Below are 65,966 nucleotides of genomic sequence, written 5' to 3'. Positions count from 1 at the left end.
GACCTGCATTGGTGAAGGGAGCTTCCCTATCTGGGAGTTCTCTATTCAGGTTCAGCCACTATCCCACAAATGAGACAACACTCATGAGTACATATCTCTTATACAGATAATGCAATAGGTGAATGTTCTGGAATAAGAGGAGGAGAGCAGGCTGCTTTGCCTCAGGAAATGAGGGACACTCTTAACAGTGGTGAGTGTCTCCTGTCTTCTCAACAATAACAGACTTCCAGTGACATGGTACAGATGGACCACCCCAACTTCTGAAGAACTGCAGTTGAAGGTCAGCCAAAGGGCAATGGAGATAGCTGGAAGGGGAGTGAAGGAATCAAGAAATATGACTGAAAGGCAAGCTATGTAAGTGAAGTGGTGTGAATATCACTAGACTAGAGAGATGTATGACCAGTACGAAAGACGAAGTGTCCATGTTGTAAGTGGAGGGACTGAGGAAACTGAGGCACGTTGGTTAAGTGCCTTACTCAGGGTCAGAACTATTAAGCATCTGAGGTAGGATTTGAACTTTGTTCTTCCTGATTCTATGGTCCTGTCTGCTATTCCCTATTCTGCTGCCTTAGCCTTGGGGATCCATTTATATTCAAGATAGGTCAAGGGGATGAGAGAAAGCTCTCAGCACACTGTAGTAGACTAATGGGAAGACAGCCCAGGGTGGGCTGTCATGGATGGGTGGTTATCTGAAAATAGGAGGAGGCACCCATATTGAGAAGATCCTAGATCCATCATAGTACCCACAATTAATCTTTGCATCTAATTGGAAATTGGAATGTGTGGCCAACAGTTGATAACCCAGAGAACTATGATGTATAACAAAAATGATAATAACTAATGTTTTATATCATTTTTTAAGGCTTGCAAAGTATTTTAGAAACATTCTCTTATTTTAGTTTGTCAGGTAGGAACTAAAGGTGCCTATATCCCCATTTCACAGATGAGGCTACTCAGGCTCAGAAAAGTTAATCAGATAAAGTCAAATTAATTTGGGAAATTAACCTCTTCAGGCCTCAACTTCCTCATCTGTAAAAATGAGAGGCATTGGACTAGATGTGCTCCTGATTTGGGGCAGTGGAAAGAATGATGAATTTGACACCCAAAGGTCTTCATTCAGCTATTTTTCAGTCATTTTTCAGTCATGTCCAACTCTTCATGACTCCATTTGGGGTTTTCTTGGGAGAGATACTAGAGTGGTTTGCCATTTCCTCCTTCTCCAGCTCATTTTACTGACGACAAAACTGAGGCAAACAGAGTAAAGTGACTTGTTTAGAGTCACATAGCTAGTAAGTGTCTCAGACAGGATTTGAACTCAGGAAGACTCATCTTCCTGACAGCCTCTCTATCCACTTTGCCATCTAACTGCCTAAGAGTTTCTATCCCCCTTAAGAGTGACCAGAGAATCAGCTTTCCTTCTGAACCTCTAGATATTGTATCTCCAGACCAAAGATATTTGATGAGGCAGAAAGATAGAGTTCTAGCTTCATACTATTCCAAGAGAGAGGCAAGGGAAGAAGAAAGCCCTCAACCTTGGCCACTGTCCTGAGCCCCTGTGTGGCCTTGGGTAACCAACAGAATCTCTCAGAGCCTCTGGTTCTTCTTTCAAATGAAGGATTTGGAGTGAGTGATTTTATTCCCCCCAACTACATGTTAAAAACAATTTTTAACATTTTTTTCAATTTTTAACATTCTTTTTTAAAATTTTTTAGCTTTTTTGAGTTCCAGATTCCTTCTCCCTCCTCTCCAACCCTGACCATTGAGAAGGCAAGCAATTTGATATAGGTAATGCATGTACAAGACTGAACGATTTCTAAGATCCTTTCCTGTTCTAACGTTCTATGAACTAGTAGTGTTGAAATGAATAGTTTTCTCTTCTTTTTTGGGGGGGTGAGACCTTAGGAATAATTTTGTTTTATAGGAATTTGTTGTAATGAGATTTATTAACTCTTTTAGTGACCATTGATAGGGTCTTATATAAAAGGCATCCTGGCCACCTCTGGTGGGGGCTGGAGGGGGATGGGGGAAGATTATATGAAGACAGCAAAAGGTGCTCTCTGCCCTGAAGGATCCTCTAGACTAGTAGGGTTTGGGGATTTATGATTTCCATGTAGCAAGTCATTTGAACTCAGCCACTATGAAAGGACTTTAGCTATTAGAGCTATTACTATTCTCATTTTACGTGAAGTGGGATTTGAACTCAGGCATTCCTAACTCCATGGCCAGCTCTCTAACTGTCCACTGTGCCACCTAGCTGACCTTGCAGGTCACTCTGAGGGAATCCCTATGGCTTGCTCCTTCAGACTGGAGTCTCCACCACCTCCAGGTTTAGGGCTAGCTCCCCTCTGTGACAGATCTCTACCTAATGCCATCTTCATATCCCTATAATTGGAAGAGGTTAGCCTTGGAGTTGGGAAGACCTCTGTTCAAATCCTGTTTCAGACAGACACTAACCAACTGACTATGAGTAAATTATTTAGCCTTTTGCTACACTTGGTAGCTCTCCAAGACTATCCAATGACCATTCAGTAAATTTCCAAAATCTTCCTCTTGGTAGACTAAACCAAACCCATGCAATGACCATTTGCCCAATAATCACTAAAAAGCTCTATGGTTCAAGTTTTATTATTGTTTTAATCTAAGGTCCACTTCTTGGTCCATGCCAATAAGTGGTAGGAGAAAAGGTAAAGCCATCCTTTTCCAGTGCAAATAAGCTCTTCGAAGCTTTTATGTCCTTTACAGGGAATGATTTACTCATGCTGGAAGGGTCTCATTTCTAAAAAGTGCAAATCAAGTTGTCTCTTTAACATGTTGATGTTAAATTGGCTGAGGAACACATTACAGACAGATGTGGAAACTGAGGCTCAGAGAGATAAGTACTAGAGAGGTAAGTGGTGGTTAGTGGTAAGTAGTAGAGAGGTAAGTAAGTGGTTACACAGAGGATAAGGCTCGGAGGCAGATGTCAAACTCCATCCAGACTATCACTCTCTTCAGAGTTTATTTCCATTAGCTTCCCAAACATAGCATGGAACATGAATTTGGATCACAAAATCATCCTGCCCCTGTAATACCTAGGCAGCTCCTTGCATGGAGTCTCTATGTAAAAACCGGTTCAACTGCTTTGAAAACAAACTTTGAGTGCATGTCATGATGTTGTGGAAGGAGCCCTGGTTCTGTAGGCTTGAGCTTCTAGGGTTTCAGTCCTATCTCTGCTGAGTGACCCTGAGAGAGTCGCTGAACCAACCCCCTCTGAGCCTCAGTTTCCATATCTGCAAAGTCTCACTAATAATACCTGCCTTGCCTAACTCGTGCAGTTATTTGGAGGATCCCATAACACAATGGATCAGATAGTATTTTGAAAACTGCATAGTGTTACTTAAGTGTCAGGGTGGGGGAACTCCTAATGGGGAAACTCCCTTCTCAGGTACAGATCAACAGCTTAGCAGTTTGCTGATCATTCATCATTTATGTGTTTATTCTTATTTCTGAAATCACAGACCTAGAAAGAGAGGGATCCTGAGAGGCTGTAGGGTCCAGCCTCCTCATACATATATGTGTGTGTGTATGTGTGTATGTGTGTGTGTATGTATATACACACATATACATATATATGTATATACATATACACACACACATATATATATAATATAAATATACAAGCTCAGGAAATCACTGGAGTCAGAGAAAAACAGTAACTTGTTCAAGGTTGCAAAGGTTGTAGGGACCTTCCTTCAAAGCCTTTTGTTGTCTATGTACCTGCTGTATCCCCCCAGAAGAAAGTAAACCTGTAATGGCAGGGATTGTCTTGTTTCTATCTTTGTATCCTGATAATTGGGGGAGACCATTCTTGGATCTAGGAAGACCCAGGTTCAAGGACTGCCTCAGATACACTGTCTATCTGACTGTAAGTTATTTGGTATCTCGGGGACTGCAGGCAGCTCTTCAAGACTATCAGTCACCCACACATTGTTTATCTGCTGGTGGAGGTGATTTCTACACTTCCAGTTCCCCTACTCTGATGTAATCAGTAATCCAGCCAGTCTCCCTTCCTAAATCCCCACATCAGAGCTTAGGCCAAGTGCCTTAGGTCTTCAGGGAATGCCTGTTGGATGGAACTGGTCTAGGAGCACACACTGAATCTTTGGGAATGATTCAGCCTCCAGGATGTCACCAGAGTATCGGTCTAATAGGAAAAGTGGGAAGCTAGTAGAGAGGAGAGTTCCATTTTGAGAGACTTAAGAGAATTCCAAAATTGAATGGCATCCTCACTGGCCACCCTTATCCCCAATTCACCTTTCATAGATTTCTGGAGTCAGGAGGGAACCCAGAGGTCATAGAATCCAGTCCCATCATTTTGCAGATGAAGGAACTGAGGCCCAGAGAAGTCCAGTGACTTGCCCAAGGTCACCATGTTGGCAGTGGCTAAGACATGAGTCACCCCTCTTTCCACTACGTCCTCTACAGATTATGATAACTTAGGGGCCTTGGTTCCTCCCTTGTTTGAATATAGGATGTCAACAAAGGAACAGGAAACATGTGTTCAAGACAACCCAGTGATCGGAATTGGGAAGCATATTTATTTTATCTCTTTCTATGAGAGCTGTTTCCATGGAGACGCCAACGCCTCCCACATATCCTGTGTTCATTGCATTCATAACTTCTTTCCCTGTTTTCTGGATCCCTCCGAATCTTGGTTGAATTCGGTTTGGTTGTACAAAAACTTTTTAGTTTAATGTAATCAAAATTATCCATCTTACACTTCATAATACTTTCTATCTCTTCTTCAGTCAAAAATTCTTCCCTTCTCCATAAATCTGATAAATGCACTATTCCTTACTCTACCAATTTGTCCATAGTATCAATCTTTATACCTAGATTGTATACACATTTGGATTTTATTCTTGTGTACAGTGTCAGGCATTTGTCTATGCTTAGTTTCCACAACACTGTTATCCGGTTTTCCCAGCAATTTTTGTCAAACAGTGAGTTCTTATCCCAGAAGCTGGGGTCCTTGCGTTTCTTAAACAGTAGATTGCTATATTCATTGCCTACTATGTCTTGAGTACCTAGCCTATTCTGCTTGTCTATCCTTCTGTTTCTTAGCCAATACCAAGTGGTTTTGATCATTGCTGTTTTATAATACAATTTGAGGTCTGGTAGAGCTAGGCCACCTTCCCTACCATTTCTTTCCATTAGTCCCTTTGATATTCTGGGCCTCTTGTTCTTCCAGATGAATTTTGACATTATTTTTTCCAGCTCTAGAAAATAATTATCTGATAGTTTGATTGGTATGGCACTAAATATGTAAATTAAATTAGGTAAATTGTCATTTTTATTATATTGACTCAGCCTACCCACAAGCAACTGACGTTTTTCCACTTACTTAGAACTAACTTTATTTGTGCAAAAAGTGTCTTGTAATTGTGTTCATATAGTCTTGTAGTCTTTTGAGCATAGTTCCAAATTGCTCTTCAGAATGGTTGAATCAGTTCACAACTCCACCAACAATGCATTAACGTCTCATTTTTCCCATATTCCCTTCAAAATTTGTCATTTACCTTTTCTGCTGTATTAGCCAACTTAATAGGTATGAAGTAGTACCTCAGAATTGTTGAAATTTGCATTTTTCCAATCAGTAGTGAATTAGAGTATTTTTTCATATGGCTACAGATAGCCTGGATTACTTCATCTGAAAACATCATGTCTTTTGATCATTTATCAATTGGGGAATGGCTCTTATTCCTACAAATTTGACTTAGTTTTTATGTTTGAGAAATGAGACCTTGATCGGAGAAATTTGCCTATTTTTTTCAGTTACTATTGTTAACTTTATGTCCCTCCAACCTATTTCCCTTCCCATTTATTTTATTCTCTCTCGCCTTTCATCATGTTCCTTCTCAAAAGTGTTGTGCTTCTGACTATCCTGCTCCCAATCTGCCCTCCCTTCTATCACACCGTTCCCTCATTTATACCCTTCCCCTACTACTTTCCTGTAGGGTAAGATAGATTTCTATACTCAATTGCATGTATATGTTATTCCCTCTTTGAACCAATTCTGATGAGAATAAGGTTTACTCATTCCCCCTCACTTTCCCCCTCTTCCCCTTCACTGTAAAAGCTTTTTTTTGGCCTCTTTTATGGGAGATGATTTACCCCATTCAGAATGATGTTTTTTTAAATGCATAAAATACAGAGAATTACAAAGGAAAGCAATAATACTGAAATACAATTTATAAGGTTAATAAACACAAATATACATCAAAATACTTTTAAAAAAAAACCAAGTTCATAGACTCTCCCAGTTTAGAACCCTGTGCTGAGGATACACCATGGGGACAACCTCTGTTTGCCTCAGTTTCCTCGACTATTAAATAGGAATAATAGTAGCACTTACCTTCCAGGGTTATGAAGATCAAATTAGATAATATTTCTAAAGCATTTAGCATAGTACCCAGCACATAGTAGGTGCTATATAAATGCGAACTATCTGTCTATCATTATCATGATCATTACAAGTAAATTCAAAGGATATATGAAGTATTACAAAGTAATTTGTAGAAGGAAAGGGAAGAAGTATTATTAAGTAAGGTGCTTTACAAATATTATCTCATTGGATCCTCACATATAATACTAAAAGGTAGTTGCTATTATTATCCTTGTTTTGCACTTGAGGAAACTGAGGCAAACAGAAGTGGAGTGACTTGCCCAAGGTCACACAGCTAGTAAATGTCTGAGGTTGAATCTGAACCCAGGTCTCCCTGACTCCAGTGGGACACTCGATTCACTGCAGTGCCCCCTAGCTGCCTAGGGATAAGAGTAGTAAAACAATATTTTGGTTTTAGATTTAGAAGTCAAGAGGAAACTTAGAGGTCATCTTATCCAACCCTTTTTTTTTTTTTTTTACAGATGATGACAGAGTCCCAGAACATCAGAGTAATTTACCCAAGGTAACATAACTAATATCAGCAGACCCAGGATTAAAACCCAGGTCCTGCTACTCCAAAGCGAGCGTTTGGAACTACACAGCACTCTAGTGTTGAATCTTTTTTTGTTTAGTGGAGCTAGTGAGAGTGATGCCACAAAACAAAGATGAAAAGAAAGAAGGAAATGAGCATTTATTAAGCTCCTATTATATGCCAGGGACTGTATTAAACTTTACAACTATTATCTATTTTAATTCTAACAATATTGAAAGGTAGCTACTGTTATTATCCTGATTTTATAGTTGAGGAAACTGAGGCAAATCTCTCTTTGTGACTTGCCTGAGGTCAGGCAGCTAGTGTCTGAGGCTAAATTTGAACACAGGTCTTCCTGACTCAGACCCAGCACCATCTACTGCAATACTGAGCTACCTCAAAGAGAAAGATGATCATCAAAGTGTTCTTTTTCTTTTTTCTTTTCTTAGAGAGAAAAACAGACCAATAAAACAGCTTTGAAACTGTAATGTGTTGAATTAGATTTATGGTCTCATACACAATCTTTTTTTCCCCTCTTATTCTTTGTATGTGGACATGACTGTGCTTGTTGGTATTTAACAACTTCTGAATAAGTAGAAATAAAAATAAAAAAGCTCCTATCATACTTTGGTTCTGCCTACTAGTACCAATTAGAAGGTAGTGTTGGCATTATAGACCAAGAGTCAGAAAGTCAGTCCTATGCCTGGCACAGCATTGGAATTACTGGATCTTTATAGTAATGTGATTACATCTTTCAGTCTAGACCTCATTGGAACTGGGAACTTTCAGTATGGTAACTCCCTCCACCGAAGCAGAATGGCAACTCCACTGGAAGTTAGCATTTCAGAGAGTTGTCTATGAGTGATAAAAGGTGAAAGTTCACGAAATCAATATATGTCAGAGAAATGCTGTGAGCCTGGTGACAGTATACTGTTTCTCACTTCCGTCATTTAAAGGGAAAAAGGACCTTTGTGCTCAAAAACATCCTTATTGGTTAGCATGAAAACCAGGAAACAACTTGTTTGCTTAGCAATTGAGAAAGAGCGGGGTATGGCAGGGGAATGGGATTGGAATTCATTTTGAGGGAATATACTACAACACATTCATGTGTTGAAATGCACAGTGGCCCAATATGAGGCAGAGATATGGCCTCAGAGGGAGGAATATGTGGATCAGTTTCTCTTCCTGACATATCCTGGCTACTGTGACCCCTGGCCATTCCTTAACTTTCCAATGGGCAGGGTAAATATCTAAGACTGTCGCAGGTATTTATGTCTACCCGTAGAAAGAAATTTCCTCATGGGGAAGTCACACTGTCCAAACCATTATATACATACATGTGCATGTGTATGTATATATAGATAAATATCAATATAGTGCATGTATTTTTACATATATAATGGAATATTATAGTCCTATAAAATCAAAAACACAAAGAGTGAAATTGACATATGGGAAAACACATGAAGTGGTGAAACATGAGATCAACAAAATAACAGCTTACACACTGAATACAACTGTACTAGACAAAAGCAAAGACAAGAGAGATAAGTACATCGACAGATTTGAAAGGGGAGCTAAGCAAATATATTCTTTATTTTGTTCAAATGTGTGTTATAATATAATATTTTTCTGTCTAATGAAAATGCAAACAATTTCCTTTGAGGGATTTGCCTTGTTATTTTACCTTGCTATTTGCTTGCTAGTTTTTGTTGTGAATGTTCAGTTAATAATAATAATAAACACAGCTGGGCACTGGCCAGTGAGGGTCTAGTCCTTCGAGCACAAGGTCAGCCCAAGAGCTTGTGTTCTGTTTGAAAAGTCTGAGAAGTCAGGATCACCTTCACACCACCAAGAATCCTCAGAGGAGTCTTTGCATATTTGTTGAATGAGTGAATGGATGACTCTGCAAGGCTTTGATCTCCCTGAAAAGATGACGCTACTGTTGCCCAAGCATGCTGAGTAAAATTTGACCTCAGGCTTATATGTATTGCGTATCTTTACCCATCATAGCTCACATATGATAAACTAAATAGAATTGCCACCTGGGCCAGTTAAATGGGTTGTAGATAACATCTGTGCATAGCTAGATAGATAGATATTTAGATATAGATGTAGCTATATAGATATAGACAGATAGATAACATATAAACAGATAAATAACAGTCCAGAAGCCCAGGCTCCTAGTCTTTTATCCTGCTAGATGCACAGGGGATAGAATGCTGGATCTGGAGTCAGGAAGACCTGAGTTCAAATCCAGCCACAAATACTAGCTGTGTGACCCTGGACCCGTCACTTCACCTCTGTCTGCCTCAGTTTTAGAATCCGTCTCCCAGGGTTGTTGTGAGGATCAAATGAGAAAATATTTACGAAGCACTTAGCACAATGATAAGCATATAGAAGCTGAAATGGGATCTCACTGGCTACTTACTCTGATCCATATCAGATTAAGAATGAATCTCCTGTATAGCACACAGTCAAGTGGTTATTCAACCTTTTTTTAAAGACCTCTAGAGACAGGGAACTCACTACTTCCCCAGGCAGCTTATTCTACATTAGGACATGTTGAACTTAAGGAGGTTTCTTCCTAACATCAAGTCTAGATCTTCCTCTTTGCAGCTTCTACCCTTTGCTCCTGGATCTCCCCTCTGGGGTCAAACAGAACAAGTCTAATCATTATGTCACATGATGATCCTTCAAATACTCGAAGGCGGTGCTTGTAAGCCCTTTTTTAAGTAATGAATTCTAAGTCTTGAATGCAGCCTGAGATACTCTCAGATCTCCATCTGGTCCCAATGCTCTTGGCAATATGGCTCCCATCCTTATTCTGACCAATAGCAGTGGCTCAGTAGCAGGTCCTCTCCCAAATCATACCTGTTTGTAACAATCAATCACAAGCACCTTTTATGTGCCAACCACTAGCTGGGCTCTGGAGCTGCGGCTAAGGTGAGGCTAAGGTAAAGCAGTCCATTGCTTCAATGAACTCTCCCTCTATCAAGAGAGACATTGTGTACACACCCATGTCTATAGACAAGATGTACCAGGCAAATACAAGGCAATTTGGAGGAAAGCACAGCAAAGGGGAATCAGGGGAGACTTCAGTGTAGAAGGTAGCACTGGAGCCCAGACTTGAAGGAAGCTTAGACATTGGGGAGGTGGGAGGGAGGGGAGAGGAGAAGCATTCCAGGTGTGGGAAAGCCAGTGAAAAGGTGTGGAGACAGCAGAAGGAACGTTGTGAATGAGGAAGACTTCGAAGGACCGTTTAGCCTTGATGAAGGGGATTAATGTCTAAGAAGACTGGAAAAGTTAGATGGGATGGGGTTGTAAAGATTCATAAATGCCAAAGACAGTTTGTATTTGTCTTTGGAGGTAATAGGGAGCCAGTGGAGTTTATTGAGTAAGGGAGTGATCAGTCCTATGCTTTAAGGAATATAAACACAAATGTAAAAAAAGGATGGATCAGTAACATGGTAAGAGTGAAGGATAACTTGCGGCCAGTCCATGGGGTCCATTGGTATCCTTAAGAGGTCCCAAGAAAACAGGGAAAGCCCCTAGCACGTGAGTGGACCAGGACCCTCTACACCATGCTCCCTTCAATCTGGCTATAATCCCTATGTCCTCTCTAAGAAAACTTTGGACTCTGTTCCTGAGATGTCTAGCTGCTAGGTGAGCTTTGGTCTTATCTTGCCCCTACCTAGTCTCTTCTTCCAGCCATCCCTATACCTTCCCCCTCTTTCCAGCTCCCCTGTATATATTATTTTCCCCCTTTAAAATGTAAGTTTCTTGGGGGTAGGCACTGTCTTTTTACTTGTAAGGCTTAGCACAGTACCTAACACATGGTAAGCACTTAATAAATGCTTGATCTGCTCTCTCTCTCTGTCTCTCTCTTCCTCCTTCCTATCATCTGTAATTATCTATCTATCTATCATCTATATCCATCTGTCTGGGTCACATGGGATAGGCAGGTGGATGCGTCCTGATTTTCATAATTGGAGGAAATAGCCATACTCATGAGCTCACAGACTCACTGAAGTATTCATAAGAGGACTTGGTGCCCCACTCCTGGCTCATGACCTTGGGAAAGTTTTTTCAGTTCTTTTCACTTCATGTCTTTCTTTGCAAAAACAGGACTAATTGTGGCCTCCCTGTCAGGGGAGAAGTGGAACCAGTACAAAGGATTGTGGATAGGGGATTGGTTCATTTTGGTTTGGCTGAGTGGATAATGCTCCAGACGTACTGAATGAGTATGTAGAACTAGTACACCTAGTACTTACTAAACAGTTGTAGACCCACCTGGCCTCCAAGATAAGTGTTCACTGTAAAACCCTGCGTAGCAGGGACAGCCAGTCTTTCCTTTCCTCAGCATGGTGTTGTGACAGAGGAATGCATGGCTCCTCCTTCCCCCCCAAAACGTTTCCAGCAACAGATCTAGGTTATTTAGAGAACTCCACCCAGATACCCCAGTGAAGCATTAGTGAAGTCTGAGATTGCTATAGGGAGGCTAAGGCAATCTCTGGAGTCTCTATGACTCTGGGAAATGTTATGGTGGGTGACAAGCTTGGGAAGGAGAGAAGAGGATGATGATGATGGCTAACGTTAATATAATACTTTAAATTTTGCAAAACACTTTGCACATATTATGTCATCTGAGCCCCACAACAACTCAGTGAAGAAAATAGTATGTCCATTTTACAGATGAAGAAACTGAAGCTGAAACAAGTTAAGTGATTTGCCAAGGATCACACAAGTTAGCAATCAATCAATAAACATCTGTTAAGTGCCCATTATGTGCCGGGCACTGAACAGTGCTAGAAAACCAGCAGCTAGTAAGCATTTGAGGCAGGATTTGGACTCATATTATCTTTACTCTTTGTCCAACACTCGAGTCACTATATCATCTAACTTCCTTCATAAGAGGATATCCAACTGTAATAAGTCACCATAAGCCACGTGAAACTGAGGATAGAGACCTATTTATAAGGTGTAATGTGTTGTAGGTTCTGGAGACCCTTGGAAGATCTTAGGATTTTGGTCCAGGTATCAACTCCAATAAAAGAAAAGACTGGGTTACTGATAGAAGGGGAAGATTCTGGAGGAAAGCTGGTCCCCTGGGAAAAGGGATGATTTCCACCTGCTGGTGCCTGAGGGGAACTGCAGGAAATGAGTGTGCAGGAAATGGGGACAACTCTGGATGTTGAAAGGGATCCATGACAGAGCAGCAGATGGCCTCCATCTATTGGCGGCTGAAAAGAACTGCAAGAATTGCAGACCAAAGAAAAGGCCACGTTTTCCTGTAACTGACTTTAAGTTTACCATTGAAATTTAGGATCCTGTGTTTCCTGGGTCCCATGGCCTATGACCCTAAAATAAAGAAAACACATTCTCTGATCTCTTATCCCTATACCCTGAGAGGAAAGATAAGAAAACCTAAGACATCCTGAAGCCTTGGCCTGAAAGTCTATCAGATGAAATTCAAGAGCTTTTCATTAGAAAGAGTTATGGTACAAAGGCCTCAAGTAAGGCCTGGTTTAAACACAGTTGGAGAACAAAAATGACCCAGGTGGTCATAGAGAATCATAGGAAACCAGACTTCAGGCTGAAGGGATTTACAGATAAGAGCAGGAAGGTCAGAGGATACCCAGTCCAAATCCTTCATTTAAATATTCCTAGATTTTTGATAATTCCTGACAAATACAAACATTTTTATACCTAAAGAACATAAGAGGATTAAATAGGAAACTGCAAATCTGTTACAAACAGCTTGTTTTTCTTTTTTTAAGTATGTAAAAAATTCACCATGTTTGTTCCAAAGTTGTCCAGCTTGTCTCCTACATTCTCTGAATTTCCTTCAGTGTATTCTAAAAATACCTCACTGATGTTCTTTTTTTTCCCTTCTTTCTCTTTTTACTAGTGGGACCTGAGCACTTTTTCATATGATTATTGATAAGGACTTTCACTTTCTGCAGTTTTCCTGTTCACATCGGTTAAGGATGGGTTTTGTTCTCATACATTTGAATCAGTTCTCGATATGTACGGTTGTCGACTCTGTGCCAGAGAAACTTGGTACATAGAAAGTTTTCCATTTAACACTCCTAAATTTGAGTTTGTTTATTATGCAAAAGCTTTTCAAGATTCCCCCTACTCTTAACCCTTTTCTTTGTGATGTAAATTTGTTTATGTAAAAGAGTTCTTTTCCCAGGTTTCCCCCATTCAAACCCTCGGTTATAATTTGATTTTGTCTTTGCAAAAGCGGTTCAAGAGTTCCCCAGATAACCCTTTCCTTTCTAATTTGATTTTGTGTCTTCGAAAGCTTTTAATATTTTCTAGCTTCTCTTCCCATTTAACATTTTCCGTTATAATTTTAAATGAATTAATTTTGTTTCTGCCAGTCTGCCCCACCCCACCCTGGCCCGACTTTAGGTAATCATTTGTCCATTTTATTCTCAGCGATCGTCTCTGCCCCTGTTCGGGTCAAGAGTTCTTCCCGAACCCAGCCAGAAAGGTACCCGCTTCCCTTCTTTCATTCTGCATGACCTGCCCTTTGCTAGCTTGCAGGTGGGGACACTGAGGCCCAGAGCGGCGGCCCTCGCTCTCGTTCTCTGGCCGCCCTTTCTCCCCACCTGCCCAGGCCCGGGTGCCAGGGGCAAAGATCTGAGGCGGGCAGAGCAGGGCAGAGCCCGGGGCGGAGCCGGGGGCGGAGGCTGAGCCGGGGGGAGGGGTCCAGGCAGGGAGGGTGGCCACCCACTTTCTGTCGGCCGACGGAATTTACCGGCCTCCGCCGCGCCTTTAAGGTGCTAGCAGTGCTGCGAGCGAGAGAGCCACCCAGGGAGGCCGGCGTAGGGGGAGTGCGGCAATCGGGGGCGACCCTCGGGAGACGGGCAGAGCCGGCAGGCAGGAGGTGAGCGGGGGCCCGGCTGGGAGGGAGAGGGGAGCCCTTGGCCTTGCACCTAGAGAGAGGTGGGGGCGGCGCAGGAGATGCCCCCTGCCCCCGCGGGGGTAGGGGACTGGAGTGGGGGGGGGGGGTCCCCTCTCCTATTCGCCTCCTGTCCTGACGGATGCCAGGGCTGCTGCTATTCAACCGGGGTGTCCCTCTTCATCCCACGGATCGAGGCCCTGCGGGGTGCGGATGGGGGAATCCTGGCCAGTCCATGCCCGGCCCGCGCCGTGGCATCGCTTGAACTTGGCTGCTCAGCTCATCCGAACTCAAGGATGCTGCTGGAGGGAGGCCTTCAGCCTTGGGCTTTTGAAAGCTGTCTCCCTCTCACCCCCTGTCCCCGCCTCTACCTCTTCTCCTTGCTCTTTGGCACCCGCAACTCCTGTGTATCCCCGCGGGTCACCCCACTCGGCGGTCTTCCTTAGTACCTGCTACTGTGGTCGGGCTGCCGAGAGTGGAGCTTGGCACTGAAGCAGGCAGGAGGACCGAGGCCAAGGCAAAGGCAGCCTGGAGCCCATCCCCGGCGGCACCTGCGCCTAAGATTTAGACCCGGAAGAAGGAACCCTAGAGGTCATTTAGTCCAACCTGCTCATTTTACAGATTAGGAAACTGAGGCTCAGAGAAAGTAGGAGGTAATTTGTCCAAGGTCGCGCAGACCGTTCGTAGAATCCCAGAATTTTAGATTTAGTTCCCTCATTTCACACTTGAGGAAACTGATCAGGGTCCGAGAAGTGAAGGGCTTAACAGAATTTGAACCCAGGATGTCTGTCTTCAGCACCAGGGAGTTTATTTTGAGTATGCTTCACTGCGAATTGACCGAAGGATTTTTCTGGTCATCGAATGCAGTACTGGGTACCAGTACTGAATTAAGCCCTTGCCAAATGCTGAGGGCAGGTGGTATACCAACGCTCAGAAAAATACTATTCCGAGGCTTTTAGAAGCTTCGCCGTTGGATGTATTTATCAAATGGATTCCAGGTGGATTTTTCGCCCACCTCTTCCTACGTTATGGCATTCATACAGACCACGGTTCAGTACATTCCACCGCCACTAGTCATTCAACGAACAAATGTTTATTTAGCACCTTCTGCGTGCCTTCCTCTGAGCTAAGCTCCGAGAAACAAGGGAGCAATCCCTGCTCTCCAGGAGTTTATATTCTAATGGTGGCTACAAGAAGTGCATGCACAGATACGTACAGCCTAAATAGAAAGTTTCTAAATACACATCTCTACAGAGGAGTTCAATACAAGGCAGTAAAGTATGGAGGAGACTAACCACGGGGCTCTCAGAGAAAATGGTGCTCAGCTGCATCTTAAAGGAAGAGATAATCTCTGAGGTGCATCCAGTCAGTCAGTCTCTTAGTATTTAGCATTTATTCCAGGCAAGGGGAATGATCAGGAGGGAAGCACGGAGACAAACAGAAAGAAAGGCCGTTTGGGCTCAAGGAAAGAATGTGAGGAACAAAGAGGTTGCAGAGAGAGATTGGCACCAGTTTGTGAAGGAATAACCAGTTTGCATTTGATGCCACAGGCTGTAGGAGGGTTTCAGCTTGAGATGGTTGAGTAGGAAGTTATATGGTCAGATCTTTGATCGAATTACTTTGGTAGCTGTGTGTAAGAAGGACTGAAGTAGGTTGAGGCTTGAGGCTAGGACAGCAATTAAAGAACAATTAACAAGAATGTAGGTGAGAGGTGATGAGGACTGGGGAGCTTGATGGGTGGAGAGAAGGCATCAGATGCAAGATGATGTTGTAAATATACAAACAGGAAGCTTTGGCAATATGTGAGATGAGGAGGAACATTTCTTGAGTGGAGTGGTGCCTGTGGGCTCAGCATTAAGCTACTTACAGTAGGAGATATTAGAAGAAGACAAGAAATTTCAAGAAACTCGTAATCTAGTGTGAGTCAGAATTTGTAAACAGGAAACTGTGAGGGGACCATCCAGAACTATAAGACGTGACATCTCCTACCTGGCTTTGTGTATTGTTTTTGCCTACAATAAAGTGCCAAAAGGGTGAAACTCTTCGACTTGGCTGGCCTTGTGAGGTCCTGCAGATCAAAAGACCCATTTGTTCGTGTTTGGGGTTGAAAATGTAGAGAAGAAAGAAACAAGTCTGACTTACAAGTTCTGTGATGTGTTTGTCTTCTGTTTTTACCTTATGATCATTTCCTGATAAACACCATGGCCTCTTCTTGAAAAACAGAAAAGAGAAACTGACAAATAGATTGACTGACTCGTAGCAGTGATTGAATGCTGCCAGCGTTCTATCTTGTTGTGAAACACCTAGGTGGCTCAGGAGTCAGGAAGAACTGAGTCGGATCTTGCTTCAGATAATGTGATGGTTGTGCGGCCCTGGACCAGTCACTTAACCCCTCATAGCCTCAGTTTCCTCACCTGGAAAATGAGGGCAATAATAACACTTACATCTCAGGGTTGTTATCAGGATTGAATGAGGTAACACATGTAAAACACTGCAAATCTTAAAGCATTATGTAGCTACTAACTAGCCTTATATAGCCTTATATAGCATTATTGTTATATGTCTTTATTTTTATTATGACTTGTATTTCTCAACCTTCTAACAAGAGGGCGCTCAACACAGACTCTGTACTTCTTAGGCCATCTAGTCTAATTTTCCGAATGAGGAAAGTGAGGCCTAGGGAAATTAAGGGACTTATTCAACCAAGGTCATACAAATGTAAGGATCTGAGACAGGATTTGAACCTAGGTACTTAGACCAGAGCTGCTGCTCTTTTCACATTATATTTAACTTCCGTTATGTGTTTCCTTACTTATTCTACAGGTTTTGATTGGTCATCATTCCAGTTAATTAGAGTTTAGCTGCCTTTTAGGCACTTCCATCAGTCTAATATTTTTTTCTGCTGTTTTCTTGGTTCTGTGTACTTGGCTCTGCATTAGTCCATGGAAATCTTCTCATGTTTCTCTGAATTCCTCATATTCAGAATTTTTTGTGTACCCTGGTTGATTCAACTACTTCCCAATCAATGACACCCATCTTTTCCCAATTTATTTGTGAATACAAAAGAGGCTGCTATACACACTTTGCCCGATTTCTTACAAAGGTCCATTCTTTCTATCTTTGACCTCATCCTGATATGTACCCTGCAGTGAGTAGCCCAAGAACATTAGCATTTTAGGGACTTTTCTTGAGTAATCCCAAATTACTTCCACTTCAAAATTCCCACAAAGGAATACTCCCACTTCAAAATTCCACCAGCACTTTATTATTGTGCCTGCCTTTCCACAGCCTCCAACATCACCTACTACCACATTTTATCATTTTTGCTGCTCTGATGGGTTAAACTCCCAAGTATCAACACTAACTTCTTTATTAACAAACCACTCAGAATACCTGTAGAGTATTAACAGTGTCAACGACTTGTGGAAGGATAGCATGCAAGTAGAAACAATTTTAATGGTCTTTGTTTTTGAATCTTTTATCTGCAAAAGGCATATTGTCAAGTGCCAAGTCAGGAGAGTCTTGGGGAAAACTCTTAGTTAGGGATCCTAAGAGGAAGAGAGAAGGGAGTATGTTCCAGGCACAGAGAACCACAAAGGTCTGGTGATGGGAGATCATGAAATGTCCTGCATGAGGAACTGAAAGTAGATCATTATGGTGGGGTCAAAGTACATGAAAGGTAGAGATATGTAATAAGATAGGAAGCTTTAAAAGCCAAATAGAGGATTTCATAGTTGATCCTAGCCATGAGAGGAAATTACTTCAGTTGGGAAGTGATGTGGACAGACCTGCACTTTAGGAAAATCAGTAGGGCAGTGGAGCAAAGGCTGAATGGGAGTGGGGACAAACTTGAGAAACAGGGAGACCAATTAGGAAGCTGATTCTGTAGATCATAGGGATGGTAATGGCCTTCATCATCGGGTTTGAAGAGGACATATTTGAGAGATGTTGTGGAGGCAGAGATGATGAGATTTCATAACTTCAGGATATACAGAGTGGGAGATAGGAATGACTCAATGATACTGGAGGAGTTTGGGGGAGGGGGAACAAAGGAAAATAAACACTTATTGTTTGGTTCTACCCATTGCTCCAGGTTTTGCCCTTTCGGATCAGATGGAATAAGTCCCATCCTTTTTCCACATGACTTCCTGTAAAATACCTAAAAAGTAGTAACCATTTTCTCCCCCTAAGACTTTTCACTTTAATTAAATAAATATTGATCAAGCAGCTACTTCTATGCTAGGTGCTGAGGATACAAGTCCAAAATAAAAAATAGTCCCTGCCTTCAAGGAGATGAGTTGAGAGAAGGTGGAGGGATACAATCTATACACAATTAAGTAAATAGAACATTAGCTGAAGTGATTGCAAGAGAGAGGCAGCCCTGCGCAGAAAAAGAAAGGCTCCCACTAGGAATTGTCATAGGACCTGTGCTTTGAAGGGATTCTAAGGTAAGGAGGGAGAGCATTCCAGGTATGGGGAAATGTCTGTTCAAAGGTCTAGAGGCAGGAGATGGGATATCAAGATCAGAGATCAGCTAGCAGGCCCGTTGGACAAGGAATAATATGAGATAAACTTGAAAAGGGAGAAGATGATACTTTATCAGGGTATCAGGGTCAAGTGAATCTATGCTAATGTCATAATGAATCCACCAAGGCCATGGAGGACAGATAATGCCTGGCTTTTTCCAATCTCTCACTTTCTATTTTATAGCTAGAGACATTCGTTTTCTTTTTGGGTTTTTTTTTTCTATTCTACCTTTCTTGATTTTTGAGCTCCTCATCATCATTTATCTTCTGGTCTACCATCTTCTTCCCCCTTTCAAAACTCGTCCCTTGCGAGGCAGCCTGATACAATAGCCAGATTGATCAATTCAGAGTCAAAGGACCTGCATTCGAATCTTGGTGCATGTAGTCACTAAATATATGATCATGGGCAAGTCGTTTCACCTCTTTGCCTCAGTTCCCTCATTTATAAAATGAATGGGTTGAATTAGATGGTTTTTAAGTCTCCTTCTGGGGCTTCTAGGTGGCTCAGTAGTTAGAGCACTGGCTCTCTCCTTCCCCCTGGATGCTGCTCCTGCCACCACCAATACTTCTATCACAAAGGAAAAATGGAATTCTGGAATAAAGAGTGCCAAAGCAATAAAGCATTATGTGATTGCTGAGCCAGGGAGGGAAGATGTGACAACAAGACCCCTTGGTTGTGACCAAGGGAATGGACAAGTGCTCCAACATGGAGCCAGCCAAAGTACAAGGACCTCAATGATCATCCTTGAGGGTAGATCTGGGCAACTCTCTGTATTGAGTAATAATCTAACTCTCCTGGCAAGTCTGGGCAAAGGCTCCACAATGACCCTGGTAGTGACTTGGGATAGAACCTTCAAGAGGAAGCTGTTTTCTTCCACTTTGAGGTAAGCTTTATTTCCCATGACCCCATTCCTCAATGGCCTCCCACATCCTGGGCTTTTTGGTCTTCTCTTGCTCTAAGGAGAGTTAGCTTGTCTGTTCCCGTCTGGAGCTGAGCTGGACTGGACTTTTGTCAGGAAACAACAAAATAGGTTTGACTCTTGTCTCCTCAAGAATGCTGCGAAGGGCCTAGAATCCAAGTCTTGGGTCCTCCTGGAAGCTCAGCTGAGTTTTACTGGTTGGAAAGGACTTTGGAGCTCTCTGAGGAACATGCCTGTTTACTGCGCTGGCAAGAGCTTTCTCCCCCAGCCCTCTGCCACAAAAAGTGAAAGTAAGGAAGGAGCCCAGGGCTTGGCAGCATTGTTGGGGCGACCATCGGGGCACCCAGCAGCCTGAAGACAGTGGAAGCAGCCAGCTCACCTACATGAAGCAAAACATTATATTTCAGCAAAAAAAAAGTCCAAGACGACATTATTTTGACTATTAAAAGCCTGATATTCAGTTGCCTGGGTAGTGTAATGTTAAATGATGTTCTGATGAAGTAAAATTAGAATCAAAGGATCCTAGATGCGGAACTGAAAAGGACTCGGGAGGTCTTGAAGTCCAACACTCTCATTTTATAGATGAGCAAACTGAGGCCCAGAGAAATCCGGGGGACTTGCCCAAAGTTTGGTTTATTCTTATTGTTTCATTGTGTCTGACTCTTCATAACCCCATTTGGGGTCTTCTTGGCAAAGATACTGGTGTGGTTGGTCATTCCTTTTCCAGCTCATTTTACACATGAGGAAACTGAGGCAAGCAGGGTTAAGTGACTTGCCCAGGGTCTGAGGCAGGATTTGAACTCAGGAAAATGAGTTCTGACTCCAGGCTTGGCACACTATCCACTGCACCACCTAGCTGTCCCTTGCCCAAGGTTACACATGCACTAATCAAAAAAAGCTGGAGTTCAACTCAGGTTCTCTGAGTCCAAAGCCAGTGTTGTTTTTCAACTAGTAAGCACCTCATTATTCCCATAATCTAGCTGGACAGTAATAGCTTTTTTCATTATGTTGATTGGTTTTGCTGGATTTTTTTCTCTTCTTTTTAAAATTCTTTCTTAGGAGGGCTGGCCTTCTTAGGAGGGAAGAATGAGGTAGATATGTAGATGATGTGAAGGTAGAAGACAGAAAAATCTGTCTCTAAAAGAAAACAATAATAGCTGACATTTACGCAAAGCTTTTCCATTTGCAAAGTATGTACGTTATTATTTTATTCCATCCTTGCAGCAACCCCACAAGGTAGATGGTGTTATTATCCCCATTTAACAGATGGGCAGCCCAATAGTGACTCGCCTTAGGCGACACAGCTAGTATGTAAATGGAGTACTGTGTGGGAAGACAGCTGGCCTTGCTGTGCTAGGTAAATCACTTCCTCATCAGTACAATGAGAGGGCTGAGCTGGATGGCCTCTAAGGGACCTTAGAGGTTGTTGAGTTCAACTTCATCATTTTACAGATGAACAAACTGAGGCTGAAATAGGTGCCCAGGGTCATCCAGCAGGATGGTCTTCCAGATAGTCTCTTCATCACATCGCCCATCCCCGTCTATGGCATACCCAACAAGACTCAATTTGTAACCTTTCTATAAATCACTAAGAGTGTGTTGAAGCTGAGCCATACTAGTTAGCTGTCCTAAGCCTGGCTGGTATGGTTGGCACAAGATGGATTGTCCTCATTCTCTTGCCAGTGATTGTTTTCTTGTACAAAAAGCATGGCAAACACCATTTATGCTTAGCACCTTAGCACCTCTCAAGATCTCAGGCTCTTAAGAGAGGATTGGTGTGATAAAACACGCTTTATTGATATTTTGTCACTCCCCAAGACTGAACATTCTTCTTATTCCAGTAGAACACCCTTCCCTTCCCTGTTAGAGTCCTCTTTTGTAACTTAAGAAAGTTATACTTAAACAAAATAAATCGACTCAGCTCACTCAGTAAGTATCATAGAGGGAAGAGGAAAAACATTTATGTAACACCTACTACGTGTTAAGCACCCTACAAACATTGTATCATTTAATACAACCTCGAGATGTAGGAGCTATTGTTATCCCTGTTTTACAGTTGGGAAAAGTGAGGCAGACAGAGGTTAAATGACACGTCCAGGGTCACACAGCTAATTAGTGTCTGGGGCAACATTTGAACCCATTTAAGGCCTTGCACTCTAGACATTATACTACCTTGTTGTCTGACAGAATTAGAATCAAAAATTTATGACTCTAAGCCCACTGTTCTAAATTCCATATTACTCTCTCTCTAAACAGACATAACTAATTATAAGATGTTCAATATGTGACCAATACAAAAAGGTACTTTCGTCAGAGGGTAACAAGATAAAATGTCACATGATATCCCAAGTCAGGAAAGATTCCACCTGGAGCAGAGGATCATAATGGGGAAATAGTGTCTGAGCCAGACTTTGAAGCCAGGGCGGTAGGGACAGTCTTTTCTTTTTTGTACGTCATGCCTCCCCTCTACAGTCTGGTGAAGCCTAGGGACCCCTTTCCAGAATCATCTTTTAAAATCATTGAAATTTCAATAATATAAAAATAGTCAATATTTTTGAAATATGCAACTATTTCAAATGTTCAATATAAACATGTTTTTAAAATAAATTTCAGTTACAGATTAGTGAAAATAAAGAAGCTACTTTTCCTCATCCAAGTTCACAACCCCCCTGAAACCTATCCAAGGATACTTTGGGGCTCTGTGGTGGACCCCCTGCTTTAGAGGGTAGGAGAAGGAAAAGATGAGTGTTACCTATGAAAAGAAAATCCAAAGGCAACAGATGTGATGATAAAATGGAAATCCCTTCCACATGAAGCTCTCCTGACCACCCCCAGGTGATAGTGCTCCTCCTGCCCCAACCTTTTACGTTCCACCATTGTATCCCCAGCACCTAGCAAAGTGCCTGGTACGTAGTAAATGATTAATAAATAGTGCTTGATTGCTTGAATATTTATAGCCCCAGTCAGTGCCTGGCACACGACAGGATAGCATAGACACTGGACCCGTGATTTCAATGATATAGGGAACTCCTGGATGAGGAAACTCCCTCTAACCAGTGCAGATTAGGACTTTCTTAAGTCCTAAGACTAAGTTTCATAAGACTTATGACTTAACAAGTCATAAGAACAAACCCCAAAAATCTGAAATTATTTTAAAAAGAAATTTATTTGGTCATTTGATAGAGGAGGAAAGCAGGAAAAAGGTCTCCTCCTCAGTGTCTGAGAGGTTTACATTCTATAGGGTTTCCTAGGAGACCTGCATGAATTACATACACACAGCAGTGAAGCTGTTGTATGGAGAAGGCATTTTCCAGGCATGGTCCAGGGAGATGTCAATCCACAAGTATGAACGGAAGGGTGATTGAGATGTCAGCCTAAATATTTTTAATTTGGGGAACCCAAAATATAAGCACAGGAGGGACTCCGGATCGGAGTGGAATTCAAACTTTCCCTGAAGCAGAATATCTGATGCCTTTCCAAAGTCAACCAGTTTCTAGCTACATCAAGCTAGGTTCAAACAATTTTTGTAAATAAAGTTGTCTGGACCTGAATCAAATACTTCCCTTCACTGTAATGCATAATTTCAGAGTGTTGTTTAAGAGCACTAAACAATTAAGTGATTTACCCAGAGTCCTTCAGCTAACTTGTGTCAGAGATAAGATTCAAACCCAAGTCTTCATTACACCGAGGCCTCTTCTCTATCTACCATACCATGGCTTCCTCCCCAGTAACTGATGGAACAGAAATGAAAAAAAACATAAAGGAACTACTGTCAAAAGAAACACATATACTGTTGCACTTCCTATCAAAACAAACAATATACCCTCTTTCTCTTTCTCTCTCTCTCTCTCTCTTTTTTTTTTTTTTACAATTTTTTTTACTTTAGTTCTCAACATTCACTTCCACAAGATTTTGAGTTCCAAATTTTCTCCCCATCTTTCCACTCTTCCCACCCCCATGACAGTGTGGATTCTGATTACCTCTTCCCCCAATCTGTACTCCTTTCTATCACCCCCTCCCCTTTTTCTTATCCCCTTCTGCTTCTATTTTTCTGTAGGATAATCTAGATTTCTATACTCCCTTGTCTGTGTATCTTATTTCCCAGTTGCATGTAAAAACAATTTTGATATTTGTCTTTTAAAACTTTGAGTTCCAAATACTATCCCTCCCTCCCCACCCACTGTCATTGAGAGGGCAATCAATTCGATTTAAGTTATACATGCCATGCAAAATACTTCCATAGTAGCCATGTTGTGCAAGACTCACTATATTTCCTTTTATCCTATCCTGCCCCCCCTTTATTCTATTATCTCCTTTAATCCTGTCCCTCCTCAAAAATGTTTGCCTCTGATCTCCCCTCCCCAATTTACCCTCTTTTCTATTACTCCCCCCCTTATCCCTTTCACTGCTATTTTCCTGTAGAATAAGATAGATTTCCATACCCAACCGAGTGTGTATATTATTACCTCCTTAAGCCAAATCTAATAAGAGTAAGTTTCACTCATTCCCTCTTACCTCCCCATTCTATCCTTCCACTGTAATAAAAGCTTTTTCTCTCCTCTTTCATGTAAGATAATTTACCCCATTCTACCTCTCCCTTTCTCCTTCTCCCAATACATTCCTCTCTCTCGCCCCTTAATTTTATTTTTTAGATATTCATATTCAACTCACCTCATGGTCTCTGTTTATATATATTTCCTCCAACTACCCTAATAATGAGAAAAGTCTCATGAGTTACAAATATCATCTTTCCATGTAGAAATGTAAACAGTTCAACTTCAGTAAGTCCCTTATGATTTCTCTTTCTCATTTATCTTTTCATACTTCTCTTGAATATTATTGAGTATTCTCTTGTATATTAAAAGTCAATTTTTCTATTTAGTTCTGGTTTCTCATGTCAAATTCCTCTATGTCATTGGATGTTAGTTTTTCCCCCTCATTGATTACTCAGTTTTACTAGGTAGGTGATTCTTGGTTTTAATCCTAGCTCCCCTGACCTCTGGAATATCATAATCTAAGCCATCTGATCCCTTAATGTAGAAGCTGCTAGATCTTGTGTTATACTGATTGTGTTTCCACAATACTTGAATTGTTTCTTTTTTGGATGCTTGCATTATTTTCACCTTGACCTGGGAACTCTGGAATTTGGCTACAATATTGCTAGCAGTTTTGAGATCTCTTTTAGGAGGTGATTGGAGGATTCTTTCAATTTCTATTTTACCCTCTAGTTCTAGAATATCAGGGCAATTTTCCTTGATAATTTCTTGAAAGAAGATGTCTAGCCCTTTTTTTGATCATGGCTTTCAGGTAGTTCAATAATTTTTAAATTATCTCTCCTGGATCTATTTTTCAGGTCAATTGTTTTTTCAGTGAGATACTTCACATTGTCTTCTATTTTTTTAATCTTTTTGGTTTTGTTTTTATAATTTATTGATTTCCCATAGAGTCATTTTCTTCCATTTGCTCCATTCTAATTTTTAAGGAATTATTTTCTTCAGTGAGCTTTTGGATGACCTTTTCCTTTTGGCTGATTCTGCTTTTTTAAGGCATTCTTCTCCTCATTGGTTTTTTGGACTTCTTTTACCATTTGGTCTAGTTTATTTTTTTAGGTGTTATTTTCTGCAATATTTTTTGGGTCTCCTTTAGCAAGCTGTTGACTCATTTTTCACGGTTTTCTCATTTCTCTTCTCAATATTTCCTCTACTTCTCTTACCTGATTCTCAAAATCTTTTTTGAGCTCTTCCATGGCCTGAGACCAGTTCATATTTTTCTTGGAGACTTTGGATAGGAGCGTTGACTTTGTTGTCTCCTTCTGATTGTATGTTTTGATCTTCCTTGTCACCAAAATAAGATTCTGTAGTTTGAGGGTTTTTTTTCTGCTGTTTGTTTATTTTCCCAGGCTATTATTTGACTTTTAAACTCTTTGTTAAAGCAAGTCTCTGTTTCCAGTGTAGAGGGTATTCAAGGGTTTTATGCAACTATTTTCAGAGATACTTCTGGGAACTTATAAGTTTTTCAGTTCTTCCAAGGTAATATGATCTAAGGAGAGGTATTTACTCCTCTCTGGCCTGTACTCTGGTCTGTGAGTGACGACAATCACTCTTTTCTCCTGTGAGGAGGGTTCTGTCTTCACTGCTGCCACAAACTCTGCTATGCCAGTACTCCTCCTCACCTCAGTACTGCCATCCAGGACTGCCTCCCAGATCCAAGTATGGGCAAAGCAACAGAATCCTGCCTCAGCACCAGCAAAGAGATTCCTGCAATCCCCTTCTGATTAGCCATTCAATCCCCCCACTATAGGCCAAGAACTCTAGAAGCAGCAGCTGTCACTGTGGGGCTGGGGCCTGACCACACTTTTCTCTCACCCAGGTCTGGTAGACCTTTCCCATTGACCTTCTAAGTTGCCTTTGGTGTTTATGGGTTGAGAGATCTGGAAACTGCCTCAGCTGCCAGTGATTCAGTCCCCTGTGGCCTGCTCCAGGTTTGCTGTGTCCCAATCTTTGGTGGACCATGCTGGATTGTGCTCCTCTCCCAGTCCAGCACAACAGACCTTTCCTGTTGACCATCCAGGTTGTCTTGGGCTGGAAATTTGTTTCACACTGCCTTTTTTGGGTTCTGCTATTCTAAAATTTGTTTGGAGTCCTTTTTTACAGTATTTGAAGAAGTTTTGGGGAGAGCTCAAGTGAGTCCCTGCTTTTACTCAGCCATCTTGGCTCTGCCCCCATATCTTCTCTTTGTACAGAGAAAAACAGTTAAGCTAGAACAAATATTACAGTGACTGCCTGAAAATGCATTGTATCATCTTGTTGTACTCAGTCCATTTCCTGCTGCCTAGAGAAGAATATGGTCTATTATCTTTTCCTCAGGACTGTTATTGAAGGCCTCCTCCCCCAATTTTTTTCAGATGAGGAAACAGATCCAGAGAAGGGACTTGCTTAAGGTAATACAGGTCTTTTGACTTCATGTCCTGCACCCTTTCCCTTGTACCATACTGATTGTCAAGTCTATATACCACAGAGCCAAAACCTAGTAGAGTCATTGTTTTCTTCCATATCCCCTTAGGACTGTTGTAGCCTCTGAAACTGACTAGGGAAGATACAGTGGAATCCTGCAAAAACTCATCAAATACTCCTTTGTAAAAATGAAAAAATGTAGTGGTGTTACTTATATTTCTGCCTGATTTCTAACTGCACTTGGGAGTTCTTTCCTCTTCCTCTCTGCATATTTGGGTTTTTTCCCCTTAACATGTGGTTTTAAAGATTTTTTTTCCCTCTTTAACCTCTACAGGTGAAACAAAGCCTGAAAAAGACAAGATGGATCTTCATGTGCTGAACATGTTTGTCATAGCTGGAGGGACTTTGGCCATCCCCATCCTAGCCTTTGTGGCTTCATTTCTCCTGTGGCCCTCAGCGCTGATCAGAATCTATTACTGGTAAGAGTTTTGTAGTTGACATTGTAAAAGGGGACACAGAACTGCCCTTCAATCTGCTCATCCAGCATGGTGCCTGGTATTCAGTAGGTGATAAATAAATGCTTATGGGTAATTAATTCTTTGGAATTTATTCTATTTTCAAAGTATTGTTGGAAAATGTATTGAAGGTTCTCAAAGGACTGCTCTCCAAAGTTGTTAACTACCTTTTATTTTTCCCAGGAGTCCACCCACACCTCCAAATTCATATACTCTTTTTGTTTCTAGCAAGAAATAAGTCCTTTTCTTTACAAGACAAAATATCTCCCTTTTGGCCTGGATCTGTGATTTTATCAGCACAGGGAAATCCTGTAGTGGAAAGAGTTGTCTGGTAGCATCGAGAAATGAAGGGAAGTATTCACCCATAATGAAGCAACTAGGATATGTCCAAGCAAGACTTGAATAATAAGAACTACGATTTTAATAATTATATTAGCACATTTATATGAGCCTTTGAGGTTTGTAAAGAACGTTCCAGATATAATCTCACTGGAACCTCACCACAACTTTTAGAGGTGATATTATTATCTCATTTCACCCACAAGGAAACTGAGGCTGAGGAACAATGCCCAGGGTCAGAGGTGGGATTTGAACTTAGGTCTTTCTGATTCCAAGTTGAGCTCTCATCAAGCAATCAATCAGCAACATTTATTAAGCACCTACTGTGCACCAGGTACAATGCTAAGGGTTGGATATGTTCACTACTTCAATCTGCCTTTTGAAATGTTGGACAAAGATCATTGTCAATTCTGGCGGTTAAGTCTGACCTCTTTAAAAACAAAGAATAAAATAAAATAAATGCGCTTCATTAGGGAGTTATTTCTGACTGTATGCCACCCACCTCCGCACCCAGAATTGACTTCTTTTTCATTACAAGGAAAAATGGTTAAGCAGTGAGGCTCTTTTCCTTTGAAATTATGCATTTCAAAGGAGAATAATCCAGTCAAGCTGTCCCGGGTGGCATTTAAGAGAGAGAACAATTTTTTTAGGTTTGTGCTGAAATTGTTCACTCGCATAATGATGAAAATCACTTGGTTCAACCCTTCAGTATTTTTTAGCCAACTAAAGAGAGGTTTTTTAGAGAATTAAGGAGTTGAGAAATACTGTCATGGGGGATGTCTGGGAAGATCACATCTGGACCCTTTCAGCTGACTTCCTTACTGACTTTTTCTCATTTAAATGTCATGTTCAATTCTTAAATGTCATGTTCAATTCTTAGAGTGCCATGGAAGTCTCTGATCCTTGAAAAGAAGTTAGTGGGAAAGAGGAGAGCTTTTCATGACCCCTTCAGACCAGGGATGCTTGCAGAGATCGATGGAACTCCACCTCCTTGAAAACCGAGGCTTCAAAACAGTAGTCAGAATCTGAGCCTAGGGGACATGCCTCACACTTTTCAGGGAAAGAGGCTTTTGTTTGTTCCCCAGCATGAGGTTGTTGAGTACAAAAGCCCTTTAAGGTCAGTTCATTCCTGCTCAGAGTCACCATGGGATGGAGCTAACAATAAGGAAGCAGGTAATTCTCAGAGTTCCTGCAGCCCTGATGAATCTTCTTTGGTGGGCTGACCAGTTGTTGTAAGCACAGAAACATTGGGCCTACCCATTTGTGATGCAGAAAAGTAGTCAAGCAGAGAAGCTGTACTTATGGTAAGGGTCAAGCACCAGGCAAGCTTTTTGAATCACAGCAGGTAGGATTATTGCTTTGGGTGAGTCCAAGGATATGAGCCCAAAGGGGCAGCATTACGTAGAGAGGTGGATTGGGACCTGGGTGCCAATCCCAAGTCTGCCATTATGTACTACCTGCCCTTTCTGGGCCTCAGTTTCCTTGTCTATAAAATGAAGGGGTTGGATTAGACCAGGGCTTCTTAAACATTTTCCTCTTGTGGCCCCTTTTTGCCCAAGAAATTTTTATGTGACCTTGCGTATATAAAATAGGTATACAAATCAAACATTTACTGATAATAAATCTTAAAGAAATTTATTTTAAAACAATTCTTTGGTATACATATAATTTTGCCATTTATTAAAGACAATAGTCTTGAATCTGAACCAAGGTGTGTCTGGCAGCATTGTGTGATGGCATGAGAACTGCAAAGTGTGCATGTTGTGTGTTCGGAACCAAGCTTGCAGGGAAGTCATATGATACAGGCATGGGCAAGCACTGCCAGAAACACTTCAGATCCATTACACACTTGATTGGGAATTCATTTTTGGTTGTTGCGTGTTCAGAAGCCTTTCACTGTTGCCAAATTTTTTGTCAGCCTCACATTCAGTTACTCTACTCACAGGTTAAGAAGCCTTGTCCTGGATGGTGTTTAAGGACCCTGCCAACTCTAAGTTTCCAAGCTTATATGAAAATCAAGTAAGGGCAGCAGAAAACTCCTAATCCCATTGGAAAACAGAGCAGGGAAAATATCCTCCAAGACAGCAACAGCATGGGAAGACCCTATGCCCTGAACATAGAACTGTCATTTTTAACTCAACAGGGCTAAAGCTGAACTTATTATCCTCTTCCCTCACCCCAAACCCTCCTCTTTTCCTAACTTTCCTATTATTGTTGAGGTTACCACCTTCCTGCCAGTCACCCAGACTCAAAACCTAAGTCTCACACTTGACTCCTCATTTTCTCACATTTCTCATATCCAGTCAGGAGCCAAATCCGATATATTTTGCTTTTGTAATATATCTTATGGATTCCCCCTTCTCTCTTCTGACACTGCAACTATCTGTGTCAGGCCCCCAGCACTCCACACAGGGACTATTGCCTGTTGGTTGGTCTGCTTGCTACAAGCCTCTCCCTTCTCCAGTCTATTCTCCACTCATCCAGCTATCAGATTGATCTTCCTAAAGAATGGATCTGACTCCATCTCTCTTTCTCTCTCTGTCTCTCTCTCTCTCTCTCTCTTTCTCCCCCTCTCTCTTTTTCTCTCTCTCCTTAGCCCCCCCCCCCCCCCAGTCAATAAACCTCAGTGTCTCCAGGATAAAATATAAAATCCTCTGCATGACCTTCTTACCTTTCCATCCTTCTTACACCTTCCCATCTATGTCCTCTGTCTCTGTAACCCAACAATGCTGGTCACTTTACTATTTCTCAGGCAGATACTCCATCTCCCACTTCTGGGCATTTTCTCTTGTGCCCCATGCCTGGAACACTTTCCCCTCCTCATCTCTGCCTCCTGGCTTTCCTGTTCTTTTGATTCTCAGCTAAAGTCCATAGAAGCCTTTGTCAGCCCTCCTTAATCTTAGGGCCTTCCCTTTGAGATTACCCTCCAATTTATCCTGCCTGGATTTTATTTGTTTGTATCCATTTTCATTTGTTTCCCTCATTAGACTGAGTTTCTTGAGAGCAGGGACTGTTGTTTGCCTTTATTTTTTTTCAGCTCTTAGTATAGCGCCTACACTTTGTTGCTGTTCATTTGTCCAGTCATGTCCACCTCTTTGTGACCCAATGGACCCTATCCATGCCAGGTCCTTCTATCTTCCACTATCTCCCAAAATCCGTCTAAGCTCATGTTCATTGTTTCCATAATACTATCTATCCATTTCTTCTTCTCCCATCCCTTCTCCTTTTGCCTTCAATCTTTCCCAGCATCAGGGTCTTTTCCAATGAGTCATGTCTTCTTATTATTTGGCCAAAGTATTTAAGTTTCAGCTACAGTATTCATCCTTCCAGTGCGTAGCCTGAATCAATTGCTTTAAGTACTTACTGATTTGATCTCCTTGTTGTCCAAGGGACTCTCAAAAGTCTTACCCAGTACCACTATTACTTGATTTGTGTCCACAGGAATCACCAGTCTGAGTATGTCTTTGGTGGAAAACCCCTCCTGGTATTCAGTTAGTGGCTCATGATACCCATTGGTATATCTGACAACCTCACTTACTTAGTTGGGTCAGTCTCATTTCAAGATAGAGGCATTTTGGAGAATTTGCTCATTATGTGTTCTCATATGTTGAAAGTGTGATTATTAAATGATAAACTTCTCTGAAGGAAGTGGAGATGCTTTTCTACCTACCTTTCTGTAGAAGAAGTTGGGGGCTTTCCAATCCATCATCCATCATCAGGCACTTAATAAGTGCCTACTATGTGCAAGTCAGTTATCCTTTCAGAGTTCTAGGCAACTCTAAAGTTATGTTGCAGAGAAGATGCCACCCTGCATTGTTAGGAGAGATTTCTTCATCCAGGAATTCCATATACCAATGAAATCACGAGTCTAATCTCTTTCCTCCTTTTGCCCCTTTCCCATATGTGCCGGTGCTAAATGCTGAGACTACAAATACCAAAGTATTTGGAAGGAAGCATTTCATGGAACTTGTTCTGGTGCTGCTCTCAGAGCATCTGTCCATGGTTCTGAGCATCCTTGAAATTTGTCCAACCCATTTTCTTTAAGACATTGGTGGGCAAGGCTGATACTGAAGGTTTCTGAGTATGTAAGACTGTTCAGTCTTTCATGGCAAATGAAAGAAATGGAGAGCTGATTTTTACTGAGTTGAAGGAGCAGAATATGGAGTATATAGCAAGATGTTAACAGTTCTCGATTTTTAAAAGTTGTTTCAGTCATTTCTGCTCTTGGTGACCTATCTTTCAGTTTTCTTGGCAGAAATAATGTAGTGGTTTACCATTTCCTTCTCCAGCTCATTTTACAGATGAGGAAACTGAGGCAAACAGGGTTAAGTGACTTGCCCATGGTCACACAGCTAGTAAGTATCTGAGATTAGATTTGAAATTGTGAAGATGAGTCTCACAGATTCAAAGCCCAGTACTCTATCCACTGTACCACCTAGCTGCATTTTTCTGCGTAGGTTTCTGTTTTTAAAGAGAGCTAAGATGGGATAGGGATAGAAAGGGATAAAATAAGCAATTTTCTAAGGATGCAGGCCCTTTAAAAATGACATTAAAGGAAGAAAAACAAGTTTTTTAAAAATCTGCATAGTCAGGAACCAGGCTGCTGAGTTATATCTCCTGACAGGGCACAAAATGGCTTTTTTTTTAATGAGCTTGACTATTTAGGTCACTAGGACCTTGATCAATGTTATTCCAGAAATCAGACACTCTGTGCCTTTGTGAGAGGGGACTTGTGAGCTACAAAATGCCCCGTTGTTCCAGAGACAGGTTTATACATTTTATGTTTCTTCTCTGTAAGCTTTTAGCTAATTTTTTCTCTCCTGGTTTATAATATTAACAAATGATAGTAGGGGTGCCCAATGTGTGAGCTGTGGTCCCCTGGGGAACTAAGGCATTCTTCCAAAAGTTCTACAAATCCACATTTAATGGCTTAGCACAACAAAGAAGCAAATGTCTTCTCTAGACTGAGTAAATAATATGCTTCGTGGACTTGTGTTACTAATTTTCGATGATAATATAAACCCATCTTTATATATAGTACTCTAAAGGTTTCCAAGTGATATAGGCATGGTTCAAAGGTAACAATAAATGGCATTTCCGTAGTGATGCAGTGGATAGAGGTCAATGGCTGTGATTCACAAAATAAAGGTAAAAGTAAATTTCCATTGATTGAAAAATGTTTCTGAATTTGGCGTTATGGCTAGAGTGCTGGTCTTGGAGTCAGGAAGACTTGGGTTTGAGTCTTGCTTCAGACATATACTAGCTCTTTCAAGACCTTGAGCAAGTCACACTTTCTCTGAACCTCTGATTCCTCATCTGTAAAACAGTCATAGTCCTAGTTTTAACACCTACCTCATAAGTTGGCTTGAGGCTCAACCAAGATGTGTGTAAAACTGCAAACTGTAAAGAGTTAATAAATCAGCTGTTATTGCTAATAGAAGTGGCAGTAGTCAGAGCTTTTTGTCCCATATTTTCTCAATCAATGGATATGAATGGTACACACAAGGGATAGAACACTGGCTTTGGAATCAGGAAGACTCACCTTCATGAGTTCAAATCCAGCCTCAGACACTCACTAGCTGTGTGACCCTGGGCAAATCACTTAACCCTGTTTGCTTCAGTTTCCTCATCTGTAAAATGAGCTGGAGAAGGAAATGGCAAACCACTCCAGTATCTTTGCCAAGAAAAACCCAAAATGAAATCATGAAGAGTTGGATACTGAGAGAAAAACAATAAGGATCCCATAAAAATCTTAGAAGTTAAATAAGTAAATAAATAAAGATTGGATCTCTTTAAAAGGGTCAGGAACCAGTCTATTAGCCCACAATAAGAATCTTAGAGAGAATATCATTTTCCACTTGCGTCACTTTTCTCCCTTAGTTTTGAAGGAGGCAAGTCTTAGGGGAAAAGTACAACCTTACGTTCAAGAGTGGTTGCATAGTCTTCTCCTTTTCACTTTGGCATAGAAATAAACCCCATAGCATCTTAGTGGTGCAGTGGATAGAGTAATGGACATGGAAACAGTGAGTTCAAATCCTGCCTCAGACATTTACTGAGTTTAACCTCTTGTCTGTCTCAGTTTCCTCATCTGTAAAATGGGGATAAAATAGCACCTACTTCTTAGGATTTTTGCAAGGAAGACTGGATGAGATAATATTTGTAAAGCACTTTATGAACCTTAGTGCAAAGTGTTGTATTATTAGAGAAAACGTTAGTTCTCTGTTGAGAGTAACCTTGTAGTGAAAAATGCCTAATCGGAAGAATAAGAACTGTATGAAAGTGTAGGAGAAAAAAATGAAGGAGGAAAGGACAAGGAACCCAAATAAGCTTTGAAGGAGAATCCAAAAAGTGGTTATGACATTTTATTAATTTTATTGAAATATAAATACATGTACAAAGCACATCTAATATTTTCTTGACATTTAACAAGCTTAGAATTAGAAATTTAAAAATTAAGTAGAATTGCTTTAGAAGCTAGCTTATTTCCATAACTTCTCATTTCAAATTCTTTATAAAGTTATCTAGCAATAATAACGAGCATTTAGATAGGACCTTACAGTTTGTGAACTGCTTTACAAATATTATCTCACTTGGTCCTCATAACAACCTTAAGAGGGAGGTGCGATTATTATCCCCATTTTACAGATGAGGCAACTGAGGCAGGCAGTGATTAAATGACTTTCCTAGGGTCACGTGGACTCACTCCATCAAATTTTGTACTCTGGCCTCCATGTTACACTATTTCCCAACACTGCTATTTTTCCAATAAGATATATACACAGATCACTATCTGGTGCGTGTCTCAGAATAAAAGACTTATTTTTTACATGAAAACTAACGTACAACCTTAAAGAACTTAGTTGAGGGGCTGACAGATGGCCCTGCTGTTGATTTTAGGAAGTTCTTCAAGTGGAATTTGGCTGAGGCTCTGAACTCTAACAAAAACTCTACGGAAACCACATTCAATTCAACTTGAAAAACATTATTAGCATCTAGTGTGTGCCTGACATTATACTGGGTTCTAGAGAGATACAAAGACCAAAACTGAAACAGAAAGGCATCATGGGGCAGCATATAAAGTTCTGTATTGAAGTCAGAGGTGGTTGTTCAGTCATTTTAGTTATGTCTGACTCTTTGTGACCCCATTTGGGGTTTTCTTGGCTAAGCTATTGGAATGATTTGCTATTTCCTTGTCCAGCTCATTTTATAGAATAGGATCTGAGGCAAACGGTGAAATGACTTGCCCAAGGTCACCCAACTAGTAGGTGTCTGAGGCCAGATTTGAACTCAGTAAGACGAATCTTTCTGTCTCCAAACCCAGCACTCTCTGGACCACCGTGCCACTCAGTTGCCCTGCAGTTAGAGGACCTGTTCAAATCTTGTCACTTGTGTAATCCTGGGCACCTCTTGACCTTTTTCCTCATCTGGACAATGATGGGATTAGATAAGGAGATCTCCAAGGTCTCTTTACCTAGCTTTACATCTATGATCCTATGAAATAATCCCTGCCCACAAGGAGCTTACGTTCTACCAGGGGATATAGCATGAATACAAGTAAAGGAATACAGATAAACGCATGGTCAGGCTCTGTGATGTAAGCAAGGAGGGAAACATTAAAGAAAATATAAAACTTGGAGTAGAAATCAGTAGGATTAAAAAAAAGACAACAATGCCACAATGGCATTTTTCTTTTACCATCCCTGTCTTGGGAGCCCAGCTTCTAATGTGGATGATCCATAATCTCTGTAGACAGCACAAGGGCTTGCCTTTGTTATTACAAGGCCCAGAAGCCAACATTAGCCACAAAAACAAGTCGTTGATGCTCCCAAGGTCACTTTCACTCCTTTTGCCATTTGTCGTTTCCCTGCTCCACATAAAGGACCGTGATAGGAAACTGCAGGGGGAAAGTTGATCAAGAGGAGAATGTCTTCTTAGCAACTGGTTTGAGTTAAGACCAGTGCTGCTCATTGCAAGGTAAACTGAGGAGACATCTTGGAACATGTTGGTTAAAAACTCTGTTATGTGCAGAGATGGGGAACTATGGGTGAGGGACACTGCATATAACATCAGGCTTGGGGTGGGGTCTTGGGGTCTTGGTTAATTTTGCTGTTTTCTCCCTGTCATTTGTGCTCTCTGGGAGGCAGATTGGAGGTGGGATAGAAAATGTGGGAGATAGAAAAACAAAAGATCAATAAAAATGTGTTTTTAAAAGGATTTTGGGACAATGGGAAGAATATTGACTCTGGAGTCAGAGGATCCAGGCTCCTGTGTAACCTTGGGCAATTTACCTCACTTCCCTGGGCCTCCGTTTCCTCAACTGTAAAATTAGAGAGTTAGAATAAATGGTCTCTTAAGGTCCATTCCATCTTCAGCTCTGTCATCCTATGGCCTTAAATAAAACTAGATCTCAATAGGAAAAAACATAGCCCTTGCCAGACAGGAAATTACTCAGAACTAAGGGCTCTAGATTTATTTTAAGAAAATGAAACCAGACACGTCTCTTAATTTTTTTAACTTATTTAACATTTAAAAATTGGGGGGGGGTCCAAATTTTCTCTCTCCCTCCTGTCCCACCCATTGAGAAGACAAGCAATATGTATCCGTTATGCCTGTGAAGTCATGCAAAACATTTTCACATTAGTAATGCACCAAATAATAACAAGAAACAACGAAAGTGAGAAGATTTTACTTCAGCCTGCACTCAGAGTTCATCGATTCTCCCTACAGGTGGATAGCATTTTTCATCACGGATTCTTTGGAACTGTCATGGGACATTGTGTTGATCAGAAAAGCTAACTCTTTCCCACGCCAATATGACTGTTACTCCGTACAATCTGACAGGTCGCTTTAAGGAAGATTTTTTTTCCCCTAGCCATGCTGCTTTGCAAAACACACCAGATGCATCCATGAAAGCACCTTTTGTTCTTCCTGACCAGTCTCCGAATGAGTAGGGGCAGGGTTGACCCCAATGGGGCCCTAGCTCAAGTGCACCCAGAGGCAAAAACTCTGGAAAAATCTTTGCATATGATGTACATCCATTCTGGAGAAAGGCCAGCTTTGTGCTAAAGCTAAGTAGGTCCTCATTAACCCATTGACTGCCCTGCCCCCTTGTCTCTTTGTTGTAGCATGCTAATATTTTTCTTTCCTTTCTGTCTCTTCCCATCTCTGTCTCTATGCCTGTCCCTATCTCTCTGGCTCTGCCTCTCCCTTTCCCCTTCCCCTCTCCCACATTCACCTCCATGCTCTAGGTACTGGCGTCGGACCCTGGGCTTGCAGGTTCGCTACGTCACCCATGGTGATTACCAGTTCTGCTATTCGTGCCGAGGCAGGCCTGGAGCCAAACCTTCTCTCCTGATGCTACACGGCTTCTCTGCCCATAAAGATATGTGGCTTAGTGTCGTTAAGGTAGGCAGCCAGCTCCTCTTCCTTTTATCATGAGATCTGGTGGCCTAGTAGAACAAGCACTGGACTTAAGGCCTCAGACGTTTACCTGCTGTGTGACCCTGGGTCACACTCAACCTTGCTCAGTCTCACTTTCTTCATCTGTAAAATGGGGATAGTACTAGCACCCACCACCCTGGGCTGTGACCAGGACCAAATGAGATAATATATGGAAATCACTTTGCAAACCTTGGGACATCCTGTGTTAATGTTAGCTATTTATTAAGACTGTCATGGGAAAGGGTTAGTCTGTGTTCTTGCAGATCTATAAAAACAAATCCGAAGGAACAGATCCAGCCTTTGACTAAGTGGGTTGGCCTGGATTATCTGGAAAGCAGCCTGCTACAGTGGAGAGAGACCTGGCTTTGGAGTCCAAGGACCTGGGTTTATATCCTGGCTTTGCCTCTCATTAAGTGTCCCATTATTAAACGCATCACTGCCCCTCTCTGAGGAAAAGGAGAATGAATGCACATGTTTTTGATGCCATAAAATTTCCCCAGCAGGTAGGTATTTATGCTGTGGTACAAGGCTCTAGTGCTCAGTAACACAGGTGGGGCGGGGAAGGAGCCGGGAGAAGGGAGGCAGGCATGGCTCAAGCCCTATTCCGAGCCTCTGGCTGGCCCTCTTTGATTAATTGGATAAAACGTGAACCTAAGAGGTCAAAGTCAAGGGGGAGGAAGGGGAGGCAAGCAGGATGGTGGGAGCTTGTGTAGTCTGATGTCCAGCCTAGAGTTAAATGAGCCCAGTTAAGAATCTACCTAGCAAATTCTCTGATGGGTTGGTTAGTGTTGCTGAACTTGCTTTTTTTTAACTTTTAGTCTTTTTTTTTTTAACTTGAACAGAGGGGCAAGGACATATTTAGACATTAAGGTGATATAAAAATATATGAGTAAAATTAAATTAATTTTTTTTAAAGAAAATGAATTTGTCTTCAGAGAAGAGAATTTCCCAACAACCTATCAGACACCAAACATTTACTAAGTGCCTGGTGTGCACAGAGTACTTTACTAGCCAAAGTTTCATTAAGATGAATCCTGGTCTCATGAAACTTACAGTCTAGGCACGACCAACACAGAAAGCTAAAGATGTTGGCACCAACCAGCTAGGCTAGAAAAGATTGGAACTATGTCACCTGGGTGTGCTCATCAAGCCTGGCTGCCTGACTCACCTTCTCATTCCTTAACACCCTATTTATGTCACTTTGGTCCTTTTGTGACATCTCCTCTTTTGGGGTGGCCCTGGATAATTTTAATTAGATTTATCTGTATGCAAATGTTAGGGGTGGAATTTCCTAATGGTAGCTAATAACCTAACGTTTACCTACTCTGTGCCAAATTATTTGCTAAATGTAGCTCTGTCATCTCATTTGATCCTCACAACAACTCTGGGGGGCAGATGCTCTTATTATCCCCAGTTTATAGATGAAGAAACAAAGGTGACTTGCTCAGGGTCACACAGCTAGTAAGTATCTGAGGGCAGATTTGAATTCAGATCTTTTGATTCGAGGCCCAGGGCTCCATCGACTGCACCACCTTTGCCCTGAAATGGACTTGGTGGCTTCTGAAAGAAGTGGTCTTCTCCGTACAGGTGAAGTGACTTATGACTCCTTCCAGCTCTAGACCCATGTGTGACCTTGAACAAGAGGTTCACCTCACTTTCCTCATCTGTAAAATGAGACTAGACTAGATGGTCTCTGAGCTTTCTTTTAGTTCTAGATGTAGGTCCTTAGGATTGTGTGCTTTTGCAGAAGAGCTTTCTCCTCTCAACTAGCCTGGTTGCCACATACCACTGTCCTTACTAATGGGTCGTTCCATTTTTTTGTACATTTGTGCATCCTTAGTTCCTCCCAAAGAACCTTCATTTGATCTGTGTCGACATGCCTGGCCATGAAGGCACCACCCGCTCCTCTGTAGATGACTTATCAATAGATGGACAAGTCAAAAGGATACACCAGGTAGGTGGTAGAACCCTTTCATTCAAAGGACTTGGCATTTCCCTACCCTTCCTCTGTTAAAAATGATGAGTGTTAAAATTGATGGTTTATGTTGGCCTGTGGGCCAGTAGCTAATGAGTGCATTTTCTCTGTATGTTGTTAGGAGATGTCAGTCAATCAAAGGTGGCTTTTGGTTAGACTCTTTGAAATCTGCTTTGTTCTTAATTTATTTAAGGTGTGTCTGAAGAATCAGATTGGGGAAGCTTTCCTTATCTCATTGAAAGGGAACTTCTGAACCACCATCGATCACTCAGTAAATCAACATACATTTATTAAGCACCTACCTGTTGCCCGGTGTAGTTTCTTGTCTATTTGAGAATATGGTACCCAAGATTCAGCATGGTAAAGTGGAAAGTCACTGAAGCTGGAGCGATAGGGATAGGGATTGAAGGTATGATCTCACTGGCATAGGGAACTCTCAGTTGAGGAAATTCTCTCTGCCAGTGCAAGTGGTCACTAAGAGTTGTCTGGGCACTGAGAGCTCAAATCAGCAAATCAATCCACAAACATTTCTTAATCTCTTACTATTTGCCAGGCACTATGCAAAGGGTGGCAAAAGTGCAGCTCCTGTGGTCAAGGATCTCACATTTTGATGGAGGAGAAACCTTCAAACAGTTTTGTACAGTCGAGCTAAGTCAAGGAGGAACAGTCCTTTAATGTAACCTTGGGAATCCCCACTGGGTTTCCCACCTTGATGCCAGAGGGAAAGGAAGCCAAGAGTGCCAAAGGGTTTGGCACAAGGGCAGGAGCCTCCTGAGTTGTGGGAAGCTTTTCTCTCCCCCGTAGCTATTTTTAGGGAAGCCTTCACCCTGTGGCCAGTTCCAATTCTCTCCCCAGCCTCTTCTGCTTCTTTTTGCAGTTTGTGGAAAGCATCAAGCTGAACAGGAAACCTTTCCACCTGGTGGGCACTTCCATGGGGGGCCATGTTGCAGGGGTCTATGCTGCCTATTATCCATCGGATGTCTCCAGTCTGACACTGGTGTGTCCTGCTGGTGAGTCCCAAGGGTAAATTTCCCTAGTCTGTTGTGTCTGAAGTCTGGACTGGAGGCCATTCCTGAGTGAGACTTAAGCAAGCAGTCAAAAAACATTTATGAAGCACCCAAATAGACAGAGCATGTATAAGGTGCTTTCTATGTTGACAGACTCTGCTAGGCTAGAGATATAAATACAAACTTTTTAAAGCACCTTCCATAGGAAATCTCATTTTCATATGGAGCTAGATCAGATTTTTTTTCCGATACAGAAATAACTATGGCCTACTCCCCTGCCCCCCCACCAAAAAAACTCTTTCATTGAAACCTAGTGATAGCTTCAGATCTTTGTTCAACTCCCAAACTTTGGAGAATAAAGTTGAACTTCATTGAAAGTCTTTCTACTAAGACTTTTAGATGTCTTAGAACTTAGAACTTTTAAAATAAAGTTTACTGGTGTGTTTTGTTTTTACACTATACAATGGGTAACTCTACTCCATGAGAAATCAGTTAAGCAAAACTAACGATACAGTGACTTCATCTGAATGAACATGAAATATTGTAGAATCTATTTTCTCTCCCTCCCATTCCTACCCCATTGACAAAAAAGAAATTCCTTGTAAGAAATATGCATAGTAAAGCAAAACAGATTTCCCCAATGGCCGTTTCACAAACACACACACGCACACACACACACACGTTTTTGTGTCAAAAACGTGTGTGTGTGTGTGTGTGTGTGTGTATCTTTGCATTCTAAATCTATCACCTCTCTGTGATGCATCCCATGTGTCATCATGGGTGGTGATTGCATTGATACTAGTTCTTACAACTTGCAAAGGTTTTTATTTTTACAGTTGTAATTATTCTATGACTTGTTCTCCTGCTTCTGTTTATTTCATTCTTCATCAGTTTAAAAGAGTCCTCTAAATTATAATATTCACACAATAGTATAAATTATTCTTTGGGTTTTGCTCATTTCACTCTGCATCAGTTCATATAAGCTTTTCTTTGTCTTTTAAAAATCATCTATTTCCTCATTTCTTACACTATCCCATTCAGTTGCTTCAACCATTCCCCAATTAATGGACATCCCTTTAGTTTCCTGATTTTTGACACCACAAAAAACTTGCTATAAATATATTTGGACATACAATACCTTTTCTTCTTTCTTTGATCTCTTTAGAGTATAGGCTCAGTAGTGGTATAGATGGGTCAAAGGGCATACAAGGTTAGTAACTTTTTGTGAAAAATTCCAAATTGTTTTCCAGAATGGTTGAACCGATTCTCAGGTCTAACAAAAGTCCATCCATTGCCTGATTTCCTACAGTACCTTAAACTTTGATCATTCCTCACCTCTTTTTTTTTTTTTGCTATCTGTCAGTCTGAGGGGATAAGGTAGAAACTCAAAGTTGTCTCAGTTTACATTTCTCTAATCAGTAATGGTTTGATGTATTTTTATATGGATATAGTTTGGGTTCCTCCTCTTCAGAACTGGTTAATCATGTCTTTATGAACATATATTTATGAATTATGTCTTCATATATTTATGAATTATCAGTGACTCTTATAAACTTAAATCAATTCCTTAAATATCCTAAAAAGATCCCTTTATCAGAAAAACTTCCTCCAAAGAATCTTTTCCCAGCTATTTAATTTTAGTTTTATTAGATCTGTTTGTGCAAAATCTAAATTTTATGCAATCAAAATTATCTGTTTAATTTTCTGTGTTCCTCTTTACCCCTTTTGTGATCATGAACTTTTCTCCTATCCATAGATCTGATAGGTCATTTTTTTTCTTGTTTCTCTAACTTGTTAATGATGTGACCTTTTATATATAAATCATATATCCATTTGGACTCTACCTTGGTTTTTAACTTCTTTTTTGTTAATTTTGTGGTCAGATTTATCTAGCATTGACAGAGGCAAATTAACCCACCCCCCTTATTATAGTTTTATTATTTATTGTTTTTAAAAATTGTTCATTTTAAAAAATAATTACTTGTAAAAATAAAATTTTGAGTACTAAATTCCTTCCCTTCCTTCCTTTCTTCTCCTCTGCCCTCATTGAGAAGGCAAGGATTTTACATAGATTATACATGTGCAGACATGCAAATCATATTACTATTTACTATTGCTTGTAATTAATTTAAATTTTCATTTGAGTATTTTAAAATTATGCTACTCAGTGCACTTATGTTAATTGAAATCAATTCATCGTCTATGACTTTCAGTAAAATCATCTTAAATAAGCCTTTATCTCCTTTAATTAAGTCTATTTTTGCGGTTGTCTTGTGTGAAACTATTACTACCCCTCATTTTTTTAAACTCTATGTGAGTCTTTAGGTTTTCATATATGTTTCTTGTAAGCAAAATATTGTTGGATTTCACTTGCTTATCCATTCTGCTAACCTCTTCCACGTTATGGCTGTATTTATCCCATTCACATTCACAGTCATGATAGTTAATTGTTTATTTTCTTCCATCCTATTCTCTAAATACGTTTTTCTTCTCTGTTCTCCTCACTTCTGATTTATTTCAAGTTATTAACCCTTAAAATTTTTTAAAATTTCTCTTCACTATCTCTTCTTCAAGGTTGGGTTTACTTGACTTCTAATTTATCCCTCTTTGATCATACTCCGCTTCTTATTCTTCATTATCTCCTTTTCTTGTTCCTATCTGAATTCTTGTTGAGCTTATTGTATCACTACAACAAACTCTGTATGTGCATTTGTGTGTGTGGGTGTTCTGCCCTTTTTTGAGCAGTTTTGATAAGACTGAGTTTCAAGTGATTTCCTGCTCTCCTCATTCCTTCCATGTTTGTATAGGGTTCTACTTGTGAAGCACTATTACATGTATTAATAAATTCTCCAATATTTCCTCTCTAAGCCTTCCTTGCCCCTCCCTTTTCTTTTTACTACAGCAAATTCAAAATACAATTAAGCTAATTATAGGTCTTCTGACTCACTTGACAATCTCTATGACCTTCTGTGACATTAGGGTTCTGAAATCCTTTTAACACCCCTTCCATTAGAATACAAACTGTTAATTTTTTTTAAAAAAGTTTTTATTTTTTAAAATGTAAATAGTATTTTACTTTTTTTCTAATTATAATATAAAGACAATTTTTAACATTCAGTATTTATATTTGAGTTCCAAATTTTTCTCTCTCTCTCCCCAAGATGGCAAGCAATGTGATATAGATTATATATGTGCAGTCATGTAAAACTTTCCATGTGATCATGTAAAAATTCCCACATTAGTCACGTAAAATAAGAAACAGAACAAAAGGAAATGACCATTAAAAAACCAAAGAAACAAACCAGTCATTCTTTTCTGATTATTTACTTATATTTACCTTTTTAATTTTTCTCTTCATTCTCATGTTTTTTTTTGTCAGAGTTTCTTTTCAGCCAGCTTTTTCATAAGGAACATTTATAAGTCTTCCATTTCATTGAATATCCATTTTTTTCTCATAGGATTATGTTCATTTTTGCTGGGTAAATTATTCTTGGTTGTAAACCTTTATCTTTTTTGCCAATTGGAATATAGTATCTCAATTTGTGTTCTCTGTTCCTTTATAGTGAGAGCTGTTAAATCTTGTGTAATTCTTATTGTGATTCCCTGCTATTTGAGTTCCTTTTTTTTTTGGCTGTTTGTAGTACTCTTTCCTTTTGTCTTAGAGCTCTGGATTTTGGCAAAGAGGCATTACTGGAAGTTTTTATTTTGGGATTTCTTTCCAGAGATGAATTCTTTCTCTTTTCATAATGACTTCTTGCTCTAATACATCTGAGCAATTTTTTTAATGGAATTCCATATTTTCCAATTCTGTGTAAAGACAGTTTTCAGCATTCATTTTTTTATAAGATTTTGATTTGCAATGTTTTTTCACTCTCTCTTTCCCCTTCCTGCTCCCTAAGATAGCAAGCAATCTGATATAGATTATGCATGTGCCTTCATGTTAAACATATTTCCATATTAATCATATTGTGAAAGAAGAAATAGAACAAAAGGGAAAAGCCACAAAAGCAAAAAAGTGAAAATGTATGCTTCAATCTCCATTCAGACTCCATAGTTCTTCCTCTGGATGTGGACAGCATTTTCCATCATGAGTCTTTTGAAATTGTCTTGCATCATTGTATTGCTGAGAAGAGCTAAGTCTATCAAAGTTGATCATCTTACAGTGTTGCTGTATTATGTACAATGTTCTTCTGGTTCTGTTCACTTCATTCAGCGTCAGTTCATGGAAGTCTTCCCAGGTTTTTCTGAAATCTTCCTGTTCATCATTTCTTATAACACAATAGTATTTCATTACATTCATATACTACAACTTGTTTAGCCATTCCTCATTTGATGGGCATCCCCTCAATTTCCATTTCTTTGTCATCTCAACACAAGTTGCTATAAATATTTTTGCACACGTAGGTTCTTTTCCCTTTTTTATGATCTCTTTGGGATACAGACCTAGTAGTGGTATTATTGATGGATCAAAGGGTATGCAAAGTTTTATAGCCCTTTGGATATAGTTACAAATTGTTGTCCAGAATGGTTGTATCAGTTCACAACTCCATGAACAGTGCATCAATGTCCCAATTTTCCCACACCTCCATCATTTATCATTTTCTTTTCTGTCATAATAGTCAATCTGATAGGTGGGTGTTGGTACCTCAGAGTTGTTTTAATTTGCACTTGTAATCAATAATGATTTAGAGCATTTTTCATATGACTATAAATAGCTTTAATTTCTTCATCTGAAAACTCCCTGTTCATATTCCTTGACCATTTATCAATTGAAGAATAATTTGTATTCACATAAATTTGACTCTGTTCTCTCTATATATTTGAGAAATGAGGCCTTCATCAGAGACACTTGGTGTAAAAATTGTTTCCCAGCTTTCTATTTTCATTCCAATCTTGGTGGCTGTGGTTTTGTTTGTGCAAAATCTTTTTAATTTAATATAATAAAAATTAACCATTTTGCATTTCATAATGCTCTCTTTCTCTTGTTTGATGGCAATTTTCTTTAATGATTTCTTGAAATATTATATTTATCCTTCTTTTGGTCAAGAGTTTCAGGTAATCCTATGATCCTTGATTTGTTTTCCAGGTCAGTTATTTTTCATATGAGGCATCTTACATTTTCCTCTTCTTTCTCATTCTTTTTACTTTGTTTTAAGACTCTCTAGAGTCATTAATTTCTATTTTGCTCCATTCTGATTTTTAGGGAATTTGTTACTAAGTTAAGTTTTTGTACTTCTTCTGTTACGTTGCTGATCCTTTTTCCAAGTCCTTCCTCCATAGCTCTCATTTTTTTTTTATAATATTAAAAAAAACCTCCTCTTTCATTTCTTTGAAGAATTCCAATTGTTCTTTTGTGTTTTTGTCGTTTGTTCTCAAAGAGGACCATAATATCAGGAAGATGATGACATGACTTGCAGCTGACTTTGATTTGAGTGAGGGAGGGTGGGCTGTGCAAGGTCACCAGCCTCACTTTCTCCTCCTGAGCCATCTGGTTCCAGTGGCCAGATATTCATCAGAATAACTGGAGATGGCTCAGGATGCAATGGGAGACCCTGACCCTTTTAGGCTAAAGTCTTTTCAGGTCCTTTTAGACAAGCGTCAAAGGCAAGATGTGAAATCAGGTCATCCTGATCACCCACGTAAGACAATTAGAAGCTGTGTGACCTTAAGTAAGTCATTTCACCATTCTCAGTTTCTTCATTTTTAAAACGAGGAGTCTGGTCTTAGTGACTTCTAAGCTCTGTTCCAGCACCATATCTATAGTGCTAAGTTTCATGAGGAGAGAGATTCTTTTGCAGTTAAACTCTAAACCCTTCCCAGCATTTTGTTTCTTATTCTCAGCATGTATTTAAAAAAAAAATTTGTGGTTGAATTGAATTGATGGTTAAGAGCAGATAAGAAGAGAACAGAATTGGAAAAGGTCACCATGTCCGATTCCTTCATTTTACTGATAAGAAGCTGGACCCAGGTGCAAAGTGACTTGTCCAAAGTCACCTAGCTAATTGGTGGTAAAATCTCCAATCTTAAGCCCAGCTTCCCTACACTCTTACCTCTCCACCTTATTTTCTTTTGGATCTCTTCTTCCTTGTTTTTTTTCATTCTGTATCTATCTGTTACCTCTCAGATCAATTTGCAAAATTAAGTATAATATCTTTGTGACTTGTGTATCACGACTCCTTTCTCTCGTCACTGCTCATCATTAATTGGATTGTCTACCCAATTAGAACATAAGTACCTTGAGATGGGGATCATCTTTTTTTATATGTATCCACAGCACTGACACAGCACATTTAGATGTTTTTCATTCATTCATTCAGCACGGAATAATGGGTAGAAGAAAGCTGACTTTAAGAGTTGGAAAGACATATGTTTAAGTCCTATATGGGACACAAATTGTCTGGGTGACTCAGGCAAAATTCATTCCCTTCCCAGTGCCCCCAGACAACTCTCTAAGACTATGAGCTGGTGCTGGATTGGTAAAGAGAGTTTCCTCACTGGGCATTTTTGATTTGAAAACAGGTCTTACCAACCCTAAGTCCAGCACTTTATTCACTGGGCCTTGCTGCTTCTTTTAAATAAAGGACAGGTGATACAAGCTTGTCCAACTAGAACTGTCTTCTAAAGGAGATTCTTCCCCGGGCCCCCTCCCCCACCTTCCTCTCAGATGACCTCTCATTTACACTGGATACATTTTGAATGGTAGTAGCTGTCTTGGCTAGCTCCCTCCAGGGCAGAGCAGGTGCGTACAAAGTATTGCACTGACTCTCAGATCTTGAGTTGGCTACTTTTATTGATCTGCTTTTGATCTCAGTCTTGTTCAGTCTCTGTTACAAAGGATGACGACTTGCTGGGTAGCGTGTAGGCAGAAAAATATTTGGGGAAAAAGGTGATGTAAAAAGAGAAGACATGAATAAAAATAAGATAAAATTGAGAACAAGTCAAGAAGCATGTTCTGGGTCACAGGAGTTGAGTGGATTCCCGAGTCCTGGTGTGTGCTCACAGTTTGCTGGAGGCCATGGGGATAGCAGGTGCTGGAGGCACAGACACAGGCTGGGTGAGGCTCACCAAAATCTTTTGACTTGGTGTTTGTAGGCCTGAACATCACCACAGAGAATGCCTTTGTGCAGCATCTCAAGGAGCTGAATGAAACGTCCGCTGTGGATAAGATCCCCTTAATCCCATCGACCCCAGAAGAAATGGCCAACATGCTGAAGCTCTGCTCCTATGTCCGGTTCAAAGTGCCGTATCAGGTACAAGCTTGGGGAGAGGGCCGCTTCCATTGCCAGACACAGCACAGCAGAATCCTAGAACCTCAGCACTGATTAGGGGAGCTAGTTCTGGAGCAAGAGTTCAGACCCCACCTCTGAGAGGTCACCTTTGTGACCTTTGGCAAGTCACCTGATTGGTAGTGGCTCAGTTTCTTCCTCTGTTAAATGGGAGGAGTTGGACTAGAGGCCTCTGAGATGCTTTCGACCTTGAGGTCTATGATCTCAGAATTGGAAAGGACCTCAGGGGTCACCTAGTTCAGACATTACTTGACCAATCACCCGCTCTCCAATCTGCCCAGGCTTTGCCCAGAAGACTCTTAATGAGGAAATCCCACCCCTACCTCCCAAGGTTGGAGGCCAGACTCCAGGAGCACCCAGGGTCCCTTTCATTCTTGACCTCTTTAGCATACCCATGCTTTTCACAGGCCTACTGCCACCAACCTGAGCAAACCAGCCAGCATCTTAGAGACCCCTGGAGGGGTTGGTATAGTCTCATTTTGAGAAAAAAATTAGAGTGAAAACATTCTTAAAAATTTAAATGTGCTCATTTGTTTTGCTAGACTATGAAGATGTGTTTTGAGGGATTTGTTTTGTTTACTCAATGCGGGGGCGAGGATCAGATTAATTTTTTAAATGCTGATTACTTAGGGAAAAAATATAGAAATTTATTTAAAAATTTAATTTCATTAAAATGTTCCTTGGTACCAAGCTAAGCAAGAGGGACCACCACGGATCTGTTCTTAGCCTGGTGTCAATTAACATTTTTACCAATGTTGTATCAATGATTTTTATAGAGGCAATTGTTGTTTAGTAGTTTTCAGCTGTGTCCAACTCTCTGTGACCCCAATTGGGGTTTTCTTGGCAAAGATACTGGACTAGTTGGCCGTTTCCTTCTGCTCATTTTTCAGCTGAGGAACTGAAGCAAACAGGGTTAAGTGACTTGCCTAGGGTCATACAGCTAGGAAGTATCTGAGGTCAAATTTGAACTCAGGTCTTCCTGACTGCAGACCCAGCACTCTATCCATCTAGAATCATAGAAAGAATCTTTGAAAACATGGAAAGGTTGTGTATATGATAAAAAATTGTACATTGAGGAGGTTCCCCATTAATTGTGGAACGGTTGAACAAGTTATGGTATATGGATGTGATGAAATACTATTGTGCTATAAGAAATGGCAAGGCGGGGGCGGTATTTCAGAAAAACCTGGGAAGACACTTAGATGAACTGAAACAAAGGGAAAGGAGTAGAATCCAGAGATCAACTGGTATAATGGTGACATTATTGTAAAGACAAACAGCTTTTAGAACTCTGATTAATTCAGCGTCAAACATGATTGCAGAGGACCCATGATGCAACGTGCTACACTTCCCTCACAGAGAAGTAATGGACCCAAAGGCATACTGGGATGTTATTTTCAGATGTGGCCGGGGGGGAATCAGTTTGGTCTGAATATTCCTATTTGTAACAAGAGGTTTTTTTTCTTTCTAAATTGAGGAACAAGGAGAAAAGATTGGGGAGAGAAAAGGCAGACTTTTGTTGATTAAAAAAATAATTAAAAACAAAGATAAATGCATGAAAATAGGTTTTATGTAAAAACCTAAAAGGGGGCTAATTTTAAAACTGTAAGTAAATACTTTTTCGTTTCTTAGTTGAATTTTATTTTTTCAGTGAAAGATACTCAAACCAATGAATTTTTCAAAAATTCAATTTGATTTCTGTTTAGCTCCAAATTCTCTCCCTGCCACTTTCTCCTCCCCTCCATTGAGAAAGCCACAAAAACAAAAGCTGTTACTGATGTGTGCAGTCACACAAAACAAATTCCTGCATTGGCCATGGCCCCCCCGCAGTCCCCCAAATGCTTCAGTTTTCTTCCTAAGTCTATCATCTCCCTCTCTGGAGGTGGGCAGTATGCCAGCCTTCATAAGCATGGCATTTATGGCAAGAACCAGGATGCAGCATTTGTAGTAATAATTATAATAACAAAAATAACAATAATAATAGCTAGCATTATGTAGCACTGTGTGGTGTCTCATCTGATCCTCACAACAGCCCTGTGAAGGAGGTGCCATGGTTATGCCCATTTTACAGATCAGGAAACTGAGATATAGAACGGTTAAATAACTTAGCCAGGGTTATACAGCCAAATAAGTGTCCAAGATGGCATTGTACTTGGATCTTCCTGAATCAATCTGTTCCTACTTCAGGACAGAATTGAAAAAGGACTTGGAAATTTCCTGGTCACCAAGTCAACCAGCATTTATTAAGCACCTATTTCCATGTGCCAGGTACCAAATGTTTTGTGCTAAGTGTTGAGGATAAAAGAAAGGCAAAGGAAAGTCCCTGCCCTCTAGGAGCTTATAGGTCAACAGAGGAGTCCCTTTGAGGTCAAGTGACTTGATTAAGGTCATACAGGCTTTCAGCCCCCAGCTCAGCTCTCTTGCTATCCTTGAACCTTGCCCCCTCTAGCTTAGCAAACCTTCTGATCACCTGAACTAGAGCCAGACTTCAAGAATGGAGATGAGCCTCCCCCCACCCCAGCTTCACTAAATGCATTTACATTTCAAACTGACATGGGGGCAGGGGTCACCTGAGGCACTGGCCAACATGGTCACCATATTGGATGTTCACTTGTTTTCTTTTGTCACAGGAAGGAAGGTTCCATGAAGGGGAAGGAGGAGACTGGGTGTGGTTGCACTGATGATAATGTAAAGATGAAAGGTGTCATAAAAATACCTAAAATGTCTTTTGAGTTTTTTTAAACAGTTAATTTGATGAAGATTTTAAGGCAGGAGTTCTTGACATGGGGTGCCAGGTAGATAGATTTCAGAGGATCCACAAGCTTGAATAGGCAGAAAAGGACATCTTTATTTTCACTTATTTATAGTTTCCTTTACAATCTCATATATTTTATTTTATGCATTTAAAAATATGATTCTGAAAAGAGGTCACCGCACTGCTGACAGGTCTAAAGTGAAGGCCCTGGCTTTAGGATAATCAGGGAAATGCTCATTGAGAGTAGATGAAATAGTAAATGAAGAGATCTAAAGCATCTCACTTCAGGGACTTGTCAAAAAGAGAGACCTAGGCTGCCAAGCAATAACCAAAATCTTGCTTTGCATTTATTTTGGAGGTCCTATGACAATATTATTACTTGCTATAATTATCATCTTCAAGGTCTGTAGTAGGCTTTATAGTTGACAGAAAGTGAATAGTGCCATTAAGTTGAGAAAGGCAGACAGGTTGGTCGCAATGTTCCATCAAGGGGAGCGATACACTAAGCGTTTGGTAGGATTACAGGAAAGAGTCAAAAATTGAGAACATTGATAAAATCACTTTGGGATAAAAGGCATTTTTTAGAGACTAAACTCCCAATTATGTTATGTAACACATTATTGGGCCTGAATGATTTGATTTCATTAAAACCTGTACGAGTCGTTTAACCTCTTCCTCAGTTTCCTCCTGTGTAAAATGGGAATAATAATAGCACCTACCTCCCAGGGTTGCTGTGAGGATAACATGAGAAAATATTTATAAAGCATTTTGTAAATCTTAAAATATTACATAAATACTGCCTATTATTACACAACTCAGTTTCATTTCAAAGACCTACATCAGTGAAGATATTAAAGTCATTTTTTTAGATAAATAAACGTATTTTTTTCAATTTAGATTCTCCAAGGCCTTGTTGATGTTCGAATTCCACACAATGATTTCTACCGAAAGCGTAAGTAACGCTGCTGTCGTTAAAATTGAAGTCATGGCTTGTTGGCATTTGTTTTTTTAAGTGTCTGATGTTGTCTGGAAATCTTTTTGTTGGATCACTATACAAAAAATCCCTGTAAGGCGGCAGTAGCATCTCCCAGAATAAACAAGCTTGCTACCTCAAAGTATGTTCATTTGTTTTTCTTTCTCTGAGAAGTGTTTTTAGAAATCATAAGTGAAGAGTCAAGATACTTACTCCAAGAAAACATGGAGAAGATCCAAGTCCCTACGCTGATCATCTGGGGGAAGCAAGATCAGGTATGTCTTCCTGTGTACTAATGTTGGAGTCAGGTTGACATACTCTCTATTAATTTCACTGAGAGAAGTATTCTTTAGGCATGGGTGGTTATTTATTGTGAAATAATCCCTCATTTTTATTTATTGTGGGACAGAATCAGAATGGCCCTGTGTCATAATCCAGAATTTGAACCTAGAGTAGGTATGGAAACATTATGTCCTCCCCTTCCCTACCCAGCCATCTCTCTCCTATCTTTTCCTGGAAGTTTCTTTAAGGGTCTTTTATTTACACAAAGTATATCTTAAGAGGAAGGAAATAAGTCAAAGTATGGCTTATTCTATTATCTATATCTATAGATATATCTACTATCTATTCTAATATCTATTATCTATATAGATGTTTCAGTGGAGAGGTAGCTCAGCAGTCAGGAAGGTCTGAGTTCAAATTCCCCCTCAGACACATCCTAATTGTGTGAGTTTAGGCAAATCCCTTAACTTCTGTTTGTCTCAGTTTCTTCAGCTGTAAAATGGGGATAATTAATAGCACCTCCTATCTGGTTTGCTGTAACATACTATTTGTAAAGCTTTTAGCACAATGCCTGGCACATAGCTGGTGTCATATTATCAGTAGTAATAGGAGTAGAACTTGGAAAACCTTAGCAATCTCAGGTAAACTGTTTATTGGATTTTGGATCATCTGAATATTATTGATGAAGAGATGATTTGTGAGAGAATGTCTTCTACTGGGTCAGTTTCATATGAGCATCACCAAGGAAATGATCAGTGTAGTATCTGTGATGGATCATATAATATACTGTTGAGAGAATCCCAGAATCAGAGATGGGCGAGACCTCCCTCCCACCTAGTGGGGAATAAGAATCTCTTCCATATCATGATATATCCACCTCTAGCCCAATACCTGGCACCTAATTCACTTTAAAAAATAGTTGCTGGTTTGAATGAAATATCCAAGAGGTCATCCAACTTTTGTTTGAAGACCTCTGCCTCTACCTCCCCAGGCAGCCCATTCCACTCTTGATATAGTATTACTTAAACCTGCGATGGATATCTTTGGTGTAAGGAGGTCCTAGTGAGGAAACTCCCTCTATCAGTGCACATTAGCATCGTCCCTTTCATTTCTATCATGGGAAAGATGTTTGGAGTCCTGAAAAGTTAAGTGACTTTCCCTTATGATGTAGCCAGTAGAATGTCAGAGGGAGGATTTGAATCCAGGTCTTATGACTCTCAGACTAGTGAGAATGTGATGAAATCTCCATGTAACCCTGAGTTCTCTCTCTGCTCAGGTCCTGGATGTATCTGGAGCTGACTTGTTGGCCAAGGGAATCTCCAACTGTCAGGTGGAACTTTTGGAAAACTGTGGCCACTCGGTGGTGATGGAGCGGCCCCGAAAGACAGCCAACCTCATTGTGGAGTTCTTGTCTTCTGTGCACGGTGCGGCCAACAGTAAGAAGCTTGACTGAGCTTCCTTTGGGATCCAGCCCCTGCCTAGGATCTGCTCAAATTTCAGAAATCCGACACTCTGTTCGCTTCTCAGGGATCCTGTACCCAACACACAAGTGAAGTGCCAAAGTCCCTGTGGAATCCAGAATCACAATCACTTTCTAACCGTTAGCTCTATGGCGCTCTGCTTCCATAAGGGACCAGAGAGGGTTTTGTTTTGTTTTTTTATAAAGGTGGAATAAAAGCAATTGAGCCATGGAATAGACAAAGTCTTTACATTCATCCAGCTGACAACACAGGCACAGTTTTGTGACAGCTGACCCATAGTGGACCATAACCTTCAAGTCTATATCAAGCCCAAGAGACTTTCCTTACCAACTATGATGTCACAATATTTCTGTTAGAATCTCTCACCTTGCATGATAACCCGTTGTGGTAGGAGACCTTCTCAGTGAAACACTTACTCCTGCTTATGTCTAATTTATTGAAGCTATATGTGGAGACTTAGACAGGAGAGTCATATATGAGCTGAAACCCTGAGATTGTCAATGTAAAATGTTTCAAGTGGCCGTAGAGGAGAGAGGTGCTAAGCTTGGGATCAGCTGTAAGGGTGCTTGTGGGTACAGGTCAACAGCTGAGAACAGATAGTTAGTTGAAAGGTAATGAAAACCCGATTTGCCAGAAATGTCCCTGGAATCATTTATTTTTAAAGAATTGGCGCCTAATCCGCAAACTAAGCAATAATGCTCTAGGGAATGATGCAAATGATCAAATTAAGGTTCCATCCTACGTAAACAAGTGACTTGCTTCTTTTCTATTAACCCGTGCTGCTGAAAATCCTTGGACGTAAAGAATGCATTTGTATTACTGAATTCTATGAATTCTTCGCACAGTCATGGGATTGACAAGGGTAGCAGCTATAAGATTTTCCTGAAATGGCATAAAATAAGTCTACATTTGATTAGGACCACATAGGGGATTCTATTTTCAAACTCCTAAGTGAGCTCATGCGTTTGTTAAAGGGGGAAAATGAGTATTTTTAGAAAATCTGGGTAGCCAGTCTGGGTGATTTCTAAGTCTCATTTGTATCCTGTTTGTAATTTGTAGCTGACTGAAATGGTCTGTCTGGAGTAAAGAGCAAGCCTGGTCAAGCTGTTCCTTGTGGCTTCTTTTGTTGTCTGAGCTGTCTTTCCATGTTCTCATTGACACATTGAAGACAGTGATTTGAAGGTATAGGAGCTCCCCTTCACTGGTGCAGGGCACCTCCTGGTCTCTACATTGAGTTTTAGACAGTTGCCTGAGGCTCAGAGGGGTGAAATGACTGACTCATGATCACGTAGTACCAGTGACAGAGGGAAGCTGCATGGGACAATGGAGAGAGAGCACGGGCTTTCGAGTGAGAGGACCTGTGTTCAAATCCCAACTCTGCCACCTTCTCCCTCTGAGCCTGTTTTCCCATCCATAAAATGAGAAGTCTGGACCAGATGACCTCGAAGGTTCATTCCAGCCCTTAATCTCTGTAGGACCATAGGACTCCTGATTCTGGGTCCTTTACTTAATCACCTTCCCCAATCTCACTCCCAGCAAATCTTTGAGGCTTGGTCTTTGAGAGGGGAGGGCTATATTTTGGGCCCTCCTGGCTCAGAGTGAATGTCAATAGAAACTGTTTCTCATTTGATGGACAACCCTGAAGGTCTTCCCCTCCCAGTCTGATATTTTTTAAAAATTAAAGTGGCTTTCCCATGACTCGTTTCTTAAAGAGGCCTATTCGCTTAATGGGCATTACCTCACTCAAAGTGAGAACCTGAAAAGGCCTTAGCGTAAAAAGGCCAGTGTCTCCCATTGCATCCTGGGCCATCTCCAGTGGCCCTGATGAGTATCTGGCCACTGGACCCAAATGGCTCTGGAGGAGGAAGTGAGGCTGGTGACCTTGCACAACCCTCCCTCACTCAAAACAAAGTCCACTGCAAGTCATGTCATTATTTCTCTGATGTCATGGTGCTCTTTGACACAACAATCCAGCAAATCTCCCAGGAGGACATCTGTATTTTGCTTTGAAAGATGTAAACCCTTGGTGTTTTTGCTGCAGTTTAAGCCTCTGCCCTAAGTGTTCTTGGAATTTGCCTCCCATCTTCTCACCCTGGGGCTCAGGCCTCACTGGCCCTTTGGATGTCCAGCTCCGACCCTCCCCTTTGGAGATCACTGGTTCAGCCCTGCTTCACTCACTCCAAAGTCAACACATGTCATCCTCCTGATGCCTTTGGTCCTCTTGGAGAAGGGGAACCAAGGATGAACCACAGCAGTGATTTAGAACAAGCCTTTTATTTTATGGATAAGGAAGCAAAGTCACTGGGAGATAAGAGGTTGTGGCAGAATTCAAACTGAGCTTCTCTTGACTCTAAATTCAGCTCTTTTTGTACCAGACAAGGCTCTCTGTTTCCTTAGGGTTAACCATGTTAGAGAAAACAGAGCAAGCAGCAGGAGCCACAGAAGATCTTCTGCTTGGCCTGTGTGTTCCATGCTCAGCCCTTGGCTAAACCAGCTCAGTCTTTCCCAGGCCACGATGAAGTCATTTATAAATCATTACACAGCAAAATCTTGGCCTAGGACAAGGGTTACTTGTGGTTGTCTTGGACTCTGACCCTTAGGGATCATAGATCTAGTGCTAAGTCATCTAGTCAACATGCCCCTCCCCTACATGGGAGGAAATCGGAGATTAAGAGATTTGTCCAATTTCACACAAGTAATAAGTGTCATGAACAGAATTTGACCTTAGGCTCTTTTGATTCCATAACCTGTGATCCATATGCCAGATCACACTCCCAGATATTCTGGGCCTCTCTATTTCCAGGGATATTCTTTCCTCTAGTTCCAACCATCCAGCCAAGTGTGCTGAATCATATTCTCCTTGTGATAAGAGCTGTTCACAGGCTGGATTGTCTGGAGTGAGGCTGATCATTTTAGACTAGACTCATCTAACCCTGGTCTGGGCAACATTCCTGAGTGTAGTTTAAACCAGATTAAAATGTAATTTGGAAATACTTAACAAAATAGATAAAAATACAATACAACATAGATAATGCTAATGTGTGGTTTTCTAAGTCAACATGCAGCCTGTAGGGCTACTTATGAATGGTTGAATGGTTTGGTTCTATTTGGGTTTAACACCACCGGTTTAGACCTTAAGCTCCAAGAAAAGTCTTGTTCATTTAGCTTAGTCTATCCAATGAACAGATTTTGTTTTAAAACATTGTAATACCTTTAACACAGCCCAGATTAGTGGGTAGCAAAGACCAAAGAACCCTTCCTAGTATCATTTAACCAAGAACACAAGTAAAAGCAGCTAGGTCTGACATTGTATACACTTTTCTCTCCCCACAGTCCCCTACCTCTGTACTGTGAGATGGAAGTAGTTCCACCATCTGCTCTTTGGGGCCAAGATGGCAGTTAATCTGAGTTCAACCTTCTTTCAGCATTATGTTTGTTCACATTATGGTCATCATTGTAGATATTATTCTGTTAGTCAATCAATCAGCAAGCATTTATTGAGCACTACAATGTGCCAGGCATTGTGCCAAGGGTTGAGATATAAGGAAAGGCAAAAACAGTCTCTGCTCTCAAGAAGTTTGCACATACATGATTTGTCATCCTTTGCTCTTGCCTCAGTTCATTTACATCTTCCTACAGTGGGTTTCTAACAGGTCAGCCTTCCATAAGTTTGCAAGGTTTGAGAGAATTTTCTCGGGACCTTTTCATACTTGGGGAAACTGATGATCACAGCCCTTATGCACACCTCTTGATCCCTGGATAAATCCTACATTTAATCTGATACCCTGCTAGTGTAGAGATTATTAACATTCAGACTGAGTTAAAAACCTGTAATCACACACAATCGCTGCCCAAACTATACCCATAATACAATTAATTCACACAGGGATCTCTGGAGTCTTAAATGGTGAACAAATTCTACAGGAACAAGCTTCCATCCCACTACTCTGTTCTTGTGATTAAAGGCATAAACAGAGTAGTTGGGAAACACTTTAGGACAAAGGTCCAAGAAGGGATTTCAAAGGTCTCCATTTACCTTCCATTCTGGCTGTACTATGTCTAAGAAAAGCAAGGCACAGACAGATCCCACCTTCATATCTCTGTGATTTCAAAAGCAGTAGGAAGTTGGGTGAGGATGTGTGAAAAAGAGCAACTTACAGTGGCCCTTCTGAAAAACATTACGTTGGAGCCTGAGAAATAAAACTTCATGGAAAGTCACAGAATTTGGGAGTTGGAAGGCATTTCAGTGGCCAACAATGTAGTCCGAGACGTAACCTTCAGAGGATCCCAGGGGAAAAGCCATTTTGTAGCTTGATTGGTGGTAGATGGGATATTTCTTCCAGTTTTTGCCCCTGTCTGAGTAGATTTGGAATGTAAGTTATCAGTGAACATGAAGTATTCCATTTTTGTCTTTGTATTTCCCTTAACGTTAGTGCCTCTCCTCTGCTGCTGATCTCCAATTTTTTTACCCTGTACATATCTTGTTTGTCCAGAGTTGTTGGCATGTTTTTTCCCTCATTTAAATTATGTGTTCTATGAGGGCAGGGACTGTCTTTTGCCTTTCTTTGAATTCCCAGTGTTTAACATAGTTCCTGGCACATAGTAGGTGCATAATATACATTTACTGATTGTAAATGATAAAGCAATGCATATATTTGCACAGAGAAGCATAAACTCATGTAGGGCAGAGGCTAACCAATAACCTTTTATTATTTCTGTGAATGGGTATCAAGTGTAAATAGAGTCAGGAGGAAAATGCTGTTTGAAGGAGCAGTTGTAGGGAGAGAGGTCATGTCTATGAGTGGTGATGTTACAAATAATGAAAGATGAAAAGATGCTGAAAACAAACTTCTCTATCTGCAAACATGCCTAGGCACGTGTGCCCTGTTACTGCATAGAGCCTGTTTTCCTACCTTCTGTTCTCTGCCAAGCTTCTGGAAGCAATCATGGCCCCCCTTTCCCTACAAACCACTATAATATGGCACATTCTTGAAACTGCTGTGTCGAGTATCGCCAATGGCCTCACTACTAAACGCTAGACCGTTAGATCTATGAGGGCAGGAGAAAGTGTAAGGAATCGGACAAGTGATTTCATGGGTATAGGGGAACTCTCAAGTGAGAAATCTCCAGTCCAATGCAGGACACCACCTTCTCTCCATTTCTAGTGTTGGTGAATTACCTTGAGCTTCAGAGCTTCAGACCAGCCTGAATCTCATAGCCAGTATGTGTCACAGGTAGTCCTTGAACTCAGGTCTTAGTGTTGAAGCCAGCTTTGTTCATTATAACACCACTAATTCTTCACATACCCACACAAACACATCTCAAATAAAGACATGTTTTCTGCCACTTGCCATATTGGTTGCTCAGGGTACAAAATTAAGAGCTATAGTGGTGCCTTCCCCTTAATGAGCCATTCTATTCCCAATTTCCATGTCCCCCATACCCAATGTAGTCATTCTACTGCTCACCTGTTCTGAGGGACATGGTTATAACAATGTTAAGGGGGGGCACAGCCAAGATGGTGGAGTAATAGCATGGACTTCCCAGAGTGCTCTCCATAAATCCAGTCAAATACCTGTAAAAAATAGCTCTAAACAAATTCTGGAGTTGCAGAACCCACAGAATGATGGAGTGAAACAAATCTCCAGCCCAAGAGAGCCTGAAAGGTCACCAGGAAGTGTCTATTGCTCCACACTGGGAGCAGAGCACAATACAGTGTGGACAATGAGTGCACAAAGAGGACCTCAGTGGGCCCTGGGGGGACTGAATCTCTCATACCTGTGGTGGTTTCCAGACTTCACCAACCCAAGACACTGAGGACAAATTGGAAGGTCAGTGGAGAAAAACCTGTGGGACCAGTGTGAAAGAGTATGGCTGTCTTGCCCCAGCCCCAGGAGGGCAGAGGGGGGAGGGGGCAGAGGAACCCAAAGCAGCCTACAGTAGCAACAGGGGCAGCTGCAGCCATTGTTTCTGGAGTTCTAGGTCCACAGATTGTGGGGGGACGGAGCAGCTGACAGTACACCCCCACACACACACACACACTGGAAGCAGGAAACTACCTTGACAAAGAGCTCAAAAGTCAAGGAAATGAGCAAAAACCTGAAAAAGAATCAAACTATAGAATCTTACTTTGGTGACAAGGAAGACCAAAATACGCAAACAGAAGAAAACAAAGTCAAAACTGCTCCATCCAAAACCGCCAAGAAAAATATGAATTTGTCTCAGGCCATGGCAGAGCTCAAAAAGGATTTTGAAAATCAAGTAAGAGAAGTAGAACAAAAATTAGGAAGAGAAATGAGAGTGATGCAAGAAAATCATGAAACACAAGTCAACTGCTTGCTAAAGGAGACCCAAAAAAATGCAGAAGAAAATAACTCCTTAAAAAATAGACTAACCCAATTGACAAGGGAGATCTAAAAAGCCAGGAGGAGAAGAAAGCCCTAAAAAGCAGAATTAGCCAGATGGAAAAGGAGGTCCAAAAAGTCACTGAAGAAAATAATTCCTCAAAGTTTAGAGTGGAGGGGTGGAACCAAGATGGTGGAGTAGCAAGATGGACCTGTAGAAGTTCTCTGCTGTAACTCATAAAATACCTGTAAAAAATGACTCTAAACATATTCTAGAGCAGTAGAAGCCACAAAACAACAGAGTGAAAGAGATTTCCAGCCCAAGACAGTCTGGAAGGCTAACAGAAAAGGTCTATTGCACTGGGCTCAGAATAGAACACAGAACAGCGTGGGCAACGTGGCACTGCAGGGACAGGACCAGAGCAGGCTTCAGGGTGCCACTGGCAGCAACAGTTCCCAGATTGTCCAACCCATAAATGCCAAAGACAGCTTCAAAGGTCTCATTCACCTGGGTGAGAAGGGAAAGTGGTCTGGACCTGCCTGCAGTAGCCACTGCAGCAGCAGTGCCCATTTTTGGAACTCTTGGCTTAAAGACCCTGGGGGAATTGAGCAGCTGATCTGAGTCTCAGCCCTGAGTGGCGGTTCTAGGGTGAGGAGGAGCACTGGCTGGTGGAGCTGGTGGAGGCTCTGGAGAGGGAATCCTACTCTCAGATCCTGGGCAGAAGAGTACTTGTGGTTAATCCCAGACCAGAGCATGATTGTGCCTTGGAGGAACTAAGAACTTACAGGTCTTTGGAGTATACCCTCCTCTTGACAAAGGACTCAAAAGTCAAATAAATGGCTTGGAAAATGCCCCAAAGATGGAAAAAATAAGACTATAGAAGTCTACTTTCTTGGTGAAAAGGTATTCTCTTCCATCCTTTCATATGAGGAACAACAATGCATACCATCAGAGAAAGACCTAAAAGTCAAGGCTTCTGCTTTCAAAAACTCCAAAATAAATATGCAATGGTTTCAGGTCATGGGAGAGCTCAGAAAGGATTTTGAAAATCAAGTAAGAAGGGTGGATGAAAAATTGGGAAGAGAGATGAGAGAGATGCAAGAAAATCATGAAAAGTAAGTCAACAGCTTGCTTAAGGAGATCCAAAAAAGTGCTGAAGAAAACAACACCTTTAAAAATAGGCTAATTCAATGGGCAAAAGAGGTCCAAAAAGCCAATGAAGAGAAGAATGCTTTAAAAAGCAGAATTAGCCAAATGGAAAAGGAGGTTCAAAAGCTCACTGAAGAAAATGGTTCTTTGAAAATTAGAATGGAGCAGATAGAAGCTAATGACTTTATGAGCAACCAAGAAATTACAAAAAAAAAAAATCAAAAGAATGAAAAAGTTGAAGACAATGTGAAGTATCTCACTAGAAAAACAACTGACATGGAAAATAGATCTAGGAGAGAAAATTTAAAAATTATGGGACTACCTAAAAGCCATGATCAAAAAAAAAGAGCCTAGACATTATCTTTCAAGAAATTATCAAGGAAAACTGCCTTGATATTCTAGAACCAGAGGGTAAAATAGATATTGAAAGAATACACCAATGGCCTCCTGAAAGAGATCCCAAAAGGAAGACTCCTAGGAATATTGTAGCCAAATTGCAGCACTTCCAGGTCAAGGAGAAAAGATTGCAAGCAGCCAGAAAGAAACAATTTGAGTATTGTGGAAACACAATCAGGATAACACAAGATCTAGCAGCTTCTACATTAAGGGATCAAAGGGCTTGGAATATGATATTCCAGAGATCAAAGGAGCTGGGATTAAGACCAATAATCACCTACCCAGCAACACTGAGTATAATCTTTCAGGGGGAAAATGGTAATTCAATGAAACAGAGGACTTTCAAGCATTCTTGATGAGAAGACCAGAACTGAATGCAAAATTTGACTTTCAAACACAAGAATCAAGAGAAGCAGGAAAAGGTAAACAGGAAAGAGAAATCATAAATGACTTATTAAAGTTGAACTGTTTACATTCCTAGGTGGAAAGATTATATTTGTAACTCCTGAGACTTTTCTCAGTATTAGAGTAGTTGGAAGGATTATATACATATAGACAAGGGGCACAGAGTGAGTTGAATATGAAGGAATGATATCTAAAAAAATAAAAATTAAGAGTGAGGGAGGAATATATTGGGAGGAGAAAGGGAGAAATAGAATGGGGCAAATTATCTCTCACATAAAAGAGGCAAGAAAAAGTTTTTTCAATGGAGGGAAAGAAAAGGGGAGGTGAGAGGGATCGAGTGAACCTTACTCTCATCAAATTTGGCTTAAGGAGGGAATAACATACACACTCAATTTGCTATGAAAATCTATCTTACACTATAGGAAAGCAGGGGACAAGGGGATAAGCAGGGTGTGGGGGGAAATGATAGAAATGAGGGCAAAAGGGAGGGGAGGGTAATTAGAAGTAAACACTTTTAAGGAGGGACAGGGTCAAAAGAGAGAATAGAATAAATGGGGGACAGGATAGGATGGAGGAAAATATAGTTAGTCTTTCACATCATGAATGTTATGGAAGTGTTTTGCATGTATAACCTATATTGAATTGTGTGTCTTCTCAGTGGGGTTAGGTGAGGAGGGAGGAAGGAAGAGAAGTTGAAACTCAAAGTTTTAAAAAAGAATGTTAAAAATTGTTTTTACATGCAACCGAGAAATAAGATATACAGGTAATGGGGTATATAAATCTGTCTTGCCCTACAAGAAAATAAAGAAGATGGGGAATAAGGGAAGGGAGGAGCATGACAGAAAGGAGGACAGATTGGGGGAAGAAGTAATCAGAAGGCACAGTGTCTTGGGGTGGGGGAGGGAAGAGATGGGAGAAAATTTAGGACTCAAAATCTCATGGAAATGAATGTTGAAAACTAAAATAAATTAATAATTAAAAAAATAACAATGGTAATGTACCCTTAAGGGCACAGACTGATTTGTCACATACCATAACAAGGGAAAAACCCCCTTAGCTCTGTTTGATTCTAGGTATAAGTCATATCTGACAGTCAATCATGTAGTCACTGGGTATCAAAAGCCAGGCTCAGGATAAACCAGATGTGGAAATTTGTCACATGTCATTTTCTATTATTGGCTTCATGACAATTCAGACAGCCATCCCTGTTACCAAAACTCAGAACATCAGTGAATTATAGTCCCATTAGTTTTTTTTAACTTCAAATAGCAAAATTTCACTAATCACAACATAGGACTTGAATATTATTCATTTTCTCATATTTCCTTAACAGTTACATTCTATTTATCCTTTACTGTTTTTGATGATGACAATTCATATTTATATAATTTTAAAATTTACAAAGTGCTTGCACCAGAGATGAAAATAAAGATAATTGCAAAATAGTAATGATGATAACTTAATTTACAAAATATTTTAAAGATTTACAAAGTACTTGCACTGAGGCAGTGGATTCAAGAAACAGAAACAATATTAGACTTGGAGTCAGGAAGACCTGAGTTCAAAGCCTGTTGCAGGCATTTAATGTCTCTGTGGCTTTGGCAAGTAATCCAACCTCTCACTTCCTTGCCTGTGAAATGGGCATAATAGTAGCAACTACCTCACAGGGTTGTTGGGAGAATCAAATGAGACAACATATGTAAAGCACTTTGTAAACCTTAAAACACTGTGTAAATGTTAAATGTTATCATCTTGCAGAGTATAAAGAAGTAGAGAAATTCTAATGGTAAGTTGAGTTTCTAAACAAAGTCTTTGTATATGCCTTCATACTCAGTGACAATGAAAATCCAGGTATAGGAAAGGAAGTTGAAAACCATGCTTTCGAGTCAAGAAATGAAAAAAGACCAAAGGCTTGTGTCAGACTACTAAGAAGCTTCATACCTGCAAGCTTTTCAAGAAAAAAGAAGTGAAAGAAAGCATTAGATGTGTCAAACACCAAGGAACATCATGAGATGAAATAGATGAAGTCTTCATAAAACAGAAAATGACTTCACTGAGTTACTTCAGATTCAGCTGTCTGTATATGATTGAATCACTGACTGGTTAGCTAGATCGAAGTTCACAATCATTACCAAAATTTTTTTAAAAAAAGATGAGAAGAAGAAATAGCATGCAATTACAACCATTTGAAACCAGTCTAAACAAATTTCTCAAGGTGAAAAATGATAAAAATTAAAGACACCACACTTGTCATTTCTTACAGAAGGCAGTCAACATGATGAAGATCTCTAAAGCAGGGCTTCTTAAACTTTTTCCACTGGCCAATCCTTCTGTGCTTCTTAAACTATGGGTCACAGCCCCATTTAAGGGGACTCAAATATGGGCCACGACCCACAGTTTAAGAAGCACTACAAAAACCCCAAACCACCCCTGCCAGAAAACAGTTGACCTCCTTGCTTTTTAAAAAAAATTATTTATTTTTAGTTTTCAACATTCACTTCCAAAGATTTTGAGTTCCAAATTTTCTCCCCATCTGTCCTCTTCACCCACCCCAAGACACTGTGCATTCTGATTACCACTTCCCCCCAATCTACCCTCCCTTCTATCACACCTCTCCCTTCTCCATCCCTTTCCTCTCTATTTTCCTGTGGGGGCAAGATAGATTTCTATTACACATTGCCTGTATGTCTTGTTTCCCAGTGGCATGTAAAAACAGTTCTTAAAATTTGTTTTTAAAAGTTTGAGTTCCAACTTCTCTCCCTTCCTCCCTCCCCACTCATCCCCACTGAGAAGGCACACAATTCAATATAGGTTATACATGTGTAGTCATGCAAAACACTTCCACAACATTCATGATGTGAAAGACTAACTAAACTTCCCTCCATCCTATCCTGTCCCCCATTTATTCTATTCTCTCTTTTGACCCTGTCCCTCCTCAAAAGTAAACAGTTCAACTTTAGTAAGTCCCTTATGATTTCTCTTTCCTGTTTGCTTTTTCCTGCTTGAAATCTCTTGAAAGTCCTCTATTTCACTGAATGACCATTTTTTTTCTCCTGAAAGATTATACTCAGTGTTGCTGGGTAGGTGATTATTGGTTTGAATCCTAGCTCCTTTTACCTCTGGAATATCATATTCCAAGCCCTTTGATCCCTTAATGTAGAAGCTGCTAGATCTTGTGTTATCCTGATTGTGTTTCCACAATACTCAAATTGTTTCTTTCTGGCTGCTTGCAATATTTTCTCCTTGACCTGGGAGTCCTGCAATTTGGTTACAACATTCCTAAGAGTTTTCCTTTTGGTATCTCTTTCAGGAGGCCATTGGTGTATTCTTTCAATATCTATTTTACCCTCTGGTTCTAGAATGTCAGGGCAGTTTTCCTTGATAATTTCTTGAAAGATAATGTCTAGGCTCTTGTTTTCTTCAATTTTCTTTTTCAGGGTGATGTTCTCATCAGTGAATTCTTTTTTTATAGTTTTAAAATCACTGGCCAGTTTTTCTTTCATATCCTTCTTCAGACGTTCCAGGTAATCTAGTTGTGCTTGTGAGAAATTCATAGTCCCATCTGAGGTTTCAGATGGAAGTACAGTCTCAGCCCTAACCTCTTTGGTGTTTGTGTTTTGGTCCTTATCCCCATAGAAAGATTCTATGGTTTTTTCACTTTTCGTCTGCTTTTTCCGATTCATGATGTTGGCTGAGTGTTGTAGCTTTTGGTTCTTTCAGTCAGAAGGTACAGATCTTTAAGTTGAGCTGATGTGTGTCTGGGCTAAAAGCAGGCTTTTGTTTTTTGTTTCCCCGATCAACCCTGGAGTTAGCTTGTTAGGTGTGTGGGAGGTGTGGTCTGGTCTCAGGCTATCTCCTCAGCTGACTTGAGGCAAAGGCAAGGTCAGGGGATGGTAATCCCAGCTTCCCTATTGTCTTCCCTTTTCCCCTGGAGGGCTGGGGCACGCCTAGAAGCTAACGCGTGTTCCCGCCCCTCCTGGGGCTCGTCTCCTGGCTCTGAGGCTTGCCTGGGTCTCAGTGCGAATTTTCTCTGCCCTGGGTCATCTGTCCCTCCAGATCGCCTCCACCACAAGAGGAAGAATCCCCCTTTGCCACTTTTCCAGCCTCTGGTGTTATGAGACCACCCGCCCCCTTCTGCTGTTCCCGCTGATCCAGGATTAATCTGGGGAAGAATTTTATGGTTCCCTCACGGTCATCAGGGGGGAGGAGAGAGCACTTACTGATCACTCTGCCATCCCAGTTCCTGGAAGTTCAAGTAGTGACCCACCGAAGTCCGTCTTCAGGCTGAATATTTCAAGGGCTGCTGCGGTGATGTCTGGCACTCAGCGGCTCTCACCGGCTCGGCCTGGCTTATCTCCTGCTCCGCTGGTCTTGCCCGCCACTCTCGGGCTCCTCTGGTCCCCTCCGCCCTGCCGCGCTGACCGCGCTGCGCTGTGCGCCGGGGTCTTGCCCCCGCGGAACAGATCCCTCCCGTGGACCCTCCGGTCCAGCCTGGGCTCCGAATCCGTCAAAGTCCGTCACCCACTGGATTTTACACCTCCAAAGTCTGGTCAGACTCTCCCCCCAGAGATATCCAGAGGAGTTTTTCCAGGAGCTTAGGTGAGTCGTTGCTTTCACTCCGCCATCTTGGCTCAGCCCCCCCCTAGGCTCTTGTTTTGATCATGACTTTTAGGTAGTCCCATAAGTTTTAAATTGTATCTCCTGAATCTATTTTCTAGGTCAGTTGTTTTTCCAATGAGATATTTCACATTGTGTACTATTTTTTCATTCCTTTGGTTTTGTTTTGTAATATCTTGATTTTTCATAAAATCATTAGCTTCCATCTGCTCCATTTTAATCTTCAAGAAATTATTTTCTTCTGTGAGCTTTTGGACTTCCTTTTCCATCTGGTCAATTCTTCTTTTTAAGGCATTCTTCCTCTCATTGACTTTTTGGGTCTCTTTTGCTATTTTGGTTAGTCTATTTTTTAAGGTGTTATTTTCTTCTGCATTTTTGGGTCCCCTTTAGCAAGCTGTTGACTCATTTTTCATGATTTTCTTGCATCACTCTTATTTCTCTTCCTAATTTTTGCTCTACTTCTCTTACTTGATTTTCAAAATCCTTTTTGAGCTCTGCCATGGCCTTACCAATTTATAATTTTATTGGAGGCTTTGGATATAGGAGCTTTGACTTTCTTGTCTTCTGTTTGTATATTTTGGTCTTCCTTGTCACCAAAGCAAGATTCTATATTCTGTTTCTTTTTTCAGGTTTTTGCTCATTTCCCCAGCCATTTACTTGACTTTTGAGCTCTTTGTCAAGGTGCTTCCAGTGTGTGTAGGGGTATACTGTCAAATGCTCCATCCCCCCACA

General features: G+C 40.8%; 1 protein-coding gene across 2 annotated transcripts; it reads left to right on the top strand.

Moving 5' to 3' along the window:
* Positions 1-13,733: 13,733 nt before the first annotated feature.
* On the top strand, positions 13,734-53,425 carry ABHD6 (abhydrolase domain containing 6, acylglycerol lipase). Of its 2 annotated transcripts, none has more exons than XM_072598828.1 (9): positions 13,734-13,854; positions 26,603-26,747; positions 36,371-36,527; positions 38,404-38,517; positions 39,416-39,548; positions 46,638-46,795; positions 50,484-50,538; positions 50,734-50,834; positions 52,118-53,425. In XM_072598828.1, the coding sequence occupies exons 2-9, from the start codon at positions 26,629-26,631 to the stop codon at positions 52,292-52,294; spliced, it is 1,014 nt and encodes a 337-aa protein (XP_072454929.1). In that variant the 5' UTR covers positions 13,734-13,854; positions 26,603-26,628; the 3' UTR covers positions 52,295-53,425. The 2 variants fall into 2 exon arrangements, with proteins under 2 accessions (XP_072454929.1, XP_072454930.1); XM_072598829.1 differs by lacking the exon at positions 13,734-13,854 and adding an exon at positions 26,225-26,255.
* The last annotated feature ends 12,541 nt before the right edge of the window (positions 53,426-65,966 follow it).

This window comes from Notamacropus eugenii, chromosome 3 (assembly GCF_028372415.1).
Source record: "Notamacropus eugenii isolate mMacEug1 chromosome 3, mMacEug1.pri_v2, whole genome shotgun sequence".
In the NCBI taxonomy this organism is placed as follows: domain Eukaryota; kingdom Metazoa; phylum Chordata; class Mammalia; order Diprotodontia; family Macropodidae; genus Notamacropus; species Notamacropus eugenii.
Note: the sequence above shows the minus strand (reverse complement) of the source record. Positions and strands in the feature narration are given on the sequence as shown.

Excerpts from the sequence above, each read along its gene's own strand:
- ABHD6 (XM_072598828.1), top strand. The coding sequence starts at position 26,629 with ATGGATCTTCATGTGCTGAACATGTTTGTCATAGCTGGAGGGACTTTG. Across the intron at positions 36,528-38,403 it reads TGTGGCTTAGTGTCGTTAAG|TTCCTCCCAAAGAACCTTCA; the intron begins GTAGGCAGCCAG and ends GTGCATCCTTAG. Across the intron at positions 39,549-46,637 it reads GACACTGGTGTGTCCTGCTG|GCCTGAACATCACCACAGAG; the intron begins GTGAGTCCCAAG and ends TGGTGTTTGTAG.